The sequence below is a fragment of the Chelonoidis abingdonii genome, chromosome 10 (genome assembly GCF_003597395.2).
Source record: "Chelonoidis abingdonii isolate Lonesome George chromosome 10, CheloAbing_2.0, whole genome shotgun sequence".
Taxonomy (NCBI): Eukaryota; Metazoa; Chordata; order Testudines; family Testudinidae; genus Chelonoidis; species Chelonoidis abingdonii.
Window position 1 is genome coordinate 20,529,159 of NC_133778.1, and position 71,735 is coordinate 20,600,893.

The window sequence follows — 71,735 nt, forward strand, 5'->3', positions numbered from 1 at the left end:
CCTGCTCCCTTGTCGTACAGTCTGTCAATGAGAGGGAAAGCCATGGCCAGCAAGCTCCAGCTCCAAAATCGAAGGAGGCTAGGTGCATGGACTTACTGGGTCGTAAGGTATACTCTGCAGGGACCCTCCAACTCCGAGTGGCAAACCAGCAACCCCTGCTTAGCCGCTACAACTACGACACCTGGGCGGCGCTGGGCAAGTTCACGGAGTTAGTCCCTCAAGACTCCTGTCAAGAGTTTGCTGGCCTCTTGGAGGAGAGGAAGAAAGTGGCAAGGACTTCCCTCCAGGCCTCTCTGGATGCACCAGACTCCGCAGCCAGGACTCTGGCCTTGGGAGTTGCCATGAGACGCATTTCATGGCTTCAGGTGTCAGGCCTCCTGCCGGAACTACAGCATACCATACAGGACTTGCCTTTGACGGTCGAGGCCTCTTTTCTGAAAAGACTGACCCTAGGCTGCAGAGCCTGAAGGACAACAGGGTCATTATGCACTCTCTCGGCATGCACACTCGCGTGACTCAGCACTGGCCTTTCCACCCCCAGCCTCGCCACCCTTACCCTCTGCCTAGACAGAGGCAGGACTTTAGCAGAAGGCGTGGTCGAGCCGATCGTAGACAGCAGTCAGGACCCCAAGGGGGCCAAAATCAGGGTCCCTCCAAGCCACCTACGGGGCCAAAGGCAAACTTTTGAAGGTGTGCCCGAGGATGACATACCAGTTACTTTCCAGGATCCTTTCACTCCCTTTTACAACTGCCTCTCCTTTTTCCTCCCTGCATGGTCCAGCTAACTTCAGATCATTGGGTCTTACGCACGGTGGAACTTGGGTACCACCTCCAGTTTATTTTGTCCCCCCCCTTTCCACTCCCCATCCTCATCCCTCTTCAGGGACCCTTGTCACAAGCAACTTCTCTTACAAGAGGTGCGGACGCTCCTTGCCATGGGAGCCATAGAGGAGGTACTAAAGGATGAAAGGGGCAAGGAGTTCTACTCCCGCTATTTCCTAATCTCCAAGGCGAAGGGAGGTCTCAGACCTATCCTAGGCCTGCGAGAGCTCAACAAGTTCATGATAAAGTTGAAGTTCCACATGGTATCCCTGGGGACCATCATCCCATCCTTGGATTCTGGAGACTGGTATGCCACCCTCGATATGAAGGACGCATATTTTCACATTGCCATTTATCCTCCACACAGACGGTACCTCCGGTTTGTAGCCAACTGTCAACATTTCCAGTTTACGGTCCTTCCGTTCGGCCTCTCTACAGCCCCAAGAGTATTCACAAAATGCATGGCTGTTGTCGCCGCCTCCCTCCGCCGCCATCAGATACACGTTTTGCCATATCTTGACGATTGGCTCATTCGAGGGACCTCTGAGGCACAAGTCACCCATCATGTAGACATCATCAAGGACCTATTCATGAGTCTAGGCCTGATGATCGATACAGAGAAATCCACTCTGGTTCCCACACAGAGGATAGACTTCATTGGGGCCATCCTGGACTCCAATCTCGCCAGAGCCTGCTTACCACAGCCTCAGTTTCTGGCGATGATAACAATTATCCGAGGCCCATAGAACTTCCCGACAACTTTGGCTCGCACTTGTCTCGGTCTCCTGGGTCACATGGCTGCCTGCCCGTTTGTGACCAAACATGCCAGGCTACGCCTCTGTCCCCTCCAATCTTGGCTCACCTCGGTATACCACCCAGGCAGAGACACCATAGACATGATAGTCACGATTCCCTCGAGCATCCTAGGCTCCCTCGACTGATGGTTGATGCCCTCCCTGGTGTGTGCAGGGTTGCCGTTCCATCCACCTCAGCCTTCTATGTCCCTGATGACGGATGCGTCATCTCTCGGCTGGGGTGCTCACCTCGGCCATCTTCACACTCAAGGCCTTTGGTCATCTCAGGAGCTGGCCTTGCACATCAATGTCCGAAAGCTGAGAGCAGTCCGCCTTGCGTGCCAGGCGTTTCAACAGCATTTGCAAGGCCGTTGTGTCTCAGTGTTAACAGACAACACAACGGCCATGTATTACATAAACAAGCAGGGAGGGACACGGTCCTCCCACCTTTGTCAGGAAGCCATCCGGCTCTGGGACTTCTGTATAGCCCACTCAGGACGCTACCAGGTCTATCTTCTCTCAGGGGTTCGGAATACTCTGGCGGATCGACTCAGCAGATCCTTCCTGTCTCATGAGTGGTTGATTCGTCCGCACGTTATTCATTCTGTTTTCCAGAAGTGGGACTTTCCCCGTATAGACCTCATCGCTTTCCGCGAGAACAGGAAATGCCAGATGTTCTGCTCCCTCCAAGGCCTCTCCCCGGGCTCGATCTCGGACGCTTTCCTGATGCCGTGGATGAGCCAACTGCTTTGCGTCTTTCCACTGTTCCCACTGGTTCACAGTGTCCTGATAAAGCTCCGCAGGAACAGAGCTCGCTTAATCATGATCGCTCCAGCGTGGCCCAGGCAGCACTGGTACACCATGCTGCTCGACCTGTCGATAGCCAACCCAATTACCCTACCTCTTCGCCCAGACCTCATAAATCAGGACCATGGCAGACTTCACCACCCAGACTTGCAGTCCCTTCACCTCACAGCATGGCTGCTGCTTGGTTAAGCCAGTCCGAGTTACGTTGCTCTGCCTTAGTACAACAAGTACTCCTGGGTAGCAGGAAACCTTCCACTCGGTCAACATATCTGGCCAAGTGCAAGGGTTTCTCCTGCTGGTGCGAAACGCATGTTACTCCCACCGAGGTCTCGATCCCCACCATCCTGGACTACCTCTGGTCTCTCAAACAACAGGGCCTAGCGGTATCATCATTGAGGGTGCACTTGGCGGCCATCTCTACCTTCCACCCAGGGGAAAGTGGCCGCTCCGTGTTCTCACACCCTATGGTTTCTAGGTTCCTCAAGGGCTTGGACTGCCTATACCCCCAAGTACGCCATCCCACCCCTACCTGGGACCTCAACCTGGTTCTAACCAGACTTATGTCTGCCCCTTTCGAGCCGTTAGCAACCTGCTCACTACTATACCTGTCCTGGAAAACAGCTTTCCTCATAGCCATTACATCGGCCAGACGAGTCTCCGAGCTTAGGGCTCTCACGGTGGACCCACCATATACTGTGTTTCACAAGGACAAGGTGCAGTTGCGACCACACCCAGCTTTCCTCCCTAAAGTGGTAACGGTCTTTCATATCAACCAGGATATCTTCCTTCCGGTCTTCTTCCCGAAGCCACACTCATCACGACGGGAACAACAATTGCACTCCCTAGACGTCCGCAGAGCGCTCGCATTTTATACTGAGCGGACAAAACCCTTTCGTAAAATGCCCCAACTCTTCATCGCGGTGGCAGACCGAATGAAGGGCCTACCTGTCTCCTCCCAGAGGATCTCATCTTGCGTGATGGCGTGCATCTGTACTTGTTATGACTTGGCTCATGTTCCCTTGAGCCACCTCACCACACATTCTACCAGGGCTCAGGCTTCATCTGCTGCCTTCCTGGCTCATGTACCTATCCAGGAAATATGTCACGCAGCTACCTGGTCCTCGGACCACACCTTTGCCTCACATTACGCTCTGGTCCAACAGTCCAGAGATGACGCAGCATTTGGATCAGCAGTTCTACATTCTGCAACATCTCACTCCGACCCCACTGCCTAGGTAAGGCTTGGGAGTCACCTAATTGGAATCGATATGAGCAAGCACTCAAAGAAGAAAAGACGCTTACTCAACTTTGTAACTGTTGTTCTTTGAGATGTGTTGCTCATATCCATTCCAAACCCGCCATCCTTCCCCTCTGTCGGAGTAGCCGGCAAGAAGGAACTGAAGGGCCGTTGGGGTTGGCAGGGGAATATATCCAGCGCCATGGCGGTGCCACTCCAGGGGCGACCCAGCCGATCCACCGAGTGTTGCTAGGGTAAAAATCTTCCGATGAACGTGCACGCGGTGCGCGCACACCTAATTGGAATGGATATGAGCAACACATCTCGAAGAACAACAGTTACAAAGGTGAGTAACTGTCTTTTCTTCATTTCACAGTTTAGAGTCTGTTTTGTGAACCATTGTTGCTGTGAATGATCCATTCAGAGAAACGGGGAGAACCTCCTAGAGTGAAGGAGAAGATGGAGATGCTTGCAGTACATGGCCAGGAGACTGGTACAGCATATAACTCTTGTGTTCCTTTTTCAAAATGAGAAAAAAACATGCAGATTTTCTTATCAAGTCAGCAGATATTTTAAAATATCACTGATAGTATATATGACAAATCCCATTCTTGCTTGGAATTTAGTCTTATTTGTTTCTTTATGTAGTACCAGACAGGTGAGTCAAGCTTTACAGGCACAACTGAGGTAAAGGCCTAATTTTTTTTATAAGTGAGTAGTGACTTTGGGAAGCCCTGCTTTTAAATTCCTTAAAAGAGTCTGATTTTTCAGAAAGCGCTGAGCACTTTTCCCTCCAAATCAGGTACCTCTTTTAAAATTTCTCATATTGGGCATCTAAAATAACTAGTGTTTCCCAGTAATTTAGGTCAAAGTCCCTACCTCAGAGCTGACACTCTAAGGCGCTGATCTGGCAAACAATCATCTGAATAATATAATTGAAGTCAGTTAATTTAATGCTAAGCACAGGCATAAGGCTCAAGGCCTAAAGTGATAGCAAAACCAAAATGAATGGTCAATACGTGTAGAGAGGCTGTGGAAGGAGAGCAGTAAACAAAAGAAGAGATGTAGTCTTTGCCTGGTGTAGTTATCTGCAGTGGTCTATGCTGACTGTATTGTGACTAGGTTTTTTTTGGTTTGTTTTTTTTAAAATATACATTTTTTTGAGAGGGAGTGATCAGTCTGGTGGAAGAATTGAGGTTTCAGGAGACATTTGCATGAGAAGGAACTTGTTCGGTGCACTAGATCAGGGAAACATTTGCAAGCATAAAGGCAGCATGGGGAAAAAAGCACAAAAAGGGTGTAGTGTAGAGAAAGTGAGTGATCGTGGAGCATGGGGCCTGGTGCAAGACTTGAGGCCTGAACCATGGTCAGCAAAGCCAGATTAAGCTGTGAACCAAAGTCAGGCCATGTATTAAAGCAGGTGCTTACAAGTTCACTGTCCAATACATGAACTTGGCAAGGGCACTGCTAGCATTGCTAAAACACAGGCACTCCTAAGAGATACCAGCACTGGGTATGTATGTGAACACCGTCCAAAAGATGAGCCCAGGTACATCCTGACCTAGCACAAGATAAGAGGATTTGACAGTAGATATCAGGAGCAGGGTACAAGGAGAGATAACAAGCAGATGTCATGAAACCCGTAAGGTAGTACGTGACTTTTGTCTCATCAATACATATTGGGTGCCTCGCCTTCACTCTTTGTGCAGCTGAGGGGACAGCAGAGAGTCCCACAGCTGACTGAGCCACTCCTTACCACTGGGCACTCATGTGTTAGTGTACCTGTAACCACAGAGCCGGGGCGCTGGTACTGTGTCTTGAGGGCGATAAACCTGACCAAGTGCCTTTGTCACCAAACTGAGCCTGTGGTTTTTCTTACATGTAACGTCAAGGTCTTCTCAGTTAGCAGGCTGCACTCTCTTCCAATGCTGATAACACCAGAGCTCCAAGAACCAGAAGCTTTGAGCATCTGTAACTGCTTAGCAGCCTGGACAGTGTTTCTGTGGCAACAACATTCCAGCCTTCAGTGCTTAACAACAAAGGGGTCTGAGAGAAGGAAATTAAGAGAATCAGTTGGCCCTTGACTTGTTTTACTAGTGAGATACTTAACTTAAGGCAGGACAGAGAAGCATAGTCACCCTAGACAAGAGGAAATAATAGAAAGTGTTGAAAACCAGAGTGTATTGGGGAGTGAGGGAGCAGATCAGTTTTATTTGGCTTCTGTCAGAAAATCATCTTGGACCAGATTTATAAAGGTATTTAGGTTCTTGAAGATTCAGATAGGTGCCTAGTGGGATTTACAAAGTGCCTCAGTGAATTGGGTGCATAGGTCCTATTGACTTTCAATGGGAGTTAGCTACCTATCCTCAGACTTTGGTATGTTAATATTTTCAGTTTTCTCATAATTTCTGGGCAAAGCATAGACTTTAGAAATGATCCAATGCTGTTATAAAAATTTAGTTTCCTGTGGCATATAGGCCTGATTTTGAATAATGGTCATAAACTGACAAGGGCTAAAATTCTTTTGCCTCCTTCAGTTTTCAAATAGTTCTAGATTTTCATTGTGTCTGCACACTATTCCTGTTCTCTTTATGTAGGGGAAATGGTGCTGTTTCTGATGGGAATGGGGAAAGAGTCATTCCTAGGAGGCAATGTACAGGATGGCTGTTAGTGGTACAGATTTATTAACTGAACTCTCAGGTCAGACTGGAATGTGAATTATTATTATTATATATTCTATAGCCCTTGAGATGTGATGGGCACTTTCAAATGGTTAAGAGAGAAACAATCTAAAAGAAATCCCTAAAACATGGGCAAGGCAAAGTTACTATAGTGCATGGATGGAATAAATGTCAACTTGGATTCAAACTTAAATAGGTGTGGGATGCCCATGGGGAATATGTTTCTCTGATCAGTGGACAACTGCTTGTCCTGCACAAATACAGTTGATAAGAAGGTATGTACCACAGAGCTGACAATAGGGAACCTTTTCTTCTTAAGGAATTACCAGTTGGGTATCTGGGACACATTATAAGGGAATATAAATTCAAGTGAGTTACCTTCTCAGAGATCTGGCCCAATGCTTGGCTTTTTTGATCAGCCGTTTGTGCTGAAATGCACTGCGCACTTTTGTTTCTTGGGCTCATGTTTATCTCATGTTTTGACTCTAGTGTTACAAGAATTGAGCCTGTTCTGTAAAAGAGATGTCAATGGGGTTGGAGTGTTATACGACCTGCTCAGATCTCCCTGGCTGCAAGCTCTCCTGAAGGTAAAGCCCTCTTTTTTTTCTGCAAGGCCAGTGTTCCTTTGAGAACAATATCTCCAACAGGCATCTGCCTCACTGCCATGCAGAGACTGTAGGTTAGTTAATCCAGATACTTCAGATTAAGGTGGAAAATCCCAGTGTACCTGGCTAATTGGGTAATACCATGCAATCACAGGGAGATTTAAGATTGGCTGCAGGTGGTGATCTGTACTCAGGTTGTAAAATGGGTGTGATATCTTGTTTTCTATGAATGAATGAAAAGTGCTATATGAGTGTGAAATATTATTTACTATTGATTGCATTGCTGTGACATATAATCAAGGGCTGTATGTTAGCATCAGACTGAACTGGGAATAGGGTGACAAGATGTCCCGATAAAATCCCTATATTTAGTTCTTTGTCCTGCATCCCGACCGATGTATGGTTGGGACGCCATTTATCCCAATATTTTGCACTCCGACTTTTTTTTTTTTTTTTTTTTTTTTCTTTGGTAGCCCCCTTCTCTCTCCCCCACTTCCCCCATGTGTCCTGATATTTTGTTCTTGTCATCTGGTCACCCTAACTGGGAAGAAAATTTTTCCTCTTAGACAAAACAGTTCAAAAAATTAAGTTAAACATTTTAGCAAGAAAGGAATTTTTTAAAGTCTGTAAACAGGTCCAAAGTTAATAAAACAAAAATAAAGAAAAAACCTTTCTAAGTCAGTGGTCACCAACCAGTCGATCATGATTGACCGGTTGATCCTAGAGGATCTCCCAGTCAATCGCGCTCCCCAGCAGCACAGCATGGCTGCCACTAAGGCAGACTCCCTATCCTGGCCCTACGCTGCTCTCGGAAGCAGCCAGCGTGGCTCCACGGGTCGGCGGGCAGGAGCAGGGATCTCCCTCTGTGTGCTGCTCCTGCCTGCAAGCACCACCCCTGCAGCTTCCATTGGCCGGGAGAGCTGTAAAAGAGGTGCTTTAGAGAGGGGCAGCGCTTGAAGCCACGTTTCCCCGCCCCTCCCTCAGGGCGTATTGGCCGCTTCTGGAAGCGGTTTGGAGCCAGTGTAGGCAGGGAGCCTGCCTTAGCCTCACTGCACTCGCCACCATAAGTGCTGTGCTGCCGGACATAAGTGCTGCCCAGTGGAAGGCTGTACCCCAAACCCGCTCCTGCACCCCAAGTCCCACTCTGAGCCCCCTCCCAGAGCCAGCACCAAGCCCCCTTCTGCAGTCCAATTCCTAGCCCATAACCCCCTCCCAGAGCCAGCACCCTAAACCCCCTCCTGCACCCCAAGCCCCAGCCCTGACCACCCTCCCTGACGCAGCATCCTGTACCCCCTCCTGCACCTCAACACTCTGCAGCCTGCAACCCCCTGTTTCACCCAAACTCCCCCCCAGAGCCCGCATTCTGCACCCCCTCTGCACCCCAACACTCTGGCCCAAGCTCAGCCCAGAGCCTCCTCTCACACTGTGAACCCCTCAGCCGCAGCCCACTGCCCGCACCTCCTCCTGAACCCCAATCCCCTACCTCAGCCCAGTGAAAGTGAGTGAGGGTGGAGAAAAATGAGCAACGGAGAGGGTGAGGATGGAATGAGCAGGGCAGGACTTTGGGGAAGGGGCGAGGTAGATCCTGGGTTGCCCTTAGATTAAAAAAGTGATTTTGGGCATAAAAAGGTTGGAGACCACTATACTAGGTGAATAAAACTTTCCTTGAACTCAGTCTTTAAATTGGTGATTTAGTTTAGCTTTGCTATTTGAATAAGGATTATAGTTAGGGGAAGAAAGGAAACAGTGGAATCTCTGAGGATTGCCATACTGGATTAGAGCATTGGTCCAGTGAGCCCTTTATCTAGCCTTTAACCTATTACAGATACTTCAGATTAAGGTGGAAAATCCCAGTGTACTTGGCTAACTGGGTAGTTCTATGCAATGTCAGATTTAAAATTGGCCTCAGCTGGCAATCTGTAGTTAGGATTGATAGCCTTAATCATGAAGGCTAAGATTTTGTCATGGATATTTTTAGTAAAAGTCACAAACAAGTCATGGGCAAAAAAGAAAAAATCACGCAAGCCGTGATCTGTCTGTCACTTTTACTAAAAATATATCTGACAAAAAGGGGATCTGTCAGTCCCCACACTGCCTGAAGCAAGGCAGCTCCATAGGGGCTAGGAGCCGCCTGCAGCACAGGCGGCTTGGGGATTCCCCTGCTGACAACTGCGGGCTCAGGGAGCTGCCAGAGGGACCCTTCAACTCCCTACCCCTGCTGGTGGTGGAGGACCCTGCAGCTCCAGGCTGAAGTCACAGAGGTTGCTGGAAGTCATGGATTCCGTGGCCTCCATGACTAAATTGTAGCCTTATTTATGATTTTTATTCTAGCTAGTCCTAGAAAATCTTTAGTGGTATGGTATTTACTGTATGTGTGTATGTTTCCATATCAGTGGATCCACACCATGGGTGTGACTCCATTGAGTAGTATTGCATTGTCCTCTTTTCCTTATCGTTTCACCCTATAGGTTTATGAATGCCTCCATCGATCTATCAGAAAAAAAACAGTCCCAGTCACACCCCAAGCACGTGCACTGTCTCGTGAGGTGAGATTATATAAGAGACTATATTCCTTTGTTTTTTAACCGAACCCTAATTTAACTCGATTGCACATAATAATACTCTGCATATCTGTGGTGCAGTCTGTCCGAGGATCTGAGTGCACATCACAAGCATTAATAACTTTAGCCTCGCTCCCTTGTGAGGCAAGTAGTTAATCATCTCCATTGTACAGATAGGGGATCAAGAACACATAGAAGGTGTGGAATTCCCAGAATCACATAGTCTATGGCTGAGTGACTACGAGTCCTGTGCATTAACTGCTAGATCATCCCTCCTCCCCAATTCACAATCTGCCTTGTCATAAGAGCTGACCCTAAAGGAGCCTGGCTCAAATCTATGCATTTTATAAAGTTTCTGATAGGATGATTTTAATAAGTTCAGGACAGAATTAGCTGGAAGCTTAATGGTTCGTGCTAGAAACTTATACTGGAGACGAAATCTAGTTATGGGATTGGAGAAGGAAATTCACTTAGTCTCATAGCATAGAGTTAAAGAAAAAGTCTGTTACATTACCAAATAAAGTTTACTACAGTATTTAAAATAGGAATTCCTGATGGATCCTGTTCCCACTCTCTCATCACCAGGTGGTGGAGTTGTTGCGTGAAGTCCCTCAGTCTACAGAGATCAGAGAGCTGAGACGACTTCTGCGAAATCCAAACTTGAAGGCAAGTGTTGGCCATTGAAAGGGGAATCGAAACATCTCTCACTGAATTGACTTCAGTATGGGGGGAATGAATTTGCAGCTGCCTGCAGAAGACAGCAAAGAAGGCAATAGAGATTTGGATTAGTTATGGCAAGGAGAAATTAGTGGACAATGGTAGCTGTGAATTTGCAAGTGTGGGATTCTTTCCTCCATCTTTAAAGTCTGTGTCTCATCCCTTACCTCACGAAAGTATTAAATATTTACAGTATGCACAACAGACTGATGGTTACTGCTGTTTTTAATATCTATGCTTTTGAGAGATCTATTTAAAAAAATTCTTAGAGACATGGGGCAGGTTTTTTACATGAACAAACTTGTTTTGTCTTAAAAACTATTACAAAGGCTATGTGCTTGTGCTATATCCCCAAACAAGGACACAGCTCTCCTAAGATTAAATTCCAAGAAAACAGGAAAATGTCCAGTGACTGAATTTTTCAGTGGAAAGAGCAATGATGTCACCCATCGCCGTGTGGGTCTGTATTCATGTAAGAATTCAGTCTCCCGCTTCTGACTTCTAGACAGCCCCAGTCAAAGCTATTTCTTGGGATGACCTTCGCTTGCTTCTTTCTTCTTGTCACAGGCCTTACTATCAGCTCATGATACTGTGGCCCAGAAAGATTTTGAACCAATCCTTCCCCCTCTACCAGATAACATCCCTGAAAATGAAGAAGCCATGAGGATTGTCTGCTTAGTGAAAAACAAGCAGCCCCTGGTAAGGAAGCTTTCTGATTTTTTTGATCATTTGAACTTGTGCAATAGATTCAGTAAAGTATTTTGTATAAATGGGTTATTTATAAGCAATGCTATAGAAATTTTGTTAATTCTATTCTTTTAAATTGACAAAGACTTATCTTGAACAAATTAAGTGCCTCCTTGGCAAATGGAGTGGGAAGGAGGGTAAAAACCTAACAAAATTTCTTGGAAGTTGTTTGCCCTTGTTGCCCTTTTATGTTGTACTACATTTGTGATAAATACAGGGATTAGCACTGGAAAATCATAACATTAGAGATGGAAAAGATGTATTACAGTAGGCCCTATGTATGATTTCATAGAATGCGAGAGTCGGAAACTGAGCTGTATAATGGCCATTTTGCTCATACCCCTTAAGAGACTAGGTTTACACAACTTTTAATGTCTTGTGCACTGTACTTATGGGTCCTGCAGTACTGTGCAGCTTTAAGGAGAAAAGCAATCTTTTTCATTAAGGAGCTCAGATTTGCAGTTTGAAAGGAATCAAAAGATATTTATTCTTTTTGTTTTGCCAGGGTGCCACCATTAAACGCCATGAGATAACAGGTGACATTGTGGTTGCCAGGGTGATCCATGGTGGGCTAGCAGACAGAAGTGGTAAGTATCATTTGAAACACACAGCAGGGAAAAAATAACCTTTTTTTCTGCAACTGTAAATTCTCTCCTATTAGAACTTTTAGGCACATACCTTGTACAGTACCATATAAATAGTAATAATTGCCTGACACTGAAGTACTTCTGACTTTTTTTTATTATTTCTTCATAATTCTCTCATTCCGGGGTAAATGTGTTGCATTCAAAAAAGATGAGACAGAAAGCCAACATCAAACACAATCTTACAGTATTTACACTAAACATCAACACCTGGATAAATCTGGCATGAGTTAAGCACTAATACAAAATAGTACCACCTGGTATGAACACCAGCACACTCAATTTCATAGCAGAATGTGGATAACTTGCTCGGGCTCTAGTCCCTCCATCATAAAATAGTTCCCATTACTGTACCATGGCCTCTGTCTGGAGGATAAGTTTACCAAAGTTGTACACAGCAGCTGAATGAGATCCTGTTAGGATTAATTAAGATACACAAGATAACCTGTTTAACTGAGTTGAAGGGGAAGATGCAACTACCACTTGTGGTTTGCATGATAGATCATGTGTTTCTTGCTTATCTTTAGTAAACTTACTTCTGTAGAAACTAGAGATGAGCCCAAACACCAGATCATATCCCCCCACCACCATTACTTCCTCTGAACCATGAAGGGTTTCAGATCTAGATCTGAACATTGTAACTCAACCTATTACTATAATGGTCAGAACCAGAACTCTGAATCTGAACACGTCAGTTTTGGGGGAACTCTAGTTTGTATAAGAATCCTTAACACTCTTCGCATCCTTTTCATCATCACTAGATCTCAAGTGCTTTACAAAAAAAAAGGGGAAGAATGAATACGCCTATTCTACAGATAGAGAAACTGAGGCTCAGAGAAGTCAAGTCAATTACTTGAGATTGCACAGTGAAGCCTATAACAGAGCTGTCTGCTCTATCCACAGCACAATACTACTTCAGATCTGACATTCCTGACTCAGGTCCGAATCTAGGATAGGGTCATTTCTTATTTCAGGACTGTTCTCCAGTTTTCTGTTGCATCTCTGAACTTTTTCAGGATCACATCTTCTCTATAATAAGTGTGTCTTCTTTCCTGTACCTTTTTATTCTAGGATTGTTGTATGCCGGAGACAAGCTGGTAGAGGTGAATGGAGTTCCAGTGGAGGGACTAGAGCCAGAGCAAGTTATCCATATTCTGGTTTGAAATGGATTTTACTTTTTTTCATTTCTCTGTAGTTCAGGTGTAATTATATGTACTCACGTGCACTTCCTTTAAAAAGAGCAACCCAAATTCTCAATGTAAATTTCTAGAGGAAGGAAGACCTACACACCAGCAATAATTTCACATGTAATGTACTACTTTGTCTGTTTCTTCATTGTGGGTGAAATTCATCCTGGGCAGTGATCCAGCACATGACCTATGTGCTATTTTTAAGCCCTCCAAATAGAGCCTAAGTGGTATACAAACCCTGTTGTGGACATCTGTATAGGGGTGCATTCCACCTTTCGAACTAGGGACAAAACCCAGTAGAACCTCACTCATTCTCTCTATCTAAAATCAATAATTCTGCCAACCCTTACCCCCCCAGCAGTCTCACTCCATTTCTCTGAAAAGGATTAGTTGCAAAATAAGGTGTCATATTCTTAAGCCTTCATTCATTTTACAAAATGCATTAACTACTATGTTATCAAGTACTGTCATAAATAATTTAAACTAAAATAATCGTTGTTTAAAATTAGCAAACAAAGATCACTCTGTGATGCGCTATCCCTGATGTTTGTTAGCTTGCTCATCAGGTCACAATATTTAGTATTCTCCATTGGCTCTCTAGTTGTTAGTGCCAATGAGGTTCCACTCTGGTTAGTGTCTGTTCTTTTATTTGTTTCTCTCTCGTGATTTCTCCGTTTGCACCTATCTTCAGATGCATAACACACCATTAGAAATACAAACTTCACCATAACACAAAATCTACAAATCTTTAAAACATGCTTGCACAGCCCAGCCCTATATAGTTAATTTAAATTAGACTTCAGAACTAAAATTTAATTGTGAATTGATACTGAAAATATGTGTGTTTTTAACAAGACATATATTTAAGGGAATTAGACATCTTAGCAAAGTTCCAAAATTTTCCACACAGGAACTAAATCAATCTTTCTTTTAAAGATCTTTGTTTTAACAATGATTCTGTATATGGCATTCTGCTGGAGCTAAGCAATTTCCATTCTTATAATAAGGATATTTATAATGGGCTGTTGGAGCCATCATTCGTCTTGCAGTGATGAAACTTAAAATACTTTCAGTGTGTTACCAGTAGCAAATATATTTTGACCTTTTTTTTCTTCTGAAATCTTTTAGTCTCTGTCCCAGGGAACAATTATGTTCAAACTGATTCCAGTTTCCGATCGGCCAGTCAGCAACCAAACAACAGTAAGAGATGCATTTATTTTTTTCTTCCAGATTGTTATTGTTACTGCAGACAGTTAATCCAGTAATGTCTAATGGACACTCTGCACAGTGTGATATATGAGGGTAAGGTTGTTTAGAAGCATCTATTGCCAGCCCAGCTCACAGAAATCTCTAATAACATGTCTTGCCTAGACATATGTCTCCACTGAAATTAATAGTTTGCTGTAGGTAAGGCAATTAAATGTAGCAAGCTGTGATAAAGTTAAAGGTAGTGAAGGCATCTCTGGAGCGATCCAGAGGGAGAAGGTCAAATTGTTCACAGTATAATAGGTGACTATGTTTTTCTTGATCAGGAAAATACCGGTAGTTTGATTTCAGACCTGGGGGCTCTTCCCATTGAAGTCAATGGCAAAACTTTTGTTGACTTCATCTGAAGTCAGATCAGGTCCTTAGTTTGTGAATATTCACACGGCTACTCTATCTGTTCTGAAGAAGCTCACCTTCACTCATGTCTGTATGTTCTGTATCAGCTCTATGTGCGAGCAATGGCAGATTACTGGCCTCTGCAGGACCCTGCCATACCCTGTGCTGATGCAGGCTTGCCCTTTAAAAAGGGTGAAATCCTTCAGATTGTTGACCAGAATGATGTGCTCTGGTGGCAGGCAAGGCAAGTCTCAGACCTGAGTGCGTGTGCTGGGCTGATACCATCAAACCATCTTCTGAAGAGGTAAGAAAATGTAGGGTTTCTGAACTCAAACCAGAGAATGAGCCAGATACCTTGGGTTTCATGATCTGAACTTAGCAATTATAGAACAGATTGATTCAGTCAATAAAGATGCACTGATGCCTGCAGACAGTGTGAGCCTTCTGTATGTGTCTTCTCCTGTTTTAATAGTACTATGGACGTTTGTGTGAAAACAGGATTTTTTCCACCTTAAGCCTAATTGTAAGTAACTCAGGGCAGAGGCATTGTTTTTATATTAGTGTGTAAAGCTCCTAACAGGATCAGTCCTATATACATAAACTAAGATAAATAGCTTTAGACAAAGATTTGGTTTCTCAGTACTGTCCTTCGTGATACAAAAAATGTAAAGAGAAAACTCAGAATTTGCTACAGAGGCATAATTATTTCAAAAAATCACTACAGTATTTTAAAGGTGTGTGTGAGGCATCTGTAGCTTTGTGTTTTTCATACTCAAAGCAGAGCTGAAAGATGTGTTTTTTTTAATGAGAAACAAAAAACCACCTCACTATTTTCTGCATATAGTCAGTTTATATTTAGAAAGAACCCTTTTGCAAAGTTGCCTAGTTTATACAGCTTCTCTAGCATGGTTCTGTAACCATGTTGTACTATCCAGAGTACAAACAAAAAAAGCATAGGGTGCCCCTAATTGTGCCAGACAACTGACTACTGTTAAGCTTTGAGTTGTAATGCACACAGGCCCAGAGGGAGCTGTAATTAAGACTCTGTGTCAGAGAGAACCCAGTACAGCACACTTCCCACTTCCAGCCATGTGGACCACAATACAGATAATACTGCTCTCCTCCATTACGTGCATTAATTTAGGGCAATACTTTCAGGCCAATGATGTAGAATATTGGCATTCAGATCGGCGTTGTAGGACACTTGCTTCCCTCCAACAGTTGCAGGTGGGGCAGAACACTAGCTATGCTTCCACTCTTGGTGGTTGGTAATGGTGTTTTATCCTTCAGGTAGCTTTGAGCACTCATGTAATTTTGTGTGCAGGTGATAGAATGGAGCATCTAAGTAGGAAGTAATGCAATGCTGAATTGATTTCTTATTGTGATGAATTCCTTTCTGTTCAGGAAGCAGCGAGAATTCTGGTGGTCTCAGCCCTTCCAGCCCCATGTCTGTCTCAAATCAACAATATGTGAGTGCAACAATATGTGAATGCAAAATTCTCCAGCTGCCAGTGAGAGTAGGGAGTGAGAAGTCTGTTTTTTGTTTCTTATATCCAGTAATAAAGAAATTAAACATAATCAAATGAGTGTATATACCAAGAATTGTGACCTCCAGAAATGCATTCAGAATCCCCACTGAAATCTGTGGGTGTAACAGGTGTATCTGAATTCGGCACTTAACCTGTTTTGGATTCTTAGGATCTTTATTGTTATCAGAATACAGTATATTTAGGATCTAAAAACCTTGAATTCCCATTTAAGTCAATGGCAGCTGAGAGTACTCAACACTGTCTAGGACTGAGCCTTGTATGTAGGCTATTCGTAGCAAGAAATCTCTACTGTTTGTGTCCTCCTGAAACGCTTATTAGACAAGTTTATTGTAGATTTCCATGGCAGGGAGAGCTAGTAGTTCTGTACCAGAAAATACGCCTCCTGCTTCCCCTTTCCCTCTCCCACAACTTCTCTGTTTCTCTGTGGTCTGCATTATTACTTGCTAATACTTTTTATGACCCAGGAGGTGAATTTCCAGTTAAGTCAATGCTCTGTATTTTCATCTTTCAAGAGTCTTTCTGATGCAGTTGATTTTACTTGGTAACTGTAGCACTGGCAATCACTTTAGCTGTGTATTTATTTTTAATTGCTTCAATGGATTTGCTGTGGACAGTGAGTACTGTGGAAGAAGGTAAGAGATGAGGCCTCGATTACATCATATTGCAGTTCCTCACATCTGCTTGGAAGTCCAGCATTAGCTGATCTCTAAATGTACAAGATACTATCTTGTTTATAAAGACATTAAAAATGACTAGATGCTTTACTTGTACTTATAAGGATACATGTCAGGATTGGTTGGGGCAGTTTTCCTTTTACATCTCTCTGCCAAGTCTATCTGCATCATGTGTAAATAGAGTGACGAAAGAAATTCTTTATTGTGGTTTGTTCACTAAAGATACCCATAGATGTTTAAAAAGCTTTATTTTTCCAATTTTAATTAAAAAAATTATCAGTGTACACAGCATTCTAGAAAAACATTCACTTACAAAATATGCAAAGGGTATTGGGGGGGAAATGATGTTCTGATGATAGTCATACTGATCCTTCTCAAATCGATCTGAAATATAAACACTGCATCGGTTCAAATTAACACCCTTTCTTGTTTCAGCTGGACAATTCAAATCAGGCATGTTTGTCTCCCAGCTGGGAACCCTTTGGAGCATTGATATAAGAAGCATCTTTCCTCTGCCTATTGAAAGAAAGTTATTAGTACTTTAGAACAAGGCCCCATTGAAATACTGAAAATGTTTTAACCGAATTTGAGCTTCGGGGGGGAGTTAGTTTTATTCTTATGTTGAAGTCTTGAATTTGAGTTTTTTCAATGCTTTTGGAGATCGTTTGATTTCCTTTCTCTTTTTGTCTGTTATAACCTGCAGAGGACGACATGCAGATTGATGAGAAGTGTGTGGAAACAGGTAACTGTCTTCATTTAAGGAGATTTGTCTGTGTTCACAGCAATACACGAGCTAGACAAAGACTACTAGCGTTTCTTGAATAAAATGGAACATCCTTATAGTGAGCTCATATATAGAGAAGTTCCATTTATAGTGAAGTAGAGTGAAAGCCCCAGACCATTTCAAAGTACTGATTGCAATTCTGGTTATAATGAATCTCTGCTTGTAGTGAAGATAGTCTGTAGAAATGAATGGCTGTTCTAAATACATACTACTCTATTTGAGATCCAGCGCATTTACAGTGCAGATTATAGACTCAGCGGGCCAAAGTTGCAGCTGGTGTAAAGGGGTGAAACATAGTTGGTGTCAATTTGTCTCATTAAACCTATAATATTATTAAGTTACTATGGTTTTAAAGACACTCTGGAACTCATTGCCACACGCTTTCATTGAGGCAAAACGCTTAGCTGGATTCAAATACAGATTGGATGCTTATATAAGGCTATGCAGAGTTATACTAATGCAGATTTTAAAAAACAAGAATTTTGGAAAGGATAATAAACCCTTTTGCTTCAAAGTACAAATCTAACTCTTACTAATGAGGTTAAATGGAAAGATTTCTTGGAGGCAGGCTATTTCATAACAGGATTTCTTGCACTAGTCTCAGAAGTAACAGGCAAAAGCCACTCTTGCAGACACGATACTGGATTAGATGGACTGCAGGTCTGATCCAGTATGGCAGTTCCTATGTTCCTATATTGCAGGATCTGTTTTCCACTGTGTTTTATTTCTCAATGCAAGTCAATAAGGAGTTTGAGTTAGGGATGATGTTCGTATCAGAGCTTTCATATATACTGTGTTTGATTTCTGGAACATTAACCTTCTGAATGGGATTGCATGAAATACAAGGAGTTGGAAGTGCTTCATTGATGGAAAAAAATCAAAACCCCAAATCCAACACCTTCAAATTCTGGTGGACATTTGGATTCCAATTCTCACTTTTCAGCAACTTTGACAGAAGTTTGGATCCAGATTCTCTTGGCAGCTCATGATCATTTCTAATTGAACTAAAAGAAAGCAGTGGAAGTATGTTTGGGAAGTTGGCAGGAGTCTGAGAGCTTTATGTGGTCCTTCCAGTATTGGAAGGGAAATAATTTCTGATGTGATCACATTATTTTAAGCAGAAATAGTATTGAAACTAAATGTATTTGCTGTTTTTGCTATCTGGGTGACGTAAAAGATGAAGAAACATTTGAGTCTGGTAAGTCAAATTCTTCCTGCCTAATTCCGGTTCTGTCTCATCCTCTAAGACTCACAGACATGTAAGAGCTATCCAACAAAAACCAAAACAAAACAAAAAGCAATCAGATTAAAGTGCAATTCTCTCTTGAAAAGTGACTCTCTAAAATAAATACTATTTACTCAGTAGAACTGCTCCCTGTATTTATCCAGAGCCATGTCTGGGTGACTTCAGTGACCAAAATAAATTTTTACTTCTGTTTCTTCCTGTTAGCCCTGCAGAGTCCATGTACAGAAGGAAAAGTGAGCTCAATTCTATTCCTTCTTATGCAGCAACGACAGTCATGTTTACCAAGCTCTAATCCATTACACGTGTGCAAACCCAAGGTGTCAGAGGGGATAACTGGAAGATAATGGGATTTCTCAAGTATAACTGAGACCCTATTTTAGACCATGGTATCTTTATTACTGTGGATGAAGAAGAATGAAGAACCTGTTTAACTGTTAAATCCTAGTCTGCGTTTTCAGGGCAAGCATAGAAACAAATATATTTATTATTGTAAACTGAGCACCTCAGATATAAAATCATGAGACACAATCATGGAACCTAAGGATGCCATTTTTATAGGCACTTTTCAGAGTATAATCACACTTTGAAAGCCCTGCCATACATGTTCAACTGTGTATCTGAAGGTCTACAAAACTTGGTCTTTTGGAGCAAATTAGATCCCGCATCATTTCTAAATTTCTCAGTTCAAATAATTTACTGTCTTATTTTGGTTAAATTACTTGCCCTCTTCATTCTTCTGCTGTGCTATTGCTACTGTATAAGAGTACCGAGGATCTGAATGTGGGCTCTTCCCCATCCGCTTAACTCCAACTCAGAGGCTTCATTCTTTTCCGCTTTTGAGGGCAATGCTTGAGGCTTACTAAACAAAATAAGGGAGTTTGTGAGGCAGTCACTTGCATCTTTATTCAGGGCCATTAATGCCCTTTTCCCTGCAATAGTTGCATTCTTGGGGAATTAGTTCAGATCCTGCTCATTATCTGAGGCCAGGTCTACACTGCGACTTTAAATCGGTTTAATGGCCGATATACTGATTTAACGCTGTACCCGTTCACACGACGTCGTCATTAATATCGAGTTAAACGGCTCCTTAAATCGATTTTGGAACTCCTCCCAGACGAGAGGAGTAGCGCTAAATTCGAAAGTGATAACTCGGATTAGGGTTCGTGTGGACAAGAAAAATACATTATTAGGCGCTCCAGCACTAGAGTATCACCACGAGTGCACCACTGACCGCTCTGGTCCGCAATCCGAACTCGGATGTGGAGTGCCGGTAAAAAGACAGCCCGAGGACCTTTAGAATGACATTTCCTGCTTTCAAGTGTCCAGCCTCTGATCAGCACGGGTGGCGATGCAGTTGCAAATGCAAAAGTAGCTCCTGCATTGAACCTTACGGGAGATACTAGATCTGGATCACTGTATGGTAGAGACAAATCTGTTATCAGAGCTCCGTTAAAGAAACAGGAAATGCCAAAGCGTTTGAAAAAAACTCAGTATACACAGCGGTGCGTGACAACCGTAAACAGGAAGCCAGAGACTCAACGGATGCTCATGGAGGGAGGGGGTAATGAGGACTACGCTACCAGTCTCCACAGCAGTCTCTGAAATACTATTTGCGTTCTTGGCTCGAGCGGCCAATTGTCTGTAGCTTAATTGGCTGTCTTGGCGTGGTTCAGCGTGAAACAGCTCGTCAGTCTCTTCCCCCCCCCCGGCCCACACGTGAAAGAGAAGTAAAATAAAATAAATCCTTGAGTACTAGTAAATCCCCTCTGTGTACTGAATGCTGCTGGAGAGAGTACGTGAGTGTTGACAACGGTCAGATACTGTTTTGATCTCAGGTCCATGATTGCTGTGCTATGGGGTTGCTCGCACTCCGAGAAAAAAGGCGCCAAGGGTTGTCTGTCGCCTTCACTCACAAAGGGAGGGTGAGGCTGTACCCAGCACCACCCGGGGCAATGTTTTTGCGCCCATCAGGCACTGTGCTCTCAACCGACGTGGGAACTATGGGATAAGCTGAGGAACAGCTACCACAGTGCACCGCTGCCTGAAATCGATGTAAGCTTGGCGCATGGACGCAAACAATGCGGATTTCCGTGATCCCACTGTGGACGCGCTAAACCGATTTTATTAGATCTGTTTTGTAATATCGGTTTAAGCTAATTCGAAATAATCGTGCAGTGTAGACGTACCCTGAGTCACCTCTTTTCTGTTTCCAGGCAGCCAGGGGAAAAAGTCCAAAGATCATTCCCAGCTCAGGCTTCCACTCTACCTTGACAACTGAGTTATTGGAGCAGCTATAGGTTGTACTTTCCACTATTGGAGAGTGGCCAGAGCCAGACTCTGTAGCTGAGCACCCTCTTGTTTAGGGAGGTAGGATTCTGATCCAAGTTTTGTAGTTTGTCTGGCACATGCTTATTTTAATTTTAAACCAGCATTGTGTGTTTCATCGTTTGCACTCAAGTTGAAGCATGTATGAATTGGTCCAGTTTTGCCCACTTAGACTTGAACTTGGTCTCCTCAGAGCCCTAATTTTTCATCTCTCTCTTGTTTGTACATACTTATCCAAATCTCCAGAGGAGCTTAAAGAAGGTAACTTTAAACTTTTGTCTCCTATAGATTTTCAACAGCAATCTGCTGAAGCCAGAAAAATACTACAAACAATAGCTCAGTTACTTTCAGGAATTAGGCCCATTACAGTACATAGTTGTTGAATTTGCTTGTCAGCTCTGGGTGGAGAGGCCAGGTCAGGTAGAGGAGCAAAGAAGAGCTCAGGAGGAAATGACCATGGAAAGTGAGGTAGGCAGATTGCAATGCAATTTTACTTTACTCTGATCCAGAAATCTGTCATCTTTGCTAACGAGGCGATTTATTATCGCTATATACCTTAGCCTGAATGTCTTCAGAGCATGCTCCACAACCCATTATTTGTCAGAGACTTCTCACTATAACCAAAGATGAGGTGTTGTTAGTGTACATCCACTGGTGTACATAGGCAGGAGGCAAAGCTGGGAGAAGTGAAGAGTAGAATCTATTATCAAGTCCACTATGGACAATACCATGTGACTCAGTTACTCTTTTGGCACTGATTTGTACATGAGGCACCCATCAGTGTAGTAGCTAATTTTAAAAGGTAACCCCATAGCATGCCTGGTGCTTTCCAAGTGAATGAAAAGACAATGTACCTGCTCTGGAACAACTTCCATATAAAGTTAGACGAAAGAGACAAAGAAAAGACAGCAGACAGAAGAGATGTAGAGAGAATAAAACTGAATAATAGGAAAGAAGATACAGTTTAGCTTGGACAGGAGGGAGGCAAGGGGAGGCAGTTTCCCATGGGAAAAGAGTTTGGAACACAGCTGTCAAAATAGGTTTCTTGCTAGTTATTTTTAAATTTCTTCATCTTGTTTATTATAAGGTTTGGAAATGTTTTATTAGAGAAGAATATGAGATTTGTGGGGAATTAGAATTCGAGGGCTTTGCAGGAGAAGGGAGTTTTAAGGAAGGAATGTGTGCGCTGTTCAGGAAAGCTGTTCCAAGCACACAGCACAGCATGGGAGAAGGTCTGAAAATGAGAACAGAAGGGAATGAAGGAGATTGGTTTGGCAGGTGATTTGGGCAGTGGGGAGGTATCAAAGTGCCTTCGGGTGTGGAATCTAAGGCTGAGGTGTAGGCAGAAGAAGTTTTTACAATTGTTCTGGGATTTTTTAGGTTTACTGATACTTTGAGCTCCCAGATTCTTGCTTATTTTAATATTACCTTTAAAGAGTTCATGCCGGCTATATTCCACCTGAAGAACTTTAATTGCACACCACTCTTCTACATTATGAATATTTAAAAACAGTGTGTGGCACTTCAGCTATTCTCTTTCGAAGATAAATGAAGTGTGGAACTTAAACTCTTATTTAGACTTACTAGTGAGCGATGAGCTTAAATTTCACTTTCATAGAAATGTCAGTGACTTGGTTTAAATCTTGATATTATACGGTACTTTAGTAAACTAGTCTCTGTACTTCATGACCTTATTTCAGTGACATTATCATTAACTAACTTAAATATTTCCAATTCTGTGATATGAAAGATTAGGGGAAATCCAATTGACTGTTCAATAGTCACCCTCCTTTCTCCTTCCCGCTTGTTTGTTCTTCATGCCCAGAAGAGGAGGAATTCAGTGGATCTGGCCAATGGGTCTTTATTGGTATGTGGTGATTAATGATAGGCAAAAGGTTTGATTTAGACTGGATGCTTGTCTGAAGCTAAATCCAATGTGTGTGATTTTACTCAGAAGCATTCCTTTCCCTTGCCTCTGAAGATTCCCTGACCCTATCTGTATTCACTTTGCCTTTCTAGATCCCAGTAAGCCACCCTTCACTTTCAGCTCCTTGCTTGTTGATTCTTTTCCAATAAGCCCACCTCCCCAGTAGGTTGCCAGCACCTGCATAACTTAGCTGCACTAGGCTTCTGGTTCTTGTGATCACCCCCTTAAATCTCATGCTGTGGTGTGAATGGCTTCTGGGGCTTTTCAAAGCTGTACAATGCAGACCATGTGAGGTTTCCATTGCTGGGGATAAGGCCAAGCAGCAAGTCTGTTTCTGGTAAGTGAACTACAGAACTCTTATGAATTGAGCTGAAAAAAAAGTTGAATTCAGTTGAGAAGTTGGATCAATATTTGGAGCAGTTAAATTTTCCAGAGCAAGTCACCCATTCCTAATGATGATATATATGGCTGGAAATCTCCCTCTGGTTTGTTTTGCGGACTTGTTTCTGGGGGTTTAATTCTGGACAAAGTTAGAGTGGCTTTCAATATTTGTGCTTCTGTTTTGAAAATCCAGGCTGCTTTCAGAGTCTCCACCGAACTGTTGCATCAAGCGCTATAAATAAATTATTCTCTACCTTAAGAAAAGCTACAACTCACAGTATGTTCTTGATAGTCTACCTGGAGATCATTCAGATATTGGAACTAGTAATCACCTGCACCCACTGCTTGGCTTTCAATGTTAGTTACTTTCTGCCCTTCCCAGCTGGTTTCCGTAGAAGCATGCGTCTGTGCCGCAGGAAATCCCAGACCAGCCAGCAGCCCTGTTATGCACGGTGTCCCAGCAGCTGTTACAGCGCAGCAGCAACCACTTATGAGGAGGTGGTGAGATACCAGCGACATCCTACAGATCGAAACCGACTGATTGTGCTAGTGGGTATGTTGCAGCAACTGACAGGAGCATGCCTCCAGACAGGGTTGTACCTACTCAGGCAAATCATACAAGCTCTAGTAAATACAGAGGGAAGTGTCCTTACTGCTCAAGCTCTTGTGGAAGGAGAAATTCAATAAAAGCCCGATCTAGTGGGAGTCCTCTCACTGACCGCAGTGGGCAGTGACTTGGGCCATAACAGGTAGTTCTTGAAGGGTGGTAGACCCAAAGTTTACCTACCTTTTATTTTTCCAAACACCAGTTTTGTAAAGTCTGTGTGCTTGTATGTGGTTTCTGTTGTTCCAAAACATTTCCTTCAATGCTTCAAAAGTTTCAGCAATACAATAGAATCGGAAACCCTACAGTACCAAATATTGGATGAAAATGCATTTCATCACGAAAACAGAGTCCAGTTTAACTTCTGTGGGGTTATTATTATAAATAGCAATGATAAAACATTTAGAAATCCTTTGTGACCAATACCTTGAAGTGATGGTTTTATAGGACTATGGTTATGAACAAATAGAAACAGCAATGGAGGGAGGGATGTTAAAAACCCAGCCTAGAAAACTTCAGTCTTATGCGGTTGGGAAAGCTAACAGGATATCAATGTGGATATCAGCAAGTGGAGCGGCAGCAGTACTGCAGCTGTCATGGTTCCTGCCCCGCAGCCCCCTTTATCTCCTCCTCCTGCCTCCTGGGTGGGCATGGCCCTTCTGCAGCCTCTTGACCATGGCATATCCCAACTCTCTGGCACCCTGGACAGTTGCCCTCACTGCCCACCCGTAAGGTTGGCCCTGAGCGAGTATCATGATATGTGATAGGTTGATGGTCCTAAAATGGAATTTTAGATTTAATAACTGTTTTGAGTGGAAGCTGCTCATATTTTTGCTAGGCACAGCATTCTTGAACATTTGTGGTGAGGGAAATACCTCTTCCCCCTGCCTAGAGCTGTACACATTTGAGATATATCTATAGATCTAGGTGTATAGATATAATTCAAATTAGTATTTTAGAACCCCCTACTGGCTGTGGCTATTTTGCTAGAAAGTGATGACCTGATCCTGCAGAGTATTACATAGTCACAGCTCCTGTTGAATTCAATGGGAACTGTAGATGCCTTGCACTTTTCAAAGTCAGGCACTTAATTTGTGATGCCACCAGTTGGGAAGCGCAGTGGAGGAAGCAGTAATGTGATTTCCATGCCTGTCATTTGCTTCACCAGTTCTTGCATAGGAGATAATACCTGAACATGTTATTTGACAGGCATAAATATGATGCACCCATAGTTTTAGTAAACTATATTTTATGTGTAGTCTCAGTCATTAATGTACCAGAGTTACTGTGTGGCTTTGTTTTAAAATATCCAGGTCCTTCAGGGGTTGGCGTGAATGAGCTGAGGCGGCGGCTTATTGGAATGAACCCTCATCATTTTCAAAGTGCTGTACCCCGTATGTGACATGTTCCTTTCACACTCTAACTTCCTGTTTGGGAGAAAGAAAACATGAAATATCAACTCCCTTTCTCCTGTCACAGAATATTTATAGACTCTGTGCTGCAGAGATGGTTTCCCTATCAATCAATAATATTGTGCTGTCTCTGAATTTATGAATTTATTAACAGGGCACAGATGTCTAGACTAACAATACACATTTCCTTTTATTTTTGTGGGAACTACAGGAAAGAAGGAAAAGCTACTTTCTTTTACTGGGCTTTATTTAAAATATTGTCTTTGGTCAAGTTTTCCAGCTGGCAGCAGAAAAGGAAGGATGGTCTTGGGGTTAAGCCACTGTTACTTTGATTTGATTCTGGGTATGCCTGGGTTTGATTCTTGTTGTGCCAGTGGATTAGGGGGAGGTTTAGGTTGGATATTAGAAAAAACTTTCACTAGGAGGGTGGTGAAGCACTGGAATGGGTTATCTAGGGAGGTGATGAAATCTCCTTTCTTATAGGTTTTTAAGGTCAGGCTTGACATAGCCCTGGCTGGGATGATTTAGTTGGGATTTGGTCCTGCTTTGAGCAGGGGGTTGGACTAGATGACCTCCTGAGGTCCCTTCCAACCTTGATATTCTATGATTACCTACCTGACTTAGGACAAGTCACTTAATCTCATTATACCTCATTTGTAAAATAGGACTGAGGGGCCTTCCTAGGGGAGTAGTGAAGATAAATTCATTGAATGTTTGTTTATAAGGTGTCTAGATATTATGGAAATGAGGGCCATATAAATACCCAGATGGACAGGAAACTAACAAGCCTTGTAGATTTCCCTCCTAGCACACTAAATCTAAAGCAGAATCTTACAGTTTCTCATCTCTGACTTGAATGGAAAGAAGTTTGGCATCTCTGCTCATTGGATTCAAGGTTTTGTGAAGATAAAACACTAGGAATGCAAGGCTCTAAATGCCTGTCTTAATATAGTTTTAAAATTGATAAATTGCTCCAGTTCCTCAGACTTACATGTCTTAGCCTTGTCAAATAAATTAACATAATATAAAGTGGAGTTGTGCTGGCAATTTTTTAAAATACTACAGAACAGTCTTCATGCACTGCCACTTGTCCAGGTGGTTTTATTTTTTCGGTGTAGCAGAAAAGTTAAATCAGGGGGAGGAGCATTGCAGTGTGTACAACTCCACTGTTTCATCAACGAAAGTTGACTTATGTTAACAAAACTTTGTAGTGTAGACAAGGTGTAAGTCTAATGGTTCACCGTCCTTTCAGGAACAATGCCCATTGTGCTCAAAATGGACCCCAAGGGGTAGATTCAATTTTGGAAGATTTTGCTGACCTCTGTGAGCTAGAAAGTAGGAACCATTAGTTTATTATTTCCTTTTGATTACTTGTGAAAATGAACAGAGTTTTAAAATTTATATGTTCACATCTCCACATGTGGAGTTTGGGAGTCCTGGCTTTTCACTAGGAACTTTGTTCTCAAATTGATTTACTGAAGAAAGAAAATGTTTACAAGAACTTTAAAAACTTTTAATTTTTCTTTAAGACACCACTCGTGCTCAGAAGAGCTATGAAGAGAATGGTCGTGAGTATCACTATGTATCAAAGGAAACATTTGAAAACATGGTATATAGTCACAGGTAACTTTGGGATTCCTATTGCTTTCTTCTCTAAAGTTTAACTTGCTCCAAGGCAGGGACAGTCTTGTGGTTTAGCGCAAATGCTGACAGTCAGAAGACCAGGGTTTTTCTTCAAGTGCTGTCGCTGTGGGTGCTCCACTCTAGATGTCGGTGTGTCCTGGAGCCGTCGACCAGAGTTTTTCGGTAGCAGTGCCTGGTCAGGACACAGGTGCTCCCATCTCGGAATCTTCCTGAGTGCCTGCATCCCGCACCCCCCTCAGTTCCTTCTCAACCATCCCTGGCTGAAGACGGGACTCGGGGCAGTGCTGCTTCTCTTCTCTGGTCTCTGCAGGAACAAAGTAACAAAGAATAGATTTATATTATAGAATATAATACTGCCACAGACTTGTGGTGCGAGCCATAGGATATGTGTACACTGCACTTAAAAATCCACGGCTGGCCCATGCCAGCTGACTCAGGCTTACTGAGCTCAGGCTAAGGGACTGTTGAATTGCAGTTTAGATGTTTAGGCTTTGGCTGGAGCCCAGGCTCTAAGACTCTGAAGTTGGAGAGTCCCAGAGCTAGGTCTGCAGCCCAAGCCTGAATGCCTACAATTAAACAGCCCCATGAGCCCGAGTCAGCTGGCACTGCCCAGAAGTGAGTATCTAATTGCTGTCTACACACACATACCCTTAGGCCCAGATTTTCAAAGTAGCCTCTCCTTTGGAGTGTGTTGGTTTTTGACTGCCTAATTTTAGCAACCTTAGACCTGATTCTTAGAAGGGTTGAGCACCTGCAACTCCTGTTGACTTGAGTTGGAGTTATGGGTTCTCAACACTTCCGAAAATCAGACTAGAGCCGTATTTTAGAAATGTAAAACCGAGCACCCAAATTCAGGCCCTGATCCCACATCCACATCTTTACTGGGTGTGGGCCTCGCAGTGTGCCTTGAAGGCACCAGAACCTTGAAGGACCAAATTTTCAAAAGTGCTCTCTAAGTTGTACCCTGCGGTTTCCCTATTAGTAAAATGAGGATAATATTTATCTAATTCAAAGGGCTGTTAGGAAGCATAATTCATTAAAGCATGTAAAGCACTTCGGGTACATCTACACAGCAAAAAAAAAATCCTGCAGCAGCAAGTCTGAGCCTGGGTCTAGAGACTTGGGCTTGCGCCATGGTGCTAAAAATAGCGATGTAGACATTCAGCTTGGGCTCTGAAATCCATCCTCTTCCCTGGGCTTCATAGCCTGAGCTCAGGCCCAAGCCAGAAGGTCTGTAATATGGCTATTTCTTTTTTTGTTTGTGTTTGTTTTAGTTTGTTTTGTTTTTTTAAGCTTCATAGTGCAAGCTCCAAGAGCCTAAGTCTGTAAACCCAGCCTCTGAGACACTCTGGGGTTTGGGTGTGGTATGTATTTATTTATTTATTTGCGCTGTGTAGATGTACCTTTTCTTCGAGTGCTTGCTCATGTCCATTCAATTTAGGTGTGTGTGCTTGCCATATGCACTGGTGCCAGAAGCTTTTCTTTCAGCAGTATCCATAGGGGACCGGCTCCAGCGTCTCCCAGAGCAGTGCGCACATGCCATGGTATATAGGGTGCCACCGGTTCCCCCCACCCTCAGTTCCTTCTTGCCGCCAGTCACAGTGCTGGAACTGTTGCTGCTTCAGCTAGTGCTGTTGCTGCTCATTCGTACAAACTATTTATCTCTTGTATTATAGAGTATGTAGTTGTGTGTTAGTGTTTATAAATCCCTTAGCCATAGTTAGAGACTTTGTAGGTCCCGGACAGGACTTTGCCTTGCACAGGAAGCGACAAGGTCAACCCGGGGCTACCCCTAAGAACAAAGACTCTAAGAGACTAGACTCATTTGGCTGTAAGGTTGATTCATCCTCCACCCTCCAGTTGAGGGTGGCCAACCATCAAGCCCTCCTGGGATGCTATGATTTTATGTGGCAAGCCATAGCAAAGTTCAAGGGCTCTCTTCCTGAGGCTTCTAGGAAGGAGTTCTGGGCTATTATGGATGAGGACACAACTGCAGCCAGGGCAACGCTCCTGGCGGTGTCAGATGCAGAGGACACCATTACCCAAACCATGGCCTCGGCAATTGCTATGTGCCGGGCATCCTGGCTGCTCCTCTTTGGCTTGTCCACGGAGGCTCAGCAGTCGATGCAAGCCCTGTTTGCGGAACAGATGGACAATAAGGTTCATGGCCTAAAGGACTCTCACATGACTCTTAAAACACTGGGCCTGTATGGTCCTGGCCCTGCCCACAGGCAGTTTAAGCTGCAGCAGCCTCAAGGCCAGGGGAGCCACCCTCACTTAAACCAAGGTCCAAGGCGTCCGAAACCAACTTGACTGAGTGAAGAGCGCTGATGAAGAGAACTCCTTCCAGGACTTTCTCGGGGTTGGTCTACTATCGCAGTGAAGTAAGTACAGTCATGGGGATGGTAACAATCTTTTCCAGGAGGTCTCTGGACTGGGAGTAGACTGTCGCCAGCCGTTGATGGAGGGGTCACATCCACGTGACTGTACTTACCTCGCTGTGATGGTGGACTGACCCCGAGAAAGTCCTGGAAGGAGTTCTCTTTGTCAGCACGCCTCACTCAGTCGAGTTGGTTTCGGATGCCTTGGACCTTGGCTGGGACACACCTCTGCACCCTCCAGACCCAAGGTATGTGGTCCCCAAAGGAAACAATGCTACACTTAAACGTCAGAGATCAGGGCTGTGTGCAGAGCGTGGTCAGAGTTCTGATAGACAACACATTAACAGACAAGGGGGAGCCTTCTGCCAAGAGGCACTTTGTCTTTGGGACTTCTGCATGGAATCCACGCAAAACCATGTCACCTTCTGGGTGCTTAGAACATGCTAGCAGATCACTTAAGCAGGGACTTCTCCTCTCACCGCGAGTGGGTGCTCCACCCAGAGGTAGCCGGCATGATCTTCCAGAGGTGGAGAACTCCCCAAGTGGATTTGTTCGCCACCAGCCAGAACAAGAGATGCCATAGGTTTTACTCCAGACAGGGTCTGGGCAAGGGCTCTGTCATGGTATAATTCCCAAATCTGGACCTTAGCGTCCCAAAGATTGGGTACCAGCATGAAAGCCTCTAAGCTTAATTACCAGCTTAGATCTGATAGGCTGCCACCAACCAGGAATTTCAGTGCCTGGTACACTTGGGTCCCCCAAAACTTCCCTGTGGGACCCCAAGACTCAGATGCCCTGAGTCTCCTAACAAAGGGAAATAAACCATTCCCCCCACCTCTCTCCCACCCAGAATTTCCTCTCTGGGCTAACCTGAGAGTTACTGATGCAACCTCTTTACATCACAATACCAAGAAGCATGTCTCCTCTCTTCCACAAAGAGACAAACCCAAAGACAAGGAAACAGAAAAGATTCTATCTCTCTTCCCCCTTAGCTTCTTCCCGCCCTGGGACACTAGGAGAGTTAAACACAGAGAGCAGTTTTTCCCCTCCCCCCTGTCTTTCCTTTCTCCCACCAATTTCCTGGTGGGTCAACTAGAAACAAAAAATCAACAGGTCTTAAAAAGCAAAACTTTTAATAAAAAAAAAGAAAGAAAAGAATAACAGTTCTCTGTAACCTAGATGGTAAGATACAGGGTTTTCAACTTATAGAAAATGAATAAACAATAGAAAAGGGATAAACAGCCTTATCCAAAACCAATACAATTTAAAGTACTTATAGCCAAATACACATAAACACTCCACCAGCCAGATACACAGATGCAAATACAGCAAAACAATTTAAAAGACTATACTTTTGCTACCTTTGTACTTACAACTGGGAAACAGAAGATTAGAAGGACTGGAAATAGATCCTCTCATAGCTGAGAGAGCACAGAACAGACAAAGACCCAAGACCAAGAAACACCCACAAATTCCCTCCCTTAAGCTTTGAAAAATCCGGTTTCCTGATTGGTCCTCTTGTCAGGTGTTTGGTTCCCTTTGTTAACCCTTTACAGGTAAAAGAAACATTAACGCTTAGCTATCTGTTTATGACAGGCTCCCTCTCCTACACCTTCCTCCTACCTGTTGTATGCATTCCTTCTGATTCAGCTCATCAACAAAGTCCTAGTGAAAAATCAGGTGAGACAAGGCTCAGATTATCATGATCGCCCTGGCATGGCCTTGCCAGCACCTGGTTTGGGATGCTATTGAACCCATCGGCGATCCCTCCGTGAATTCTGCCGAACCGACTGGACCTGCTGTTACAGGATCATGGACGAGTCTCTTGCACCCCAACCTCATGGCCCTCCACCTCACAATGTGATGTTGCATGGCTGAACCCTGAAGAACGGGCCTGTTCGGAAGGGGTCTAGAAGGTCCTCCTCAAGAGTAGAAAGCCCTCGATTACACAGACTTACCTGGCAAAGTGAATGAGGTTCTCCCACTGGGAGGATGAATGGGGCATCTTCCCTTCACATTCTTCAGTGCAATTGATCTTAGACTTCATTTGAGGAACCAGGGCCTGGCTCACTTCTCTATCAGGGTGCATCTGGTGGCTATTTCCACCTTTCGTCCATCCAGGGGCAGACAGTTTTTTCCCATGACATGATGGTCAGGTTCCTCAGAGGTCTTGAGAGACATTTTCCTCAAGTTCGGTCCCTGGTCTCACAGTGGGATCTCAACTTGGTTCTGATCAACTTGGTTTGAGCCTTTGGCCTCGTGCTTCTTGTCTCACCTATCATGGAAGGTAGCTTTCCTGGTGGTGGTGACGTCAGCGAGGCGAGTCTCTGAGCTGCAAACCCTGACCTCAGAACTGCCGTACACAGTCTTCGATAAGGACAAGGTCCAGATCTGGCCCCACCTGGCCTTCCTTCCCAAGGTGGTGTCTACTTTCCACGATTCAGGACATCTTCCTTCTGGTCTTCTGCCCGCAGCCCCATGATACTAGTGAAGAGAGATGCCTTCATGCTGTGGTCGTAAGATCAGACAAAGCCTTTCCCTAAATCGACTCAGCTTTTAATCTCTATAGCTGATAGGATGAAGGGCCTCCTGGTGTCCACGGAAAGAATTTCTAACTGGATCACATCGTGCATTCGGAACTGCTATGAGTTGGTGGGAGTCCCTCCGCTGCCAGTTGTCGGAGTCCACTCAACCAGAGCGCGGGCATTTCGGTGGCCTTCCTGGAACACTTCCCGATCCAGGACATCTGTCGAGCTGCAATGTGGTCCTCAGTGCACATGTTCACAGCCTTCTCCACCATCACTCAGTAGGCCAGGGACAAAGCTGGGTTTGGCAGAGTGGTGTTGCAATCTACACATCCATGAACTCCTACCCACATCTGACGGGTACTGCTTGGGAGTCACCTAAGTTGCATGGACATGAGCAAGCACTCAAAGAATAAAAGACAGTTACCTTTTTCTGTAACTGGTGTTCTTCGAGATGTGTTGCTCATGTCTATTCTACAACCTGTCCTCCTTCCCCACTGTCAGTGTTTCCGGCAAGAAGGAACTGAGCATGTGTGCGCCACTCCAGGGGGTACTGGAGCCAGTTCCCTATGGATACTGCTGAGGGAAAAACTTCCGGCACCGGTACATGTGGCGAGTGCGCACACCTAAGTTGAATGGACATGAACAACATATCTCGAAGAACACTAGTTACGAAAAAGGTAACTGTCTTTTTGAGATCCCAATGGTTGGCCCTACATAACAGCAAAGTATTTGTTTTTGTTATCACTGCAGTAAATACCAGTGTAGATTTTCCATATAGCTGTCTTGACACCAATCAAAACCATAACCTCTGAACCTTCTCATGTATATCTGGAGGGGAAGTGGGTAGAGATGCATAATTTTGGAGTCTCTTCAGAGACTGGAGATTTGGATCTGACAGTCCTGTTTAATCTAGATTTTTATTCTCAGTAAAGGTTCCTATATCTTAATATCATTGTTTTTACAGAGGATAAATCCTTCTTTAGCTCTTTGGTCTCTTGATTTAATATGCAGATTTCATTGCTAAATGCAAAATTTCAGAGGCTGTCATTTAGGGTCTGCTTCATTTCTCTTTTCATTCTCCCTTCTCACCCTTACAGAATGCTGGAACATGGGGAGTACAAGGGACACCTATATGGCACCAGTGTTGATGCTGTGCGAACGGTTCTCGATGAAGGGAAGATCTGTATAGTGGATTTGGAACCACAGGTAAATAGGGGGATCTAAGACTAAGGGCTTGTCTACACTGGCAATTTACAGCACTGCGACTTTCTTGCTCAGGGGTGAAAAAATACCACCTGAGCGCAACAAGTGTCTCCCAGCACTGGTAGCTACGTCCCTTGTGGAGGTGTTTTTTTTTTTTGTTTGTTTTTTTTAAGAGCTCTCCCAGCGCTGCGCTGTGACCACCCAAGGCACGGGGCAGAGCTTTAGCGTTGCCAGTGTAGACTAGCCCTTAAATTTCATGGAAGAGACTGTCATCTGTCATATGATTGTACCGGACATCGCCTCTTCTGTTTGCAATCACATACCATCCCTGTAGTATCAACAGCAATTGCTTAAATGAACAAGTAATGCTAGGGAAGTATTTAGTATATTCTTGGTTTCTTTGAAGCAATTTAACAGATGGGAATAAAGAAGAGCAGCTAGCACATGTGACCAGCCAACTTTCCGAGAACCACCAACAAGTTTTCCATAGGCCACCAATGGTCCGTGGATCACAGTTTTAAAACATCTGCTGTAGAGGAAGGGAAGGCTTGCACAGGGCTATTTGTCTGTTTCATGATCCCCATAAGTATCTGCAGGATGTGAAGGTTTAGTGGTCTAAGCTGGAGTTGATTAGTTGACTTACACTAGTTCGGGGGTTTATTAGTGAAGCTTCTATGCAGTAACAAGATGCCTGTGTATTAGTGGGACTCATGAGTGTAATTACTAGATTCAGGCTGAAAATCACCAGGAGGCAAGTTTCTGCAGCATGCTCACTACACACAATATGGTTGCTGCTTGGAGAGAAGGTTCAATTAGCAAACTTACTATAAAATTGGATAAGGATTCATTAATAAGATTGTGTACATTGTAAACAACAAAGTGAGATGGAGCATATATATGCACACACGCTATCATTTCTGATGTGCTTATCACCATGGTTTAGAAGTCTAGTCTGGTTATTGTGTCGTATACTTTCAATTGGAAATTTTCCAGGAGTAATGGACACTGACCCATCTTGCCTTATACTGTTTTGTACAATGAGACAATACATCCTGAACGAATGCTACTAGCAACTGAAAACTGTTTGTTCGTTCATAGCTTGGAAACTTAATCCAGTAGGAGAGACAGGAACATTTAAGAGAGAATGATTCACCTGAGAGTCTAAAGCATCCCCACCTTAAATTTATATTGTTGTCTTTAGACGTAAAAGTAGTACCATGTGTACGAGGCACGGCAATGTCACTGATGAAACACCTTCCCCAAATCTCTCTAAATGGCTAGAGGGAGAACCCCTTTTTCCTCTTCTCACTAATCAGTGAGAACCAGGGTGGAGATAACAAAAGAATTTTTCAGAAGCTGCTTGTGTGACTTGATTTATTTTTATGAGGAGGAATGGGTCACTATATCTCCACAGCGAGGTGGTTGGTTAGAGAAGTTTAGGTTGTGTCACCTTAAAGGTCTAAAAACGTTCCTTAGATGGAGCTACTATACTTAATTGATGGTCACAATCAGTGCCTCAAACATTAAGATAATTTCCACATATGTGCCTCTTTTGGGCACTGCGAAAATATTTCTTCTAAGGCCAGAAAAGAACAAGATTTCTCTCAGCTACCTTTACTATTCTTGATCCATTTCTAGACCACTCAGCCAAATGAAAAAGTCAGCATGCTGCTAGTTCACACAGGCTTTCTTCTTTCCAATCCCTGACCCTGGGCTTGCTGGTAAGGGGGGATAAGGCTAATAAAGGTCTGAGTGAGTAGTTGTCAGAAGGTGCTGAAGGCTTGAAGTCCTGCTAAAAACCCTCCTAAGATTTTTCTAAATTACTCCCTTATTTGCTGGTATTAGCTCTATAAAATTAGAAGAATTTCCATACCTGGGTGTCTCTGGGAACCTAACAAAATATCATTTAAAAACATAACTAGAAGAGAGCCTCCCTGGACCAATAAATTCCAGAGGGAAACTTCCTTTAGATACCTGGACCTAGAGTTGTCCAAGCTTTGTCATGTTGTAGTGGCTTGTGCTGGTTGAAGAAATGAGATAAGTTTCATAGCCTCAGATGTGAAGGAGGGCCTCAGGTTCTCAAAACCAGAACAAAACAACCTACCATGAAGGCTCCTATGTTGCGCATCCCTGTGCTCCTGCTGTCTTTCGAGTTTTTCTTGTCCATTTCTTCGCCTGAATTCAGTTCTCAATGAAAAAAGGAAATTTTGATTTTGCCACTGTGGCAGAACATGCTGCTGCTAATTACTTTGTACTCATTAGTTTAACTCTCCCTGCTTTTCACAACAGGTTACAAACACTGCTTACTCACAGTGGTCTGTTGACATCAACAATTTGGAGAGAACTAAACAAAAGGCAGACAGTGCCTTGCAAAACATGGAGCAGGAGAACCAATCTTTTCCAAAGGCAGGCCAAAACCAAGACAGTTTTGAGCCTCTAAAAAGGAATTACAATTGAAGATTTAAAACTCCCATAAAAGGTAGCTGATGTAACCTTTTAATGGCCTTCTTAGGATTTTTATATTCATTGTAGTTAAAATAATTTCCCATCTAATAAGGTTACTGAACGGAATTAATTAGTGTGGTGCCGTTGCTGACCAGTGTCTGGGTTGAGGATTATTAGTGCAGTTATTACATAACGGATGTTTTTGAATACCGCATGGTCTGGAAATGGTACACAACAACTTGTTTTTAATAGAAATAAAATATGAGATAGATATGACTTATACATTTTAATTTAACCACTATCTGACCTTGACTTGCAGGGTATACAAATGGCTCGGTCCCACGAACTAAAACCCTATATTATATTCATCAAGCCACCCAGCATGAGCTGCATGAGACAGTCTCGGAAAAACGCCAGGATCATTACAGACTATTATGTGAACATGAAATTCAAGGTGAATTTTAGAGAGTGAAGGAGGTGCAACAGTGATTGTTCAGTGAGAACCTGCCACATTTCTCTATTGTATTAATGTTTTAAAAGACCCTTGTGTCTTTTTGGTCTGAAGTAAATCAGATCTGAGGACATTCAGCACATGTTGCGAAGCATCTCTCTCTTCCTGGTATTTTGGAGTGGAAGTGGAGTACAGAGGACGGGGATTGGGATATGTGGCTAGAGTGGGTTTCTCTGGAGGAAGTCTGCTTTCTGTATTTATATTTGCATTATTTTGGTTTGTTTTTGTAGTATATAGCCAAGGTGCCTAGATCTCTGGGTAGACACTTCCATGTTGTTTAAATGGAAATATGTGGAACCCTTTTCCTTCAGTGCTGTCATAGTCCCTTTTCCTATAGACATCAGCTATTGATACTTCAAACAAAAGCACAGTGGTGGTGGTCTGCATGTGATGCATTCCTACCTATATTACAGTAAAATTACAGATGCCTTATTGCCTAGACACGTAACAAAAATTAAACAAGATTAAAAAATAGAATGTCACACTTGTTTCTATAACTTTTAATCTTCAGTTTGACCTTCATTATCTAGCACTGTATGTTTTAAATGTTTACTTTTCTGATGACTTCCTAGACTCCCTTCATTTTGTCTGTGGGGGGTGATCATAATTACATAGCTAAAAACATGGAATGTGGGGAAATATTGCTGACAAACTGAAATACAGATTAGGAACATAGATGTGGCAAAACTGATGAGACCTCTGGTCTATCACATCTGGATCTGCCTGTAGCATTAGCCAGTACAGTGATACTTCAGAGGCAAATAATAGCACCCTCACAGGATCTAGGCCACTGTGCAATGCAGCACATGGGGATAAAGGAAGACTTCTTGTGCAAGCAATCAGTCGTGTGCCAAAGGTTTAGAATTGATTATCATTGTCATGGCATGCTTATCTTAGAGTTGTTATAGGTTTTAAGTCAGAATAATTTCCACTTGTGTTAACATTTACAGACAGGGACAATCCTCAGCTGATGTAAATTGTCACAGCTCCATTGAAGTTACTAGAAATATGCCAATTTACGCTAGCTGAGGATCTGGCCCAGGGTGTGGTTTTCCAAATGGTCTCTACCCTGAAAAGACATACAAAATAACTGATCCTGGATGTCCCATGGAACTTGCAATGACTTCAGTCAGACCTTCTGCTTGCAGCTCGTTTGCAGGATTGAGTCCCACTGAAAATTACATGCAAGAACTCTCTCTTATTCTCAAACGAGCATCAAGTGATCATATTTTAATACAGGGGAGCTTATTCCAAGAAGCATAAGGTTTATAATGGGACACCCATGCAAATGGTTTGGTGATGACATACAGTAACTGAGTTTTCTGATTGCACCACTTTCAGGGGGAACCATGGCAGAATAGAAGGTCTTTATATATAATAATACGACTTTATATTTCTATGCCATCTTTTATCTCAGGATCTCAGTGTTTTATGAACATCAGTGAATAACCCTCACAATCTCTCTGTGAGGTAAGGTAGTAGTATCCTTATTTTATAAATTGGAAACTTAAGCACAGACAGGCTCAGTGACCTTGGGCAAGACACATACTGAGTGAATGGCAGAGCTGGGAAGAGAAATCAAATCTCCTGGCTCCCAGTTCTGTCTTCTAGCCACTAACCTCCAGTTCCTCTTTGGAAGGGTAGAAAGTGAAAACTTGGATAAACCTATTCCTATCCAAAAGTGTCCCACATGAAACTATAATGTTTTATAGGTCTGTACTGTCTCTTACAGGAGGAAGACTTGCAGGAGATGGAGGATTGTGCTAAGAAAATGGAAGCTCAGTTTGGTCAGTTCTTTGATCAAGTGATTGTAAATGACAATTTACAAGATGCCTGTGTGCAGCTGCTGTCTGCAGTCCATCAGGCACAGGATGAGCCCCAGTGGGTCCCTGCTACTTGGATATGTTCAGCCACTCAGCCATAATTCTGAGAAGCAGGAAGCTTCACAAAGATTATATCTTATGTTTTACCTCAAGAATAATCCTGTCAGGATTGTAAAAATATATCTTTGTGTGGAGAGATTTCACAGGATTAGGAAAAAAGCTAAGATAATCGTACTGTCTTCATTGTAGTTCTTACTGCAACATGTGATGCTTAACATCAGTTTTGTACCTAAAAAGTGCTGTAGTCTCTCAGAATTACAAAAATAAAAGATCTGTTTTCTTGCATGTACTTGTGTGGTCTATTCATACCTGGGTTAAAGAAAAGGTGATTCCCATACCTCCTTTTTGTTAAGAGGCTTCTTGATTTTTATGATGCTTGTGTATTCCCAAAGAACTATGGGGAATTATATCAAGATGTAAAAGTCTGGAATACGCTTAGTAGGTTGACTTGATGCAGCAGGGGAGAGAGCTTTATAAATGTACACCTCTACCTCAATATAATGCTGTCTTCGGGAGCCCAAAAATTTTACCACGTTATAGGTAAAACTGCATTATATTGAACTTGCTTTGATCCACCAGAGTGTGCAGTCCCTCCCCCCCCAGAGCACTGCTTTACCGCATTGTATCCGAATTCGTGTCACATTATATCGGGGTAGAGGTGTATTATTCTGCTGCTTGCTTCTGTCTCAAACAAGTTTCTTAGCTGATGATTCTTTTTAAATTAGAAATACAGGTTTAATACTGTTCACAGTACAAATGACTCCAGAACTCACATTCACCTGTATAATAAAATTAACTTTATTTTAATTTTTTTACACCCATCAAATGCTGACAGATATCGGCTTTGTAAAGGCACATCACCAAATATAATAATGATCTAGTCCATAGCAGGTTAGCCCAAGCAATTTACAAGAGCAAATTTATCAGTCTGGAAGCAGGAGCAGGTTAAGGGCCTGATATTGCAAATGCTTATTCACATGACTAGTCTAACTGAAGTCAAACCAGTGAAGTTACTCATCAGATGAATGTGGGTATTCACCCACGAAAGCTCATGATCCAAAACGTCTGTTAGTCTATAAGGTGCCACAGGATTCTCTGCTGCTTTTACAGATTCACCCCCCGACTTTACACGGTACCCTCTGATACTTAAAGAATAATGGTATTTTTAGAACTGAATCCTTCCTGTCCGTAGTTAACATAGATTTAACACTATAAAGACTCATCAAGTATTACTGCATTTGGTTTTACTCTGCATATTTTCTATCCTAACCAGTATAACTGAATGTGTTGCAAGTTCAGTTGGATTAAACTGGTAAAACTTCCTTCATCATTTTTAATTAATTTTAAAACAGAACAATATAGAGGGTAAGCATTTAGCACACAAGTTTTATTTCAAAGCTGGGAACAAGAGTGTGGACCTCAAAATGTCCAGGGCCTTATGCACCTGAGCTTTTTTACTGCAGGTGTTTCACAGTCAATTCACCTAATCGAAATAGCCTAACTTTGCTTTACTTATGGGTTGGATTTAAGTCTAACAGAAAGAGTGGGTTTTTCCCTATGCACAATTCTTACACCTACTGGACTTCCTCCAGCTAAAAATTACAATGCCACTTTAACCCCAGGAATACACTTTTAGTTGAGGCACTTTTCAGAGATTTGTATCTTAGCCATTTCTACACGAGGCCTTAAATTCGAATTAAACGGCTTTTAATTCGAATTTTAATGGAGCACCCCATCCACATGACGCAGCCCTCTAATTCGAATATTTAAAGGGCTATTTAAATCGATTTAGTAGCTCCTACAAACCGAACAGGAGGGTAACCCTAAAAATCGAATTTACTATTCGAATTTAGTGCAGGTGACGGAATCAAGTTAATGCCGCCAGGAAGCTATCCCACAGATGCACATCTACCACTCTGGACAGCACGTCAAAAACTCCTATGCACTGGCCAGTTAAACAGGAAAAAGACCCCTTGGAGGTTTGAATCAGATTTCCTGGTTTGTCCACCCGTGGGGCTCTGAGCAAGCAGTTATCACGCTGCCACCTTTAACAAATGCAAGTCTCCTGAGAATAGAAAAAGAGTCCAGCATGACCACAGAAGAGCTTTTGGATCTCTGGAGTTGCTCCTAAACATGCAGTTCTATGCGAGCTACATTGCAATTTTGGGGCTCGGCTACCAGTCGCCCATCCTTAACGTGGATTCAGATGACCTGATCAGTTTCAACTTGGCTGAGGATTCGTGCAGAGGGAGATCAGGATAGAAGGTACATGAGGAGACATTGTGATACCACACAGCTTCATTACGAACAGCAGCCAGGAGTTTTTCTGACCCAAGATTTAACTTGCAGCAGTTAATCAGCCACTATCACAAAAGTGAAGAGCCATGGAAGGGACCAGCGGAGAGTAAATGTTTAAATCTAGTTATATTTTTAAAAACTAGCGTTTTTTAATTATCAATTTTTAAGCATTGCATTGTTCATTTCTTTTAGCCATTACGTTTTACATGAAAGTTCCAACATGCTGGGATGCAATGAAATCCTCCAAGAAATCTCCATGAATTGTATTCAGGAAATCAAAGTGCCCCTTTCAGTAAGATTTTTTGGGGCAATTGCTGCCTTAGGCTGGCCTCTCCAATGAAGATGCTTTGGCCTCCAGGCATTGATGCTGAATTTGAATCATTGCTTCACAAAGCAGAGATGCATAAGCGCCAAGACTCTGATCACAGGCAATGAAACAATTCACTCTGCCTGCTTGTGCTGTAACTCTACCAGGTTCTGTCGTCATTGTGACCTTGGTTAAATAAAGTAATTGCTTGTCAGTAGGGAGAAAAACATGGCCATGATGCTCCTGTAGCCACTCGATTAGGTTTGAACTGTGTCGGGGCGATGATGCTTAGCAGGAAGGGGCGACAACATTAAAGGACTTACCATGGCTGCTATGGAAGCAAATTTATAATGTAGTACCAGCAGCTGCACCTTGTTCTTGCTCTAGCCAGGGGACAGATGTCTCCCAGTATTAAAAGATGAAAAAAGTGACCCTGTGCAGTGAAGATCACATATCCTGCGTAAGGTGCTAGTTTGTAGCTGTGTGATGATGGATCATGGTTCTAAAAAATTGTATCTTTACATTAACTTCCTCTCTTACCGTCGACATACAGCTGTTGCAGTTCTTTACTCACTACCCCATCTGCCCAGGGCACCAGAGACAGAGGAAAAAGAGGAACGAGAGGACTAAATGTTTTCGAAGTCATGGAAGTCAGCCACGTAAACAGCATCATAGATTTTGAAGGCCTTGGATAGCAAAATCAAGATGCCAGTGACCGGAGGGACAGGAGAGACGCTACGAGATGAGAGGTGGCGAGAGGAGGACGGCAGGTAGAAGAGAGGGTGGCGCAGGAAGGACGGCAGGAAAGATCAGAGGTGCAGGGAGGAGTATGGCGCGGCGTGATGGAACGCGGAGCTGCTGCGTGATCACACTGATATCGCAGACGCATGTTTGTATGTTCAGGAAACAGTCAGCGGGTTACAGGAGTGCACTGCAGTCATGTGTTAAATCACCCTCCAAGCTCCCCAGGTTCCATATTCTCCCTCACGCAGAACGTGTTAGAACGCGTGGGGGGAGCGCTTCCTGCAACCAGCACACTCCACTCCCCATGGAAGAAGCCCAACCAAAAGCTGTAATGAAGCTGAAATGTAGTTCATGGGCTTTTCCTACCTGTGATCCTCCTCCCAAGCACAAAGCTTTCAGGGGATACCTAGATAAATCGTGCCTCGAATATAGTCCTTTCTAATCAGACATACATCCAAAGGGGGGAGGGGCTTTTATTACAGGGAATGATCCTTTAAAAATGAACGCATGTTTTAAAGCATAACAAATGAGTTTTAATAAATAGAAATGTTTTTACTACTGGCTTTCTTTCTTAGCCACAGGATAGGGGTGGGGGGTGTGATTTGAAAGTCCTGCGCAGCAAGCTGTAGTAAAGGGGACGGTGGTTGCTTACAGGGAGTCAATAGAGGCGTGAGTGTTTCATCAAGGACAAAAAGCACTGCAATACACCATACCTGGCCGCGACAAACACATTTTCGCAGGGCTTCTCTGATGCGCACCGCCTCCTGGTGTGCTTTCTAATCGCCCTGGTTCTGGCTGTCGTAGTCACGCCAGGCGATTAGCGCCTCAGCCTCCCACCCCCGCAATAAGATCCGCCCCTTCGCTCACAGAATTGTGGAGCACACACGCAAGCAGCAATAGCTACGGCGGACAATTCTTGGGCTGAGGTCTGAGTGAGGTGAGTATGATCAAAGCCGCACCCTTTAAAACGCCCAAATGCACATCTCTCCACCATCCTGCAGCTTGCTCAGCCGTAGTGAACAGCTCCTGAGCACTGTCCAGGCTGCCCTGGGTATGGCTTCATGAGCCACGGCATCAAAGGGTAGCTGGTCAACCCCAGGATAACCGACTAGCATTCATCAATCACGCGCCACTGTTATTTTCTCGTTCTGGGAAGTAATTTCTGTGTGCATGTTTAAATAGAGTACGTTTCTGAAGACAGGCGCGTCCATGAACCCTCTGGCCATCCCCACGGATGCTGGTGAAACGTCCTTTATCCACCAGTGCTTGCAGCACCAGTGGAAGTACCCCTTGCGGTTCACAGTACTCGGCGCGCCTGGTGCTCTGGGCCAAGATAGGGATATGGGTTCCATCTATGCCCCTCCAAGTTAGGAAATTCCATTGCAGCAAAGCCATCTACTATCACCTGCACGTTCCCAGAGTCACAAACTTTCGTAGCAGCCAGCCTAATCGATTGCTTTGGCTATTTGATTCACAAGCAGCGCCCACAGTAGATTTCCCACTCCAAATTGTATTCGCGACTGACCGTGCTGTCTGGAGTTGCAAGCTCCCAGAGGGCTATGCCACTCGCTTCTCCACAGTGAGAGTGCTCTCATGTCAGTATTATGGCGTTTCAGGGCAGGGGAAGCAAGTCACAAAGTCAAAGAAAGTGCTCTTACGCAAGCGAAGAGTGTATGCAGGCACTAGGAATCGTCCACACCCTGCAAAACTTGCCGTCCCACCAGTCGTGCTTGTTTCCCCCGTGCCCAAAATCGGCGTTTCATGGGCAGAAAGCTGACCTCATTACGCAGCAGTAGTCCAAAACTGCCTGGGTCCCTTGCGGTTAGGGAGAGATCACTCTCATGGTCGTCATTCTCAACCAGCATATAACATCGCTCTGTCGGTGCAGCTGCCTCGCAGAGCTCCAGTCCTTCCTCCTGTCCCTCTCCGCGCACCTTCTCTCCTCCGCTGCCCTGCCTGATTTTCAGGTATGGCTCAGCATAGACACACGAGAGTGCGCGGCTGTTAAAACGCACGATGCATACTGGTCTCAGCAGGGTCCATGGTCTCAGCAGGGTCCATGCTTGCATGTGCTATGGCGTTGTCTCTTCACCCAGGAAAAAACGTGCGCGGAATGTTGGGTGCTGCTTTCACAAAGAAATGGGGGTGGGTGGGCTGTAACCCAGCAGCACCGACAATGTTTATTGGTCCCAGCAGGACTGGGCGTGAAAACCAGGAAGTGGGGAACCCCCTTTTTTTTTTTTTTTTTTTTTTTTTTTTTTTTTTTCCCTTTTTTTTTTTTTTTTTTTTTTGGATAGCTGTGTCACAGCTACCCACAGTGCACTGCTCCTGAAATCGAAGTAAGACATGGGCCATGGACGCACAACTTCGATTTGAGATTCGTGGTGTGGACGCTCTAATTCGAATTTATAAATTCGGTTTTATAAATTCGATTTAGATAACTTCGATTTACTTCTGCCGTGTAGACAAGGCCTGAGTGACTGGGTAAAGTACATGGCAAGACAGTGTGAAGGAACAGGAGTGGAAGGAACCTTTCCCTCCCTACTACCAGCAAACTGACAAGAACCTGGTGATAGTTTCTTCTTCTTTGAAGCACTAAAGACTGTTCATGTGTAGGTATGTTTCCTCACAATCTGTTCCTTTGATCACAGGGCACCTTGGGAATTGGTGTATGTGGTCTTCCTGTCTTTTCTACATTTTGTTTTCCTTTAAGAGCTTTTAAAATGCACTCTTTGCTCTCTCATAATTGCCAGTCCAGGCTGTTTTTTTTAAACAAACAAAAAAAAAACCCCTGAACATTTAAAAATGGTGATATTAAAAGCATATTTTAATTAAATGGTAGAATTGGAAACTAACTGTTGAATTTGACAAGCCACCCAGAGCTCTTTCATACCATCCTGGTCACTCCTGTACTTTGCCTTTGTATGTATGATTGTCATTGAACTGAGAGCCTAGTTTAGAGAGTGAGAGTTTTGTTCAGATTTTTCTTAGAATTAGGCAAATCCATATTTTTTGTTTTTCTTAGTCTAGATTCCTCTTTCAGGTTCCATTTTTTGTGATATTTATTTCTGTACTTGTTATTCCCTCCCTCTAAGAGCCTGAGTGCACAAAGCCCCCTTTTCCCTTCCCATTCTTCCTCCACAGGACTGCAGAGGAACCTCCAGTTGGCCAGAGCCATCACACATGAACAACATGAGCTAACTCGATTGGTAAGAGAGCAAAGGCTGCAAGTCTGGCCATGCAAAGTTCTAGTTTAGGGCCCCTGCTGTTCTGCTTGAGCTCCCCCCCCCCCCCACCTTCTTTGTGCAGTTTAAAGAACATTTCAAGATCCACTTAAAACTGAGGTTACCTGTCAGGAGCAGGTGCCTCAAAGTGAGAGAGTCCCCCCGGTCCAGGTGCTCCGGAAAAGCTTGCAGGTCCCCGTCCCGCAGGGCGCACACGACCCCCATGAGGGGGGGTACCCAGCCGGGGCGGGGCCCTCACTGCATATCCCTCTCGGGCCTGCTCGACACCTACACCCCCCAGTGAAGCAAGTTCCTAAGACAGGAGCCGGGTAGAGGCGATGGCTCCGTGACCAAGCAGGGTGCGGGGTCTCCTCTCCTGTTGGGGGAGCCTTAAAGGAAAGCTGGGGCTGTCGCACCAACCCCGCCTAGCCGCGGGGCCCCGAGCTGGAGGGGCTCCAGCTGCTACAGCAGGCCGCCCGCGAGCTCGCCAGGCCCCGCATCTCCCCTGGGGCAGGGGGCCGGAGCCCACGTACGCTACAGCCCCCGCCTTGGGCAGAGGGAATCGGCCGCCGCCGCCTCAGGCGCCGGGGACAGGCCCCACCTCGCTGTGCAGCCTGGGCCCAGGCGGGGTCGGGGGGCGCGGTATCCCCAGGCCCGCAGCCTGTTTGCTGAGCCCCTGGTGCTGCCCGGAAATCCCTGCCCGGCAGCATCCTCCCCTTCCCCCGCCTCTCCAGCGTCTTGGCGGCGGGCTGTGCAGCCGGCCGGGAGCTCCAGGCCGGGAGCTCCAGGCAGGGCGCGGCATGGAGACCCCGCCGCAGGGACCCCGCCAGGTGAGGGGCCTGCGCCGGCCCCCTCGCTGGGCTGCGGGTAGGGGTACGGGAGGGGCAAGTTCCCGCAGTGGGAGGAGGGGAGATGGGGGGGTGCGTGTGTGACTGGCTCTCTTATGGGGGGGGAATGTGTTGGAGGTCGCAGCTGGGGAGAGAGCATGTAGGGGGGAGCTTAGGGGTTGCAGGTGGGGAGAGGCTCCCTCATGGGGGTCGTGTGTAGGTGGGGAGGGAGATGGTGGTTGGGGAAAGGGTGGGAAGGTAGGGCCAGCTCATGGGGGGAGTGTACGGGGTGGGAGGGGGAACTCAGTTACTTTTGAGTTTTATAGCCTTTTCCTCTCAGGTTGGAGGCAGGGTTTTGATATCTCCCTTTCACAGGGTCCCCCCTTCAGCCCCAGTTCAGTGTGTAACACAGATGGCTATATGGAGGCTTTTAATCCTGCTGAGCTTACTGAGGCCACAACCTGACCTGCATTTTCAGCTGTGCTAAGTAACTGTGTTGAACATGGATTCTGCCTTGTGCAAGTGGGACCCAAATCTTGATTAAAAGCTGTAGTTTAAGAACTGTTCATGATACAGACTAATCTTGAAAAGTTTTTTTTTAATAAAGCCCTTTCAGTGAAGTTTTGCACCTGTCTGAGCTAGCCAGCATGGCTGTGTTAGCAGATGGCAGCTTTAAAAGCAGTGCTTAAAATCAGCTTGCTGGAATAGCTGAACAGACAGCATGTGTTTTACAATTGCATCCTAGTTGTAGCAATATGGGAAACCCTCCTGTAGACCAAGTTCCTGTGATCACCAGCTTTTTTAACAGTGTTGTTAACCCTACTCAGACCTACATAACACTGTATTAAGAATACACTATTGCTGTCGCTGTTGGAGTTCACTGGTGTTAACGATTGTGGTTTTTTTGTTTTGGGGTGGTTGGTTTTTTGCAACCTTTCCCCTCCTAGTGTAGACAAAAAAGAGTGACTTTTTCCAAGGGGACATATTAACCTCTTCATTGATCAAATAACTAGCAAAGTCTTGCACATGAACATAGTCATGGTCTCATGCAACTGGCAGCCAGGAATTTCTGATCCCTGTTGTGTTGTGGGGTGGAGCAAGTCTCTCTCTTATTGCCTTGGTTTCCTTATCCTTATAATAAATATGCTTGTATCATAGGGTTTTTTAAATCAATGTACTGTGTTTTGAAGATGTAAAGAGCTGTAAAAATAATAAACCTCAGGGCTTGCACTACCTACACTCCCTAGAACCACTGGTTTAAATCCTGACAGTGCTGACTTAGCCCGTTATGTTTCTGTGGCAAATAAATTCAGTTCAGTGCAATTTAGCCTGGCTCACTTTTGGATGTGATCTTAAAAACCAAGATCCTATCTGCTCTGTATTCCTGCTTAGAAAATAAAGATACTTTTCTGAGGAAGCAAGAGAATAGACTTGCTCCAATGTTCTTTCCGCACTCCTATGGAACAGTATTTGCACACTCAAATACTGAGTTTCAGCAGTCCTGCCCATATATAGTTTGTGGAGCACTTTGGGATCCTTTGGCATGGAAGGTGCTCTATAAACAGAAAATGTTTAGTGGTAGTTTTGTTATAACATTCATCTGCAAAGGTGCAGTGCAACACACTTTTTCTGTGGAGTTGGGAAAAGAGGTTTTTCAGGTCCTGGTAATTTCGAATCTGAAATGGAGTTAAAACTATTGCATATATCACAGTGCTGGATCTTTTATAAAATATGAATAGAACAGACTTTGCCAGCAACTGTTTTTGTTTTTAATTTTTTGTCCTGTTTTTGAGGAATATCTCAGAGAAACTCTCTTTACAACTATCACATTTAGGTAACAGAACCTGTTTACTGCATACAGAATAATTACATAAACTTGTTGGAAGGTTTTCAGATATTAATTTTAAAGTTACTCAGTGTCCTAGAAACCTTATAGTGGATGCTATAGAAATAAGCAAAAATTGGACTGATTTTGGGTTTATCCTCGCTTTACCAACATTTTGTCACTTTTTACCATACTCCCTGTATAGAATTCTGTTAACACTTTTATGGGTAGGGTAAGTAGCAGCTAGCTAGGTGGATGTTCATTGGTGGAGTCAGCCCCACCGGCATGAAAATATTATTTACTGTCAGTCTCTGCATGCCCACATGGCCAAAACTTAGGACAGAGATTTGAGGCCAATCCTGCAAACCATCACTTGCACAAGACGTCCCACTTGCTTCAATTAAACTAGCATGGGTAAGGATTACTCTTGTAAGTAAAGGGTCATGGGATCTTGGATTTCTAATTGTAAGCATCACTAAGACCTACTGCTGTTCCATTTGGAAAGTTGATGGCAGAACTCCCATAGACTTACATAAGAGCGATATCAGGGATAGCAAGGTTCATGTCCAGCTAATCCTGTCTATCAGAAGTTTATTTTTAGTGCAGAATTAGCTGAGGTCAGAGTCGACACTGTGGGGTTTAGGAAGCTGTTCGTTCTCTCTCTGAAGGACTGACTTTGAATGGTATGGGGAAGAAACAAGTGGTGAGTTCAGTTCTAGGGAGCCTTTAATTACATTATCTGTGTATTTTTTAATCAAAATAAAGTCTTTGGAGCATGGAGATTTTTTCCTTTGTCCAGTTCACTTATTTAATACAAAATCTGAATCTAAGCTGCCTCATTTTTTCTAGGTGAGAAAAATGTATCAGGTGTGTGAGCTATGCTTCAGCTAGTCTATTAACGAGGTTTTATTATTTTGTAGTTTTAATTTTGTTTTGACTTTATGGTCAAAATAATTTGAAAACATTGTTTTATTGCATATTTTATCATGTTAGACTGTTCTATCTCTAAATTTATAATTTCACTAGTAAAGTACCTGCAACTTTTCATACTGTAATCTGCAAATATGTTGATATTAAATGCCTAATTTTTGGCAGTGTTTTTGTAGATATTTTCAATAGCTGACTGGAGTGATGAATTAACTTTCCTGTTTGTGTAGTTTATTATAAGAGAAGTAAAAATATTTAAAGAGAACAGCTACATGTGCCTCTGAGGTGTCTATAGCAGTGGTTCTCAAACTTTTGTACTTGTGACCCCTTTCACACAGCAAGCCTCTGAGTACGACCCACCTTATAAATTAAAACCACTTTTTAATATATTTAACACCATTATAAATCCTGGAGGCAAAGCAGGGTTTGGGATGGAGGCTGACAGCTCGGGACCCCCCAGGTAATAACCTCGTGCCCCCTTGAGGGGTCCCCAGTTTGAGAACCTCTGGTTTATAGTATCTCTCTAAAATACAGCACATATCTGAATTTAGGTGTTGACATCAAATGTGTATTAGATACCACTTTACATTTCTACATAGCAACTTCCATCCAAGGATATCAATGCAATTGTGTATTTTTGCTTATGTATGTGATGTTCAGAATCGCCCTTCAGAAGACTTAATATTTGTTGGATGTGTTGTCGCTCATGCTTGGAATTAGTTGGTTTCTGTGAAATGGCTTAGCAAGGGCTTAGAAGGGAGATGGTTTCATAACATGCTGATGGAAGTTTTTTTATTTCAGTGCCCACCCCGTGCCCTTCCCCCAGTTCCAAGGTAAGATTAGTTGATTATATGAACTATGTTAATTTTTGTGCACTGGGATGTACTTGCAAGTTGTGAAATTAAGAAAAATTAGCTCAACAAAAATCTCATAGAGTTCTCGCTGACCAGTAAGATTTTGCTAAGTGTCTTAAAGTGACAAATATGGTTTCAATTCTGTGCTAAATGAAGTTTAAAATAAAATTAAACTTGCAGTTGTGAAGGTAGGGTTAAGGCTGTGTCAGCAATTTCATTGTAAACCTAGCTTTATTTTAGTTTTGTATTTCACCACAAACATTTGCAGTAGACTAACATTTTTATGTAAGTTGTAGCCTAGCAGCAAACAACTTACATTTTTAAGGTATTTTTTAAAAATGAGTTAAAAAAAAACAAAAAAACAGCATTTGGGTATGTGTAACTTCCTCCTTTGACATTCCAGAGGTCTTGGGGTATCGAATGCTTACTTTCCAATCATATAGTACTAAAGAATTTTAATGTTGTAAATAGATTGATAAACAGTTTAATTCATAATATCTCATTGCTTCTGTCATTTGGAGGGGGAAAAATGCATCAAAGATTTCAAAAACTACTTCAGTCTCAGTAACTTTTCTATTTTCAACCGCTTGTTCTCATTTCCTGGCCCTTGCCTCATTGTTTATTGCTGTTGAATGCTGTCTCTCATCTATATTTTAAATTGCAAGCACTTTGGGGCAGAGACTTTTTAAAATCAGTCTATGAGTCTGGTGCCTACCATACTTTTGAGTGTGATGTAAATAATGAAATCTGTGTATACCATATTGATGCAAAAGATGGAAAGGTTATGGTTCTGAGGGTTCAATGAACCCAAGATAGATTTTGATGATAGGACAGGCAGTTGTTATGGTGTGTTAAGTCAAAAATCCTCTTCAGCGCCTTAAGAGAGATGTACATGGTAGCTCATAAACACCATTGAGGAGTCTGAATATTTTTTGTTAGCTGCTTGCTTCACTGTCATATAACTTCTCCCATTAGTTTGTGTCAGATAGTAAGACAGGTTCCAATTAAAGAGGTAAAATGAAAGTTTTAATCTCATGAACAGCTGACAAATCAAGAAACTGTACATAGTCACAAGAAGCAAACAGACTATTGTTTTGTCTGTTGCTAAGCAGCCTCAACCTTGTCATATTCAAATGTTTGTAAAAAGAAATAGGGTTCAGGGAGGTGAATGGCTCTTATGCGTAAGTTCTGTGACCCCATAAACCAATTGTCTTGTGAGTTCTAACACAGTTCTGCGTCATAACTAATTCAAAACTAACATTCTTGTTCTTTTTATATTCCTTTCTGACCTTTTTCTTTGTTTAACTTAAATGGCAAAATCTTGGATCTGAAGTGGAAGCCAAGGTGAGTTCGTTCAGTATTAAGTGCTGTGCATGGATATACTTCTGTTTAATAGTTCCTGTTGACTTCAGTTGATCTTATTTTTAAAGTTTAGTGCCTGCACTTTAATGTTTTGCTTAAAAGCAGATTGCTAAGTATTATACATTTATTTATTTAGTGCTTAATGTGTACATGGGTCAAGATTTTAGAAAGTGTCTTTTGCTTTTGGGTGGTCAATTTGAGACACTTCAAAGGGGCCTTATTTTCAGAAGAGAATAATTTAGTTTAGAAAAGAGAAGAGAGTCTTTAACATCACTTGTTGTGCAGGCCCCATCTCATGGTTGCCCTTCTCTGGACTTTTTCATTCTCTGCTGTATCTGTCTTGAGGTGAAGTGACCAGAATTGGACACTATGTTCAACATGAGAAGTTTTTTCTATGGCGCATTATCATTATAATTTCCTTTTTTTTTCTTTAAAGCCCACCCTGTGTGGTTTTTTTAACATACACCTGTACCCTGCTATAACATGACCCGATATAACACGGGTTCGCGTATAGCGCGGTAGTGGCGGGGCTCTGGTGGCACTTTAAAGGGTCTGGGGCTCTGGCTGCTGCAGGAAGCCGCGGGCCCTTTAAATTCCACTGGAGCCCTGCCGCCATTACCCCAGGGCTGCAGCAGCGAGGCTTGCTGGCAATTTAAAGGGCTCAGGCTCCCCGCAGTGGCTGGAGCCCGGAGCTCTTTAATTCACTGCCCAGAGCCCTGCCGCCCCTTCCCCGATATAATGGGGTTTCAGCTATAACGCGGTAGGGATTTTTGGCTCCCCGTGACCGCGTTATAGCGGGGTAGACGTGTATGTTGCAGTTTGCAAGGTTTTTTATTTTCTATTACTTCCCCACTCCTTGCTGTACTCTTCCTTCTCTTTCCTCTGCTGATGGGGGTTGTCATGGCTTATGTAAAAAGGGGGCTAGGAAACTCCAATCTTCTTCACTTCCAAAGGGATTCCCCTGTCTGAGTTGAGGTAGAGTTGTTAGAAAGAGAGGGTGGATTCCTCCATAGTGTGTAACTAGTTCCTTTATTTTACATCCTACAGATGAAATTCCACTTAGTCGTCCAAAAAGAAAGAAGCCCAAAGGAAAAAATGCATTGGGTAAGAAGCTGCCAGGAGTGAAAGATATACTTGGAATGCTGGAGGAACTGTGTTCTGTAGCTGATCTCCTGACAAATGCATGCTTGGATTTCATACCTACCATTCCTAACAGGGCAACTTTTAGTATTTCTGGTTCATTCATCTTCATTGGTTATTGTCACAGTTCAAAGCAATTGCACTTGTATTTCCCCATCATGGTCCAGCAAGGGCACCCACTTTTAGGGTTCTGACTCCCCAGATATCACCTTTTTTGGGCTGAGACCTGTGTCTCTCTTCCCTCTGACTGGGGTTTTTCTGGGCTGCAGAGGTCTCTCCCTACACTGCAAATTCCCCAGCAAATCAGATTGCCTTAGCAGGCCTGCTTTGCTTTCTCCTCAGAGGCTATAAACATATAAGCGAATACATATATTCTTACAGTGAAAGCATTACAGAGAAAACATATTAAAAACAATAAAAGAACTTACACGCATGCTAATAAACTTACCAGAGATCACCCCAAACTCCAGCAAGGGCTCTGGGACATGATCAGTTCTTCAAATCCCACCATGTTTTTTTCCTGTAGTTACAAGTTCTTAACACTGTTCCCTCAGAACAAGCACTCCATGCACCAGTTAGCCTTTCCTTTATATAGCCTGAGTCTTTGATCTTCAGAAACCATGAATAGGTAATCAATGAGCCAGTGGTTCTCTCAGGGCGTAGCTTCAAAAGGTTAGGTCCTGATGTGGGGATTTGCATTCCCCTTCCCCCATATGTTTCCTAAAAAAAACCCACTTAACTTTGTTGGTCCTGAAAGTTTCTTCTTTTCTGTTACATTGTTGAAGATAGTCCTTTGAAGCGCCTAACGTTTCCCAGGGTTTGCATTGTCCATGTCTCTCCCCTAGATAAATTACATACAATTCACAGTAATACATTAACTTGCATTTATAATACAGTGGACTCCAAAGCTATTTAAATGTAATTCAATAAGATCTCCTAAAGATATTGTAGGAAATTGCCACGTCTGTTACAGTTTTTATACATTATGATTTTTTTATTCTGAAGCGATATTAGTTAGAATTATAGTCTGAATACTAAAGTCATTGGGCTTTTCCCCCTCCATTCTGGTTACTGATAAAGCAGCAGGTGCTGATACAGCATTGAAAAATTGCTTGAATTTTTTTCTTGCTATTTTTTCCCTTTCTGGTTACCTCCGTTGCGTGGGTCCATGAGAGTCATCCACAGCCATGAGATGCTTTTCAAATTGATCATTTTATTAAGTGCTCTAAATTCTGAATGGACTGAACACAAATCCAAGTAAATACCACTATGTCTGTTTCTGTAATAGATTTAATTATTGTCAGGTATTCTTTAACATCTCACAGAGGAGATGGATTGTTCACAAAGTGTGTTCCACATGAATTCCACCAAGTAGCTAAACAGAGAAAGAAATACAAAGTGCAGATATGCCTTGGTTGCCTTCCCAGGAATGCTGATGCTACCATTGAACTTAGTTATTTTTCTTTTATTCTGCTTTTCAGAGGGTATTGTTCACGCAGCTGTCCGTCGGCCATCTGAGAGTAGCGAGCCTCTAACTCCTGAGGTTCAGGATGTTCCACCTCAGAGGAAACGCAAGAAAAAGAGAGTGCCTCCTGGTATGTGAAGAGTGACAGAAAGGATGGAAGATGGAATTAGGCTTGGCAGCATAAGGTCTTGCTAGCCCACTTCTTAAGTTTCTATTTCTTAAACTATTAGAATAAGTCCATCTGCATTGATGACAGGCCAAAGTCATCTCTGGTGTAAATCCTTGGAGTCAGTGAAAATTCATGTCAATGAAGCATTAGGTTGAGAAATCCAACACTCAAGCGTCATGCAATTCTAGATGTTCAGGTTTCTACTGGAGTGATAACTCTGCCGTCTTGCACCTATGTAGTGTCTTCTGTGCCTGTTTATCTTGTTAAATATGAGCCATATTTTATTACTGCTGCTAGTTTTGTAATCTACGCCATAAAATATATGCATATATAATATGAATTGGGGCCAAATCAGTGTTCTCGTAGAAACTTATATTTTGGAATATTTAATGTTCCAGTGTTTCATTACTGCTAGTTTTTGTGAATATTTGTGATTTTAACAATGGAATAAATTAGAGAAATCTTGTAATATTTTTTAGGATGTTGTATTATTCAAGTAGCTATTTTCAGTCCCAAAGCAAACACATTGAGGTGTCTGCAGCTGCTAAAAGATTTCAAGACCAATGGGTGGGCTGATTTTATGTGATCATAAAAAAAAAATATAAAAGCTTTGATTATTTCTTAGAGGGAAAAATAGAGAATTGCTTTCCAATGCTGATCCCAGATTTAATATTTTTAATGAGACAAACAGCACACGAGTCCTTGATGTGAAAGCTGCCTTTGAAGCACTTGGAAATGTTACTTTGAAAACATGTAACACTTAAGTGTACTGGCACCGTACTGCAGCACCCAATCACAATTCCTAAATTGTTAAAAGTATATTAAAAGATAAATAGCTTAAAAATTGTCACAAGATTAATGGAAACATCAAATTTTGGAAGTGGAAAATTATAGATGATCCTGTGTTAACATTTTATATTAACTGAAATTTAGAACATGGTGCTTTTTGTTCACAATGATTGCATTATAGTTATACAGCTGTCTCAGTGCATAAATTTCCTAATCTATACTATTTTGCAGATTAGATTATTTTTGTGGTTTGTTTTAAATCTTCAGAATCTGAGACCTCTTTCATCCAGCAGAATGTGCGCAACACATCCTTTTTTCAAACTGAAAATGGCATGGATCCCCAGCCCTCTGAAGAAACAGTGATTCGTAAACATCGAAAAAAACCAAAGTGAGCGCTTCTAAGGTGCCTTATAATTCTTGTTGAAGAATACTTATGATAATGTATTAATATATGTTAGTATTTAAGGCCCTGATCCTGCAAAGGCTTGACGTCTCTGGACCTACTCAGTGTGCAAAGATAAGCCTGTGTGTAAATCTTTGCAGGGTCAGGGATTAACTTTGTTTTTTTTTAATCCATGGTCACAGTGAATGCTAATAATTTAGTATTAAGAAATATTGAGGTAAATTTTGGCAACTTATTAATTTAATCTTTCTTCAAATCTACACTACAATTCGAACATGATAGTATAAATACAATACTTAAATCACATAAATTAAAAAATAAATCAGAATATGTAACATAGGCCATATCTGTACTAGAGTGCTTTAACGGTATAGGAATACCGCCGCTACACTGGCAAAAGTGATCCTAGTGTGGATTCAGCAATACTGGCAAAACTCTGCTTTGTACTGGTATCGTGAAACAACCTCCCACAAATAAAACAAGCTATACCAGTAAAAGTGTGGCTAGGGACTTCAGCTAGCTCAACTATGGCAGTCAGGGATCATATCTCTTCACACCCTTGACTGACATAGCTGTGCTGGTAGGAGTCTGTAGTGTAGATATAACCTAATCATCTGATTTCTGCTTTTCTTTAACTTTCACTCTTATTTCTTAACTTTGTCAGAACATTACTTTTGCTCTTTATTTTGTCTCCACTTTCCTTCAGCTTCTGAGTGTTGCTCCTTTACAACACTTTTGCTTCTCTTTCTGCCTAAGTATTTCAATTTCTTTAGCTTTTTTCTTGAACATATTTCTTCTGCATTCTTTCTATTACAGTAATCTTTTCATGTCTTTCTTTTCCCACCTGAGTGGTTTGACACAAAACAAAAGTAAAATATTAAAGTAAATAATTCTGTAAAGAATTATTGTAGGTCCTAATCCTACAAGCAGTTGCATGCAGAAGAAACTTTATATACATGAGTATTCCATACTATTCATACCAGTAAAATTAGGCATGTACTTAAGTGTTTACAGTATTAGAGCATTAGTCTTTAAAGCTTTAGACATTTTTCTTTTTCTCTCCACGTATCCTGTGATGATAGGAAGACTCGGCCAGCAGAAATGCAGTGTTCCAGTGAACTGGGAGTGGAGGAAGAGGACATTATTGAAGATGAACAAACAAAAAGTCCAGATCAGCAACCTGTATTTGCTGCTCCCACTGGTGCTAGCCAGCCTGTGAGCAAGGTGTTTGTTGAAAAAAATCGTAAGTAATTTCTCATTCTTGTAACTTCAGATATTTTAATAATGAAAAAGTTAATGCTGTCCTGTTAAAAAAGAGAAGTTGTCCAGATGTGTGTGTCCGCAGAAATAGTTACAACATTAAAACCACCTGAGCATGTGGCCTTATGTATATTTTTAAAGTTATCAAATTTCTGCATATGTGTAATTTGACTTAAAATATATCATTGTGTACTCTGAAGTAGAGCATTCTTTCTGAAAATGTTACGCTCCCTGAAGTTAAATTACTGGAAAGCAAGAATTACTATTGCACTCATCTTGACACAAGTCCCACAAGCACTAGCTTTTTAATCACAGAGTTATCTGACCCTGCTTAGAGCAAGTCAAGATGACAGAGCTTTATCTAGCTAGTATTTTCAGTGTTGCTACCCTGGTGAGAAATTTTAGGGAAAACATACTATAGGAAGGCCTGTATGTTCATATACCTTTTGAATACAAAGGAAGAGGGATGAAAGAGGTTTTTATGGGAGACAAAATGGGATGCTAAAGCATTTTTCTTTTAAGTGAAAACTATAGTTGTTCTGAAGCTATTCTTCAAACCCAGTGTGTTTTGAGGGGTCTTGGTAAGGATTATGGAATGTAAGGGCCAAAATGTTTTAAATGCTTCCTCCCTGCGCAGCACCCAGCATAACAAGGCCCTCATCCTGATTGAGATTTCTAAAGTCTGGTCTGCACTAGAAGGTTTTACTGGCAAAACTTTATTTGGCACAGCTCTGCATGTATCCACGCTAAAAACTGAGTCCAGCCAACAAAGCCCTGAACTTTTGCTGACAAAATTAAACCAGTTCACCAGGTGACATAACACCTCTATCAGTATAGTTGTGCAATCAAATTGCCTGTGAGGAGACAGAAATACCTGTACCAGCAAATGCAGCCCTCGAGCAACAAATCCACAATGCAGCTGTCTCAGCAGCAGTGATCCCTCTGGTCAAATTTTTGAACTCTGCTACACAGGACTCGCAGTGACTGGAAGCCTGCCTCCCATTTAAATTTCTAGCATGTTTTGGAAATACCTTTTTACCTGCCTGCCACCTCCGCAAGCACTCTTGTACTCTTGTACAAGCATGATTCCAGCTAAACCTTGTGCTGCTATCTGTTCCAGGAAAAAGGTTCTGGATTTCCTCAGTCTGTGAAGCAGATGGAGTTGTACAGGCACAGCTGTGGATTCCCACAGGAATGAAGAATTGTATATACTGATATTGCAAAGGAGCTGCAGAAGCAGGGGGACGCAGCACGGATGAGGGCCTATGCCAGGCGAAGGGGAAGGAGCTGCAGTAAGCTTACAGAAGAAAAAGGAAGGCAACAAAAAGTCTGGCACTTCCCCTAAGAGATGCTGCTAATATGTGGAGCCAGGGTAGATTTGATTTAAATCACTAGTCAGAAAGACTCGATTTAATCATGGATTTCTACATAAAAGTGTATTCTTGCTGGTTGTTACAACCTTAATACATATTCTTCAGAACTCAGAGATAGATATGCACCTTCTAAAAATGAAACCTACACTATCCATTTTTAAAGTGGTTTATTTTGAAAATTTTTCAGATTAGTTCGACAGCTATATCAGAAAATGAATGATTGTTTGGTTATTTCATTTACCAAAGGTAACTGAAACAGTTCACCTCCCAATGACTTCATAAATATTCATCTCCAGTTGAACAGGTTCATCATTAACATTTGGAAGATTTTCTCTCCATGATGTATTAGGAGGAGAACATCACCAGACAGACATTTAAATTGTTTTCTTTAAGTAAAACAACAACATTATGTATTCTGGATTTTTTCTTCAACAGCAAACAGGTAATATTTTAACGAAACAAGCGTACGAATTTTTGAATTTAGTTAAAGATTCAATTTTTTTAAAATCAGGTTTGTTTTTGTTAAAATTGGTTTAACTAAAATAGTTAAAGGAAATTTTTTTTAAAAACAAAAATTAAATCGATTATGTCAGCCAGGTAAACATGAGAAACTTTAAATATTGGCTTCTGCAGCTAACTCAGTTATCTTCACCTTCATTTTCCTGTTTGTTCATAATCTGGAAAAGAAAAACAAGCTTTCCTGCTTTTTCAGGTCCCAAACGATTTCTCAATTTGGAGTGAATTAGTCCAAAGGAAGAAAATATTCTTTCTACACAGGCAATAGAAGCTCCTGCTGTTAAAAGTGAGATTATCACTTAAGCACTTGGATTCAGAGACTGTTGAAGTGACTTCCACCAGTTCACTGGTGTGACTTTCTTTAAAACATCATCAGCAAACATATATTTCTTGAATGGTTCTTATTCCCAAACTGAGTCTCTTTTACGGCCTATTGCCATTATAGGTTTTCCCTTTTAGTGAGAGAATGGTATGGTAGATCTCAAATCAATGAAGGCTACTCTCAGAAAGACCTCAAGACTGGAATATGCTGCTCAAACAGTTTCACTTTTGTTTCTTCTGCCTGTTCCTCCTTTCTCACATTTATCTCCAGACTTCTCCTTGTCCAGATCTATTCCGCCCCCAACAATCTTCTGTTCATTGAACTTTATGAAGCTTTGCACTTTTAGAGAGAGGTAAGGGATTGACTCTGGCTACACAGATTTGCAGAGGGACAGTAGGGTTGAGGTCTGTTATTTCTCGCCTCTATATATTACTTATTTATTTTAAAACATTTTTGCTCTTAACAAGCATGGTATCTCTGGCAACACAAATCCACAGTTTGAGAATTGCAAAACTAAGCATCTCTGATGGTAACTTCTAGACTAAGCATTGGTTAGATAGAAAGATTAATCTAAATAATCTATACAGAAGCCCCTGGAGCCCCATAAGATTTGTTCCTTAATTCATGAACTATTGGAACTCATTCACAAAATTTTTCTTAAACATTACATGAATATTTTGTCTCATACTATAGAATTAGAATTTATAATCCCTATTCCCTGATGAGATACATTATAGTTCAAAAAGATCTTAATTCAAACTATCTTTAGATAGGATTTTTCCTCAAAAAGCATTTTATCAAAAAATCTGATTTAAATTTAAAAAAATGCAATTTTTTTTAATTAAAAAAAATAATCATTGATATTTATCCACCCTGTGTGGAGCTCACCGCCATGTAGAGTATCCACGAGCAACCCACCAGTGACAGAGGGAACTTTGCAAGTTCCAGAGCAGGGCACCCTGGAACTGCAGACCAAGGAGGAGCGGGATGTGGATGATGCAAGTCTGACATCAGGACCTCCTTTGAGACCCAGCTGAAGAGAGAATTAATCACTGAGGAAAGGGGCAGGGACTTGTGTAGGTGTAATTTACTGTAGCTGTTAATGCATGGCATTTTTTTACTTTCTCCAGGGCCCACTGGGGAGGGGAGGTCACTGTGTTCTTCCCCCCTCAAATTGGCAACCGACTGTGCATGGGCAGGGAACAAAGGAATTCTGTTTTAAAACAGCCAGTTTATTTCCAGGGTGTGAACTGGCACTAGTAAGTAATACAAACAGAGAATCTGGATAAATTAGCCCAAACCATTTCCAAATATATACTTTTGCCAGTACTTTTACTGGCAATGCTTGACAATAACCAAGTACAATTCAATACGTTACAAACAGAAAACATACTTGCACTGACTGTAAGCTACACACAACCCAGTAAGTGACCATTCATACTACTGTATGTGAGTTTGCAGAAAATCCATTGTAAACTGTTTGAATGCAGGATTTCAACTCCAAATCTCATTACTTGCATCCAGTTCGGGAAAGAGATTAAAAACAGTATGTGGGTAGCTTTGGGAGAGGAAGGAGGGTTTTGATATGGACAGGTTCACTTGCTCTCCAGGAGTCCCAGGGGCCTTCTGTGCCTTGCAGAGAAGACCATTTATCTTTAGTTTTCTGCTCCCCTATAACAAGTGAGTAGTTCTGGACACTTCTTTGTGAGAAATATTTCTCTCACCCTGGTAAAATACCTTTCCATGGTACTCTGCCAGGATGTTTTGGGGATCATCACTGTTTACATACTCAGCTGTAAGGTAGAAACGGGACAGAATCAGGATATGTGTTCCATGTATCACCCCACCACATTTAAGGAAGAATCCATCTATTATTTCCTACACATTGTTCAGAGTCTCAGTCTTGTGCAGCTGGACATGCTTAATGGCCTTGCATACCTGGATGATGACCATCCCCACTGTCGATTTTCCAACCCTGAACTGATTGTCTACTGACAGATAACAATCCAGGATTGCAAGCTTCCAGAAAGGGATTGCTATCTGTTTCTCTGCTATTAAAGCAGCTCTCATTCTGGAGTGTCTGTGCTACAGGACTGAGGTGAGCTCAGAACACAACTCCAGGAATGTGACCTTCTGCATCCAAAAGTTCTATAGGTCATCCCAGGTTTGCATCACAGTCTGGTCCCACCACTCGGTGCCAAGAACCACCGCTCCCCTGTGTGCAGCTAGTCAATGAATATCTGCAGCAGCTGGTTGTTTTCATTCACTGTGTGTGTCACCCACTCCTCAGTATCTACTTTACATGATGAGTTACCAAGATTCCACAAATATAAAAGAATCATTTGCCTTGCCCTTAAAATGGACAAGAGAGATTCTTTGGTTTGTGTAGCATCTTTGTTTTTGGATGCAAGAAATGAGGGATTTAAAAACAGCATGAAAGAGTGGATTATGGGTTTGATCTCAGACTCCCACAGTTCCCACAATATAATGCAAACATTTCCTGGTTGATAGTGTGCCTGATGGTGATACGAGACACATGGGATGCCTGCTTACAGTGCAGCATGTCCTTTGCTGATACAATTTGATCATGAGGACACACTGCACTGGTACTCATGTAAATGCATTCTACTGAAATAGCTTTGTTGGTAGCAGAATGTCAGTAAAACTTTCTAGTGTAGACAAGGGGCAAAGTATTACTGCAATATAAATAATAGGAAATAGTAATAATCTCCATGATTGAGTAAAGTTGTTTTTCTTTTCAGGGCGTTTCCAGGCAGCTGACCGCACAGAACTGGTTAAAACCACAGAAAACATTGATGTATTTATGGATGTAAAGGCTTTATGGACCACCAGGGATGTGGCACTTTCGGTGCACCGTGGTTTCAGGTATCTGATAGGTCAATATTTTGCTGAAAGAAAAGGGGCTTTCGTGTGAAATCCATTTCTTTTTCTCTCTGGCTAGGGAATGCTTTTGAAGTGAACATCTTCTGTCTGCCTTGTCAATGTCTGTTTTAGTCTCTTTGGACGCACTTAACGAACAATGGATGAGTGCAGAACTGAATAACTGCACGCTTTTCTATTGATGGACTGGGCCTAAAGCGTCTCAGCACTCTAGCAAATTATACTATAGTTTGTTTTGTTTTGACTGAAAGTGCCTGCTTTTGAGGGGTGGGGGGTGCGGGGAATTACAGTACAGCAGGCAGAATTTAAACTGGAGGAGAGACCATAAATGTATCATTTATAATTTTAGAAAATAACAGATTTTTAGTTTGAATGAAATGCAGAAGCTGCTTTTAGTGTACCATTTGTAGAGAAAAGGCAAATTGACTAGCCTGAAAAGAGGTTGTAACACCCTAAGGGAAATGTAATGAGAAACAGCAGTATAATGAGCTAGTATGAGATGATTAGTGATTGTGTTAGGTCCAGGCTTATTTAACATGGTCAGCAATGATCTTGAAGAAGTAATAAACTCTTTGAAATTCACAGATGAAACCGAAGTGGAAAGAGTTGCAAATGTTAGTGAGGACAGAACTAATACAAAGGGACCTACAGAGGAAAGAGATGAAAAAAGAAGATATACATAACTACTGTAATGCATCTGGGAAGAAAATATTTGAAAAATATGTAGCTCATGAAAGTAAAACTTGGGAATTAGTAATGCTGAAAAAGAGTTAGGAGCAAAATTTAAATCAAATTAGGCCCTAGTTTGCAATGTGATGCAGTAGCAAAAAGGCCAGTGTGACTTTTGGCTGTGCAGAGACATTATGATATGGAGCAGGAAAAGAATAGTTCTTCTCTATCTGACTCTGGTGTATTTGTACTGTGTGAACGTTGTGTTCACTTCTGGGCAATACGTTAGAAAGGAGTTCAGAGAAAAGCAGCAAAAATGATCATTGGGCTGGAGGGACTGACTTATCGGCGGAAAAAAAGATACGTATAATTTAGATAAAATACTACTAAAATGGAATTGGGGGGCTACAGCAGGGAGGAGTGCACATAGCCTCTATATTTGAAGAGTATGAACGTCAAGTTTGGAGAGGAATTATTTAGAGCATTGCAAAGGAAATTAACTTCTATAACTATAGGAGTAATGGGATAGAGAAAAGGCTGATGATCAGGAAAAATTTCCTTAGTAAGACCTATTAGGCTGTGAATCAGTCTCTCAAGGGAAGAGGTGGAAGCCCTATTGCTTGAGACTTTTTAAACTAGACTGGACAAATTGCTAGAAAATGATACGTAAGGAACAATCCTCCTGTCCTGTCAGAGATGGAATGGATCTTTAGCTTCTACGACAATCTGGACCATGAACTTTTGCTGAGATTACAGCTATTTACAAAAACTCTAACAATTTCTTATCCATTTAGGGTGATGGGACTCTTTACTCATGGCTTCCTTGCTGGCTATGCTGTGTGGAACATTATTGTAATATACATTCTAGCAGGAAACCAGCTATCCACTCTCTCAAACCTGCTAGAGCAGTACAAGGCCTTAGCATATCCTGCCCAGAGTTTCCTTTACTTGTTGTTGGCTATCAGCACAGTTTCAGCCTTTGACAGGTAAAATGTTAATTTGTATAACTTACATAATTTGTATGCCATACATCCCATTCTAAAGTCATCTAGTCATAAAATTTCTTTCTGTGGCACTTTTCTCACCTGTGATAGAATGTACTATAGATAGTCTCTACCTTGAGAAAAGAAGATTTATCCTCCTATATATATGCCATATATTTTTACATTAAGGAAATATAGCGGGTGCATATACATACATTTTGCAAAAATAACAGAATGGTAAAATACCAAAGGAGACAGTTATTTACTGTCCCCATGTACTGTGTTAAATGAGCCTTTCTTCGCTGAGTGGATCTGTATGCTCCCACTTGTGGTACTTTGCGGTAGATCCTTCCTCTTGCTGTGTAAGCTAGAGCGCTTTTGTGCCTCCCACCTCTCCTGTCAGGGTCACTGGTGTTCTGAGGCCAAGGCTATATAGGACAGGAGCATCTTCACCACCTCAGTTGCTTCCAGCCATATGCCTGGTCAGATGTGAACTACTCCGGTCTCTTCTTGTTTCTTAGGAATAGTTAGTATTAGCTAATTATGTAGAGTTTGTGTTTTTTCTGATTCTGGGTTATAAAGGAAATGAAGAAACAGAGGAAGCCAGGACTCAAGAATTGCACTTCCTGCGTGGCTGTCTTCCCACTATCCAATGACCACGTGCAGTGCCTTAAGTGCCTGGGAGAAGGACTGTCTCTTAGAGTGTTTCATTTGCCAAACCTTTATTCCCAGCGACCATAAAGATAGGGAGACTTGCAAGAGCTCCACTTTCTAAAGGAAGCTCTCAAGAGTAGAACCTTTGGACCCCTTCAAGCATTGGATCCTAGCTCTAAGAGGCCAGTCTCTGTCCCTGTGACCTGAATGGCTTCAAGAAGCTGCAGCCTCTGTCAGGAGTTGATTTGGTTCCTGCAGATTCCCTCCGTTAAGCCCCTGAGGCTACAGGTGTCCAAAGCAACTGCCATATGCTTGGATACGACTGCCCCTGTTCTGGAAGAGATGTAGAGCGAGAGTTTGGCCACTGGTTGTGTACCTCATTCGTCCCAGGTACCTGGCCCTGATGGAACTCTTATAGAACAGAGTCGGTTCTGACTTCCACTTCTGGATCCAGGAAGATGGAACTGATTGATGTATCAGAATCTGGGCCATCAGCACCTTTAGTTCAGTCTGTCACAGTGCTGAAGAAAAAGAGGCTTAGAGACTAAATGGTCACTGTTAGCAAAGACGGTTCCTGGGCATCAGAAATATCAGATCCATCCAATTCTGACAGGGCCTCTACAGTTCCAAAGTGCAGATCTGTTCCAGACCTGCCATCAGTAACAAGGAAAATGGATTTATTTAGAATGTTGGATCTGAGGTTGTTCACATTGTCAGATCTGTTGTCAGTTCCTGGCTCCATTCCGGCTATATCCTCAGTTCTGGAGAGCTTTGTCACCATGGCAGCCCAAGTTCATCTTCCAGCTCCAGTTCACATCTTAGTTTTGAGTGTGAAACACAAGTCATCCAAAAAGAGGCATGTTATCCTGGTTCCAAGATCTTCTCCCTTGTCTCCCGTTAGGAAGAAGTGGTCAGAAAGTGCTGCTGGTCTTTTCCTGGAACACCTTATGCTGCTTCCTCCTGGGAGCCCATACAGGGTCTCCACAAAGAGCTGGATCTCCATACTTCTGTCTGGATCTGCTGTTATCCCTGGTGCATTCTGTCTCGGATCCAGACCTGGATCCTTTCCAGGAGGAAGATAGAGGAAAAGTGCAGAGACTTGTGGCTCTCCTTGTACCACCCTCTGGATCACCTCCTGCAGGCAGAAAAACTAAAGGACATGAGATCAACTGCCTGCTCTTTGAGTATGATTTCCTTTGCTAGGAGTAGACCCTCTACTCCTTCTTCTTTCCGGTACCAGAGACAGCTCTACCATGGTTTTACTTTTTGTCAGGTCAGAGACATGAAAAATATCAACAACCTGCAGCATTCCAGAGCCAGCATAAGAGGCCTTTTTCAGCCTAAGGTCTAAATCTGAACAATCCACTTCCTCATCAGCACCTTCATCGTGAAACAAGCTTTCATTTTGACAAGATGATTAAAATCAAGAACCAGCCAGTCAGGACCAGTCAGCCCCCTTCTTTGGAAAGAGGCTAGCCCACTTTATTAACACATGAAGACAAATTATGTCGAACCAATGGGTTCTAGAAATTATAGAAAGGGGCTGTGTTATACAATTCAAAAGATTGATGATCATCCTCTCCCATTATTCCCTTACTCTTCACTCTTAAGGGATCCTTCTCACAAGGATATTCTTCTTAGAAAAATTACTTTGGATGGGAGCAGTTGTGGAGGTCCCCAAATACTGGAGCAGGGGGTGAGTCATGGCTTTTATTCCCATTACTTTCTGGTGTGGAAGAAGGATGAGAGGGATTTCATCCAGTACGAGACTGGAGCAACTTGAACAAGCACATTTGGAAGTCCAGTTCCCTATGTTGACATCTCTTCGCTTTCAGTCATGAATTGGTTCACAGCTCTTGATTTAAATGACTCCTTTTTTCCCCTATAATGATTTGTCACTCATTGTAAGTACCCCTGTTTCATGGTGGCCAGATGCCATTTTTAGTACCAAGTGTTTTCATTTGGCTTCTCCACAGTGCCCAGAATTTTTACAAAATGCCTCCCTGTGGGAAAGGCTCATTTGAGGAATGAGGGTATTTTTGTTTACCCTAATTTGAATGATTGGCTACTGAAGCTGCTATACACAAGGACCTGTTAAGCCATATTGTTTTTACAACTAATCTGTTTTCAGATGTTAGACTTCTTCTCAACCACCGGAAGTCAATTCTCTGACCTACTCAAAGGATTCCCTTTGTAGGCTGTATACCAGACTCTGTGTAAGGGAGAGCTTTTCTGCCAGATGAAAGATTTCAGTGATGTGTTACTCAAAGAATAAAATTGTTTTTGGGTCTCATGGGCCTTATGGTAGCCACTACTTACGTTACTCATTTTGCTTATCTGAGAATGAGACAGATGCAGCATTTAATGTCTTGGGTCTACAGAAGAAGTTGGGACAGCCTCCATATGTTGCTCTTTATACCTCAGAACATCATAGCCTCCCTGAAATGGTGGTCAGTGAGAACAATTTATTCAGAAGTGTTTAATTCAGTCTCCTAGATCCATCTCTGATAATCAAGTTGGATGCTTCAAGCAAGGTTTGGGGGGTTCATCTTAATCAGCTACCAGTTCAAGGGGATTCCTCTTATCAGGAAACACCATGCACATCAGTGTGTTGGAATTGAGAACTATTTGTTTGGCCATGAAGACTTCCTTCTTCACCTATAAGGGAAGGTGGGGCAGGTGTGACGGACAGTAGGTCGGCAATGTAGAACATCAACAAGCATGGGTGTTCGTTCTGCTCTTGTGTGCAGAGACTGTAAATCTGTAGTATTGGTGTCTCCTTCCCGATGTCTATCCTGTGGCCTTGCATCTGGCAAGGTAAAACAATGTAGTTGCAGATCGACTTAGCAGAGACAGTACACGGATGGTCCTTAAAGTATCAGTTGGTTCAGACCATATTCTTCAGCTGGGATCACCCATATGTGGACCTGTTTGCAATGAGGTCCAACAAAAAGTGTTGCCTCTTCTATTCCAGAGCAGACAGTGACAGTCTAGCCCTGTCGGATGCTTTTCTTCTCTGCTGGGGAAAGACTCTCTAATGTATGCTTTTCCCACTCTCCATGGATCCAGAAGGTAGGAAGAAAACTATATCAGAACTATATCTCTTTGGCCTGGGTTGGCCATGTCAACAGCGATTTACCAGTCTCCTGCAACTGTACAGTGGAGTCTTTGTGTGTCTTCCTCTGTCTCCAGACCTGCTGTCTCAGCAGGAGGGAAAGATCTTTGGCCAGACCTACAGTCTCTTCACCTGATGGCGTGGGAGATTGGACATTGACTCTGTCTGCTCCTGAGCAGTCATTTTCTTTGCCTGTGCAGGACATACTAGTTAACTCTCTAGAAAACAGTCCTCTAGAAGTTATTAGTTTAAATTACATCAGATTTCAAGCATCGATGAAGGGAAAACCTGATTCCCCTATATCTGCTTCCATTTCTTGTGTTCTGGAGTAATTAATATACTTGAAGCCGGAAGTGTTATCTGACTCATTGTTAAAAGTTTATTTGGCAGCCATCTCAGCATATCACGCTTCTAATTGATGAAAGATCACTGTTTGTTCCGTGTTTAGTCAAAAGGTTTATTAAAGGTTTAGCAGATCTCTCTCTCACACACACACACACACACACACACACACATCCTGTCCCTTCCTGGGATCTCAATTTGGTATTGCCCATGCAACATGGGGCATGCTGGTAAAAGTGCCCTTTGAACCCTTTGCTGAGTGTTCTCTGTATCGTTTGATCTATCAAAATGGCTTTCATTATCCGTATCAGAGTGAGTGAATTGAATAACATTTTGACTGATCCAACTTTCACTTCTTTTCATAAACAAGGTAGTTCTCCAACCTGATCCCAGGCTTTTACTTAAGGTAATATCTGATTTTCATATCAAGCAGACAATTAATTTGCTGTTTTCCCCCGAGGCCTTGTTCTAATAAGGAGGATGCCAGGAGGACCCTTGCTTATTATATGGGTGGAACTAAGAAGTTTTGTAAATTGTCAAGATTGTTTGTGTCTTGCTAAAAATTGAAAGGTTTATATGGTTTCTTTCCAGACTATATCTTGATGGATTAACAATTTATTGCTGAATGTTACACACTAGCAAAAGTTCCTGTACCTGCTTTGATTCTATCACTGTGGCTTCTTCCTTCGCTTGTCTTAGGCAGGTGCCAGTTGCTGAAATTTGCAGAGCTGCAGCCTGGACTTTAAGTAAACATTATACCTTGGACCTGGCCTCTAGGGTGGGCACTGGATTTCATAAAGTGATGCTACAGTTTCTATTCAGTTAGGACTATTCCGGCTCCAGGTCAGTTTTCAGCACCGCCTATCTCTCTATCCCTTATTGTTCCAAACCCTTTGGTTTAATGTTGAAACCAAATCTTTTCCCCTTTAAATACTTTTAAAAACGCCCAAACACCCCTTGCCTCCTACATAGGGCTTTTACTGTCAAATCAACAGGCATTCTTTATCAAAAAAAAATGGTTCCCCTCGTTCCTCCCGTTAAGCCCCATAAATAGCACACATACGTTTTATATAAATATTTACTCTAGCGTTATGTTGCCTCACTCATCCCTCAAAAAGGTGTCTGGGTGACCACAGCCCATGGAATCGCTTGCAAGTTTTACAGCTAATTTGTTTGCTGTTATGTATTGTAAGCGTATCCTAAATGCTACCCATGCCCTGGAACACTTAAATATTTCCCATTAAAAGTGCCAGAACCATATAATAGGTACATCCAAGTAGTGGGATGTGTCAGTAACCCGGGGCCACCGAGTCGCGGGTAATTTAATTTTTATTTTTTAGTCAGCTCCGAACATTAAAAAGCGGTTGCAGCAGCTTGAGGGGGCTAAAAAAAAATCCCTGAAAAAACTGGTAAGCATGGCCACCTGTGTGTATCACACAAAAAATAAAGTACAAAAAACCAAACAGGTAAAATTGCTAGCAGGCCCTTGTAAACACTGGGAGTGAGAAGAAAGAAAAAAAAGGCGACAACCCCCCCAAGTAGCAACCAAAAACGAATATGCAGAACAATGCAAAGAAGAACTTAAGGTTACTTCCTTATAACCAAGGTTCTTCAAGATCGCTCTGCATGTTCACACTTCCCACTAGATTTTCTCTCTCTGTCAGAGTCCTTGTTTGTTTTATTTCTCTGGCTTTGTGGTGGAAGTAACTGAAGTGATGAGGGCACCTTACCCCTATACATTCTTGACTTCAGAAAGTCAGTTGCTGAGGCGGGGGGCAGGGTGTGAGAATGCTTCTTACACTGCTGGAAGAATGTAATACCACAGGGCACCATGAGGTGGCACAATACCCATATGTGTGCGTACACAGAGCCATCTTGAGGAACTTTGATTATAAGTAAGTAACCTTAATTTCTTTGTGTGTGTATATATATATCTGTCCAGGATTGACTTGGCTAAAGCATCAGTAGCCGTGCGAGGCTTCCTGACCCTGGATCCAGCAGCCATAGCCTCTTTCTGTGAGTGTCATAAACATACAGCTAAGGGTAGCACAAAATCCCTCCTTTGCCTGAGAAGGTTTAAGAAGCTCAGATAACCTGGTTGGCCCCTGACCAAAAGGACCAATAAGGGGAGAAGATACTTCAAATCTATGGGGGAAGGTTTTTGTTTTGTGTCCCTTTGTTCTCTCTGGGTCAGCGAGGAATCAGGGCAGGGAAAATACATCTCCCAAAGCCATACCTGAACTAAGCCTCTAAGATTACAAATTGTAAGTAATAGGAAGAAAATGCATTAGATTATCTTCTGTTTTAGCTTGTGAATTGTCCCTGTGCTATGAGGGAGGTTTATTCCTGGGGCATTTTTTGGTAACTTTAAAGTTTTGCCTAGAGAGGGATCCTCTGTGTTTGGAATCTGATTACCCTGTAAAATTACCTTCCATCCTGATTTTACAGAGATGCTTTTTACTTTTTCTTCATAATAAAGTTCTGCTTTTAAGAACCTAATTGGTTTTTAGTGTCCTAAAAACCCAAGGACCTGTCTGTGCGTACTTTGTTAACTTATTTGGTTGGTATATTTTTCTCAAGCCTCCCCAGGAAAGTAGGGCGAAGGGATTTGGGGGGATTTTGGCGAAACAGTAACTCCAAGTGGTCCTTTTCCTTAAATCTTTGTTTAACTCACTTGGTGGTGGCAGCAGTACTCATCCAAGGACAAGGAAGGATTTGTGCCTTGGGGAAGTTTTTTAACCTAAGTTGGTAGAAAGAAGCTTAGGCATTTCGTGCGGGTCCCCACATCTGTACCCCAGAGTTCAGCGTGAGGGGGGAACCCTGACAGTGAGTATACAGCAGACCATAACATTCAGTAGCAGAAAATTACAGCCTTTATCCATCTTGGCATACATTTTCAGTGCTGAGTTTACACATGCAATCTCCACTACTGTTAATGGAAATTTCATCCCTAATTGTTCTCTACTTTACAAAAAAATTACATCACTGTATTAAATATTATCACTTCAGTCTGTTAGATAAAAGTGGAGAGTCGAAGAGCTGAATGTTTCACTAACTAGTCTCATGTAAAAGTTTGGAATAAGTGATGGGATTTTTAGTGCTTCAGAATCCTTTTTCTCTTCCTTAACGCTTGTAATGCAATTTTCTCCCATTTTGAATGCAGCACATGTTCCAAGTAGAACAAGAGTAATGACATACCCCTTTGACTTAGCCAGCAGGTTGTTAGTGACCTTGGTTGGGATGGTAGAATGCAGAGGGCAGAAGTCAGATTTGAGGAGTTAAGGAGAGTGCTGGAGAAGAAGGCTGAGCAGTACATTCTATGACTTTAGAGACAGTGGGGTGGAGGGAGAGAGAGAGCAAGATAAAAATCATCATTTTGTGACTAGATAGTGTGTTATGTAAAATTAGTGAAAGCTGCAAATTTCTTTCCATTTCTCCCAGTATACTTTGTTGCTCTCATCTTGTCTCTGAGCCAGCAGATGACAAGTGACAGAATCAACCTCTATACACCACCTTCAGAGAACGGGAGCCTCTGGTAGGAAATCTAGACAGCATTATTTTTTAACATTTTCTTGCCCCTTCTATGGCACAGACCATGTAAGAATGTTTAATTAACAATGGTTTAGTGATGTCATATAGTACACATCTAAAAGTATTACAAAAGGTTCCCAGTACTAAACCTGTCCTAATATTTTTGCATTAGAGACCCTAACAGTACTGAGCCCTTGATGACTTTGAGGATTGAGGGTGTTTAGCAACTCACATGATAGGGGTCACTGTGTCTAATGGTTAAATGTATCCTTTATACACTTTGATTGGCTCAGTCCTGAGGCCCCTGTTTTGGAAGTAACTAAACTGAAATGGCACATCAGAGGTGGCACATTTTCTTTCCTTGTGCAGATCAATCTGTGGAGTGCCAGTGTCATTTTTGGAGGAGGTTATCTATTCTGTCCAACTACGGTGACCAGATGTCCTGATTTTATAGGGACAGTCTCAATATTTGGGGCTTTTTTTAATATGGGCTCCTATTACCCCCCACACCCATCCCAATTTTTCACACGTCCTATCTGGTCACCCTGTGTCCAATAAATTAGGAAAAAGTGCCATAAAAAAGACATCGATCAAGAGGATACCGCAGAATTATCGGCCTCTTTGTAGAAAGACTATTGCTTCTTGGAGGGTGGGCCAGTAGTTGAGACAGAATCAGATCTGATATTCCTAGTCTGCAGTCTTCATGGCTCTCGGAGACAGTCCAAGGTGTCATACTCCTTTCCTAGGCAGGACAGCTGTCTGGAGTGCAGCCCTTAGGCAAATTCAGACAAGTGTTCAATGCAAAGTAAAAACAGAATTGGTAATCTGATATAGACGTATCCCACTCTGTCACAATCATAATTAAAACTTTGTCTCCTCTGCAGATTTTGCTACCTCATTACTCTTTCCCCTTTCCAGATCATTAATAAATATATTAAACAACTCTGGGTCTAATATGGAACCTTGAGGCCCCCTGTTGTTAACCTTTTGCCAGGATGACAATTGCCCATTTAATCCTACTCTTTGTTTTCTGTCTCCCAGCTACGGAGGGGGGTTGGTGTTGAAATCTAACTTGAACACTCACTCCATGCTAGGTAGTAGGGCTTCTCAGTTGGGTCATAGCCTTTGGTATTCATTCTCCTCTGCAGCCCTTCAGACCCCAAAACCGTTACAGCACGTGGGAAACATTTCTTGTTCAGTATTTTGATTTTGTTTTTGTTTGGTGTTTTTAATTTCTCCCGTTAAAGCATCTAGCTGCCAGAGTGCTACATGGTAGAAGTTGTTATACACACCAGAATAAGCGTCACTATCTGCCCTCTAAAGGTATCTAATGCTTTTCTCAGGACTGCAGGTGCAGAGGAACAGATTCTTCAGCCATGGATTGTGGTGAATCTGGTGGTAGCTCTTCTAGTTGGGCTATCTTGGCTCTTCTTATCTTACCGACCAGAGCTAGATCACAGTGAAGGTATGAAATATGAAGTCTAGAAGAAATTTGGAGACTGTTCCTTTGGTTCTCCCAGGTCTACTTGGTTCTGTGTTCAGAACTGGTCCTTGGAAGTGTATCTCTGCTATAGTTAAGGATAAAACATTTCTATCATAATCCTTTTTTTCTCTTCCTCTGAATACTCTTAACTTGCCAAAGAATTCATTTCTTGGAATGAAATTGTCCTTTCTTGGTCTCTTCTGATTTATTTTTTTTAAAGTTTGGGGAAATAATGTCATTTTTGAATGCTGTAGGATGGAATTTTTTCCCCTATGTGTTTTAAACAAATAAGGAAACCTAACCAGTAATTTGTCCTGACTAAACCAAAATAGGATGAGTTTTGAGAT

General features: G+C 42.5%; 2 protein-coding genes across 2 annotated transcripts in view; both read left to right on the forward strand.

The window, feature by feature from the left end:
* The first annotated feature begins 4,073 nt into the window (after positions 1 to 4,073).
* On the forward strand, positions 4,074 to 38,114 carry MPP4 (MAGUK p55 scaffold protein 4). Its single transcript, XM_032799491.2, has 21 exons — positions 4,074 to 4,153; positions 6,831 to 6,928; positions 9,415 to 9,492; positions 10,093 to 10,173; positions 10,792 to 10,923; positions 11,477 to 11,558; positions 12,687 to 12,772; positions 13,934 to 14,005; positions 14,515 to 14,711; positions 15,812 to 15,876; positions 16,572 to 16,589; positions 17,335 to 17,373; positions 18,593 to 18,613; positions 21,233 to 21,247; positions 22,812 to 22,853; positions 23,677 to 23,847; positions 25,212 to 25,292; positions 26,840 to 26,933; positions 32,961 to 33,069; positions 35,831 to 35,965; positions 37,755 to 38,114. Exons 1-21 carry the CDS (start codon positions 4,120 to 4,122, stop codon positions 37,944 to 37,946), a joined length of 1,842 nt encoding a protein of 613 aa, XP_032655382.2. The 5' UTR covers positions 4,074 to 4,119; the 3' UTR covers positions 37,947 to 38,114.
* Positions 38,115 to 51,173: 13,059 nt separating this feature from the next.
* The window catches only part of TMEM237 (transmembrane protein 237), a 23,034-nt gene continuing 2,472 nt past the window's right edge, over positions 51,174 to 71,735 (forward strand). Inside the window, exons 1-10 of the mRNA XM_075069821.1 lie at positions 51,174 to 51,182; positions 51,287 to 51,377; positions 52,895 to 53,008; positions 54,104 to 54,224; positions 55,322 to 55,482; positions 60,473 to 60,596; positions 62,075 to 62,266; positions 68,317 to 68,390; positions 69,816 to 69,909; positions 71,249 to 71,370. Of these exons, the coding sequence (XP_074925922.1) occupies positions 51,174 to 51,182; positions 51,287 to 51,377; positions 52,895 to 53,008; positions 54,104 to 54,224; positions 55,322 to 55,482; positions 60,473 to 60,596; positions 62,075 to 62,266; positions 68,317 to 68,390; positions 69,816 to 69,909; positions 71,249 to 71,370 (1,102 nt within the window). The remainder of the gene's footprint in view (positions 51,183 to 51,286; positions 51,378 to 52,894; positions 53,009 to 54,103; positions 54,225 to 55,321; positions 55,483 to 60,472; positions 60,597 to 62,074; positions 62,267 to 68,316; positions 68,391 to 69,815; positions 69,910 to 71,248; positions 71,371 to 71,735) is intronic.

Excerpts from the sequence above, each read along its gene's own strand:
- MPP4 (XM_032799491.2), top strand. The coding sequence starts at position 4,120 with ATGGAGATGCTTGCAGTACATGGCCAGGAGACTG. Across the intron at positions 9,493-10,092 it reads CACGTGCACTGTCTCGTGAG|GTGGTGGAGTTGTTGCGTGA; the intron begins GTGAGATTATAT and ends TCTCATCACCAG. Across the intron at positions 10,924-11,476 it reads TGAAAAACAAGCAGCCCCTG|GGTGCCACCATTAAACGCCA; the intron begins GTAAGGAAGCTT and ends TTGTTTTGCCAG.